Consider the following 72089-nt stretch of genomic DNA (forward strand, 5'->3'; position numbering starts at 1 on the left):
GAGCTAACCTTAATTAGGTTTCAAGAAGCCTGCTTTCTATCCCTATTCTCCTTATCTCTGTTTCAATTGCACCATAATATGATCAATTGTTTTGTTTGTTCCGAACTCCAGAGACTAATGTTGCTTCGCGGAGTGATTTTTTTCCCATGAAACCTGAGGCAGGTCCTCTTAAGGAGGAAAAATCTGGTAGTGCTGTGGTCTGTGTGGACGCCTTGGAGATGGAGATTACAACACCCAAAGAGGTTACTGAAAACTTCAAAATTCGCATTCGATTCAGAGGTCTAAGAGATATTTTCAATAGTTATTATGTGGGAGATCGTTAGAAAACTATAGACAAGTTTAACAGCACAATAGTAGGATGTGGTTTGATTGTTCATGGTTGTCTAGGCTCTAGATGATGACAAGGTCGACAGGAAGAACTTATTGCCTATATCGATAAGAAAAAAAAGAGAAACAAATGGGTACTTTATCAAGTCTCTTGCAATAGAAATAAGGATGTTCAAATACGTATTCGGTATCATCTGAAGTACTCTTCTTTGTTTTTCTCTTACAAGTATATTCTGTGATTGCAGAGTATATTATGTTGCCGGTGAGGAGAATCAACTAGAGCAATGGGAAAGGAATGAAGGAGTGAAAATGTTATTTTAGTGACATTCCCTTTACAGCGAGAAGAGTGTTATTTGCGTTTATATTGCTTCAAACGGCTCAAATCTCCAAGAGACTTTTAGTTTGACTATGCTAAGCTTTGTTATTCATTCTGATTAACATTTAGTCATGTTTAATTTTTAGTCGCTTAGGTAGCTGTTACCACTTCATTTTTTTTCAGCGTTGTGCTTCTTATTTATTTAGCTGAAATTCAATTTACATGAATTAGGGCAGGTGAGCGCAAAAGATGTGTTCCCTTGAAGCTGAAGGACCTTGAGCTATTTAAAGTGAAGGTTGTATGCTTCTGATTTATTTAGCTGAAATTCAATTTACAAGAACTGGGGAGGTGAGCTCAAAATATGTTTTCGCTTGAAGCTGAAGGACCTTGAGCCATTTAAAATGAAGGTTGTAAGATTGAAATTACTGAAGGATTTGGATGTCCAGAGAGATAGGAAGAATGGGTCAGATAAGAAAAAAAATTTTATTGTCAACTAATTGCAATTTTCTATTGAGAAGTATTTGTAGAGAAAACATAATTTGTTTACATAATTAAATACGAGAAATTTACATTTAGTTATAGCAATACCGCCGCCCCCCACGGTTTTTCACATTTTGTGTGGCGATACCTAATTTTGATTTACGTCTGTGTTATATCAAAGTGTTGGCAGGATAATCTCTGAGAAAGGTGATTCTTCTTATCTAATGGTTTGAAACTCTTTACATGTTCATCCAGGAGGGCTTCGTATGATGCATATCAATGATATTGATGCTATAAGTTTATATATTTATGTTACTTTTAATAATGAAGAGAGGTTGTAACTAACTTAGCAGTAATGATGACAACGCTTGCTGTCTCTAGCTTCTTTGTTTGAATTCAATGTATTCTTTTTGAGGTTTGTGTGCTACATTCTACATGTACACGTGTTTTTGATGTTTATAACTTTAACAGTAAATGTTTTGTTAATTTATCGAGCAAATGGCTCGGTTTCAGAGACTTTCGGTAGCTCTTGCTTCAATTTTTTTTGATGAGTATATAAACTAATCGTGGAGCATTAATATCTTAGGTGCCGCTAGAAGATGTGGTTGCAGAAGATTGTGGGGAGCACATAAAAAATCAAAATGCATTCATAATAGCTAGCAGAGCTTAATTTTGTATTAATTGGGGGAGTTTGGTATATGCCCATCCACACATATATTACGACTACCATTACATATTTGTAGAAATCCTTTTCTGGCAAAGACTTCGTAAGTATCTTCACTTATACCACTTCTAGAACAAAGATTGGAAATAAATGAGTTAGCTAGATCGGAACATATAAAACTCTTTTAATGCTTTTTACGTCCGTATATTCCTAACCTTTAACCTGGCGGAAGTACTGATAATTTATGTATGTATTGTTGCTGAGGTCTACACATGAATCTGTAACTATATAAAACTGTATGCTTATAGGATATTTAGTGATCTTAATTCGAGCAGTTCAGTCCATACTTACCTGTTAATGCATCACATCGGCTATAGGAGCATGTATATAAAGGAAGGGAATGCCAATGGGTCTCAAAGTGATAAGTTCATTGAAGGACCTCATGTGACAATTATCCATGATAACTCTTATGTAGGCGAAGATGCATGGGATGAGAGCTTACATCCTATGATAAGCTTTTCTGCTCAAATGTTTTGTTCCAAAATGTTTTATTGGAAATGAGTTTAATACCACAATCATCGGCTTAGTAGGGAACATGACAATCGACAATGAAAAAATGGCATGTGATTCACTTTCCACATTATTCACATGCACCTGTGATTCACCTTCCATATTAAAAACAAGGTACCGCAAAATAAATGATAGTATTAGGGGCTTTTACTTAAGCAATTATGTTGGTATCTACCTTCCGTAAATGATTGTGTAGTTAAAATAGACAATTTGGTAATTACACTCACTATTACATGATTACATTTTCCATGGGAGGCCAGATGCTACTAGGCTCCTGCTGCTTAGCCTAGAGCCTTAAGCATTGTACGAAGGTGTATTGTAGGAGAACCCATTACCTTCTGGGTGGAATTTCCACAACATGGGCGTTCGTCTTAGCAAGAAATATTGCAGCAAGATAATGGCTAGAAGGATTTGAAAAGCACGACATTAAGATTTCCTCCATATCTTTATACTCTTGAGTTCAGTGGGCGTTGCTTCCCTTTTTAGTGATTATTTTCTTCTTTGTGCATGTAGATCAGTTGCCTTACTCAATCACACCTCTCACGGGAGATTCCGTTAAAGTTGAACATTTTGGACATGAATCAAATACTTCAGACTATGGATTTTAAGGCTCTAAGTATAATTTGCAGTGACCTTTGAGAAGCAAGGAGCAACGGTTCACTGTACATGGATTGTGGTATGTGTTGCAGTGTAGTCGGTTAATTTCGCAATTGTTGTTGCATTCTTTGTTCTACTATTATTGATTGGATCCTTGGGGGCTACATATTTATTACATGTGACAGTAAATAAGGTGAAAAATAGCTTTGTTAGCATACTGCTCATCTAGACTGTTCCTTTTGGGGAGATGAAGCAACTGAAGGAATTTAAATTCGAGTCCATTTTCCAGCAATCACAAAACGGTAAATTATATATCAAATGAAAATCCTTCTCGAGCTTTTGTCATATTGCTTAGATGGAAATTAGTGTGCTTTATTGTCTACATTAGTCGATATATTATATTCTCTTTTATCCTAATCAGTTTTGTGGTCTCAGCATGACACAGCTTTGTTGCAATTGCAGTGCAAAACATTGAATGGAAAATAGGTTGCGAAAAAAACAAGTCTTTAGAATACCAAATTCCGATTCTTCAGTTAAAAAGTGCGTACTTCTTTTCCATTTTGGCTTTAATTGAATTGTGTTATTTTGAAGGAAAATAAGTTTTTGCTTGATGGGTATGGATACCCTATGCTACAAACATACAGTCCTAGACCAAATAATACAAACATACAGTCAGTGGTGCATGCATTGAATCCTCCACCGCAGTTTGACGAAAGAATGACAATGGGAAACAAGAATAGGCCAATGGTTCAACATGATATATGAGCTAAATCGTTGTCACATATGGATTTCTTTTACATTAAATATTTACTATAACTTTCAAGTCCAAGAACTTTCAAATAATTCTATGTGGATCTAGACATTGGTTGGCGCATATTTTTCAAAATTCTAGACATGTATTTGAAGCACATTTCAACCGGTTGATTGGATTTAGTAATTTAAAGTTTGTATTATAAGTTAGACCACTGGAAGCAAAATATGTAAAAAAAATACAATTTGTAATTATACTCCCTTTATTCGAAAATTAATTGCTATTAGAACATTTTAAAATATAAACTTATGATTCCAACACAAACTTTAGGGTATTGTTGATAGATTTGTAAAAAAAAATATGAAATTATAAGGGAATGTGGAACAAAAAACAACCTCAAACTAAAATAGAACAGGGGTGGGGTGGTAATTGTTTTCACTGTCATTGGAATAAATCTATTTCCAATAGAACTTCTCACAAGTGAATAGGGGGTACCATTTTGCGTGGGAGTACACTTCCCAATCCACTACCAGTAAATATTTTATCTTATGTGAAGAGAAAATCGGTACCTCCTATTAGCAATATTGCACAGTAGAAGAGACCTACGGGGCAGTATTACTCGGCATGTAGGCATAAAATGTAACTAAGTAAAATCCGGGTATTGTGAACAATTTGAGATGGTACTGATGCAACATGCTTTGGGACACCATCTATAGGTCAACCATTTGATTATTTAAGTACCTCACAGCTTAGTATTTGTGGTAAACCACTTGATAACTTTTTTTCTCTGTTATCTTAACAGTGTAGAAAATTAGTATTAATTTTTTTCCATGATGATTCATGCATTATTCAAATTTTTTTAAAAATTACAATATGTACATGCCTCATCTCCCTAAATTGATGTATAATTTGTTTGTTTTTGTTATAGGTGCGTTCTTATGTGTGCAATTGGTATCTGAAGTTTAGATTATTGTTTATCTTGCCGGGTGAAAAGCATAATGTGGCATACATGCATCCAATGCATTCTTCTATAACCTTGGTAATAAAAGGAAGATGGGCCGGTGGAAACGATGCGAAAGCGAAAGACAACAGCAACAACTCATAAAAAATAATAGGACATCTTGAACGGAAATCCAATGCAACATCCATAGAAGTGGATCCTCCAAATCTACATGTATCATATCTCCCAGTTAATGTATAATTTTATTGTTTTTGTGTAGGTGCTTTAATATGTGTGTAATTTATATCTATGTGTAGTGTAGTTTATAGTATTGTTCGATTATCAGATGACATGCTTTAATGTGTAAATCTCTGTTGAATGTCTAAGGAACATGTGTAACCTACAATTTTTTGTTGTAAAAATATCAGGTAACGATACTCATTAAACATCTGTACAATATCTAAAATACTGTATTTTCCATTATATTAGAATCGAAAAGTTTTCCAAGAAGCATGACGTCCGAAGGAAGCCATGCATAGGAGAGATGCGTCTATCAAAGACTGGAGATATATTCATGATGACTTTCACTTTATTAGAGAAATAACTGAAAAATACGTCAGAATGGCAAGAGCTTAAGGTACATTAACTGACGAGTGATAACATGGATATTACGAACATAAAAAATAAAAGCAATACCAATTAATAAAAGTTGTAACTTAACATTCTTTAAAAAAAAAATCTATTAGACCCTGCAAAATCACTTCTTTAAAACAAAGATGAAAACACAATTGATAGAAAAACTAAAGTAGTGTTGCTCATTTCGTCCAACTAAGTTGGTACACAAATTGGTGGTTTCTTTTGCTGCACAATATCATATCATTGCTTATTTCACTAAACTAATTCGGTGTACAAATACCATATCAATAAGCATAATATATTTGAAATATCAACATGATAAAGCAAAAATTTTTATAAGTTGATCGAAAGAGTACATTGAGAACCGAGTCATTACCTTGAAGTTGTTATCGTGCATGCATTGGTTATCGTCAGCGAAACCTACCAAACCACAACAATGTGGGATAAATAATATGATCTTAGAAGAAGAATTTAGGCTCTTATATCTGTGAGTTTTTCCATATGATGTTTCTAGCAGTTTAAGTAACAATTTATGTGTGGTAACAGATTAGAGGAACAATGTGATGCCATGTCACTAAATTTTGCAATAGAAATTCGGAAATATGATGACCTTCGTTTGAACAACTAAGGAATTCTCATATTTGTTCAACGGTATCAAAGTAATGGTCTATTCAAGGCCAACTGAATTTTTTTATTGATAATCAAAAAACATTATACGTTAGTTGCATTGACTTTCATTGCACGTTAATTTGTTTTCATTGTCATTAAAATAAATCTATTTCCAATAAAACTTCTCACAAGTGAATAGGGGGTACCATTTTGCGTGGAAGTATACTGCCAAATCCACTACCAATAAATATTTTATCTTATGTGAAGAGAAAATCGGTACCTCCTAGTAGCAAAATTGCACAGTAGAATGTACGCAGAAAATGTAACTAAGTAAAAGTCGGGTATTGTGAAAAATTTGAGATGGTACTGATGCAACATACTTTGGGACACCATCTATAGGTCAACCATTTGATTATTTAAGTACCTCACAGCTTAGTATTTGTGGTAAACCACTTGATAACTTTTTTTCTCTATTATCTTAACAGTGTAGAAAATTAGTATTAATTCTTTTCCATGATGATTCATGCATTATTAAAAAATTTTAAAAATTACAATATGTACATGCCTCATCTCCCCAAATTGATGTATAATTTGTTTGTTTTTGTTATAGGTGCGTTCTTATGTGTGTAATTGGTATCTGAAGTTTAGATTATTGTTTGGCTTGCCGGGTGAAAAGCATAATGTGGCATACATGCACCCAATGCATTCTTCTATAACCTCGGTAATAAAAGGTAGATGGGCCGGCGGAAACGAAGCGAAAGCGAAAGACAACAACAACAACTCATAAAAAATAATAGGACATCTTGAACGGAAGTCCAATGCAACATCCATAGAAGTGGATCCTCCAAATCTACATATATCATCTCTCCCCGTTAATGTGTAATTTTATTGTTTTTGTATAGGTGTGTTAATATGTGTATAATTTATATCTATGTGTAGTGTAGTTTTTAGTATTGTTCGCTTATCAAGTGACATGATTTAATGTGTAAATCTCTGTTAAATGTCTAAGGAATATGGGTAGCCTACAATTTTTTGTTGTAAAAATATCAGGTAACGATACTCATTAAACATCTATACGATATCTAAAATATTGTATTTTCCATTGTATTAGAATCGAAAAGTTTTCCAAGAAGCATGACGTCCGAAGGAAGCCATGCATAGGAGAGATGCGTCTATCAAAGACTGGAGATATATTCATGATGACTTTCACTTCATTAGAGAAACAACTGAAAAATATGTCAGAATGACATGAGATTAAGGTACATTAATTGGCGAGTGATAACATGGATATTACGAACGTAAAAAATAAAAGCAATACCAATTAAGAAAAGTTGTAACTTAACATTCTTTTTTTAAAAAAAAAGAAAAATCTATGAGACTCCGTAAAATCACTTCTTTAAAACAAAGATGAAAACACAATGGACAGAGAAACTAAAGTAGTGTTGCTCATTTCTTCCAACTAAGTTAGTACGCAAGTTGGTGGTTTCTTTTGCTGCACAATATCATATCTTTGCTTATTTCACTAAACTAATTCGGTGTACAAATACCATGTCAATAAGCATAATATATTTGAAATATCAACATGATAAAGCAAATTTTTTTATAAGTTGATCAAAAGAGTACATTGAGAACCGAGTCATTACCTTGAAGTTGTTATCGTGCATGCATTGGTTATCGTCACCAAAACCTACCAAACCACAACAATGTGGGATAAATAATATGAGCTTGGAAGAAGAATTTAGGCTCTTACATCTGTGAGTTTTCCCATATGATGTTTCTAGAAGTTTAAGCAACAATTTATGTGTGGTAGCAGATTCGAGGAACAATGTGAAGCCATTTCACTAAATTTTGCAATAGAATTTCTGAAATATGATAACCTTCGTTTGAACAACCAACGCATTCTCATATTTGCTCAACGGTATCAAAGTAATGGTCTAGCCATGGCCAACTGAATTTTTTTATTGATAATTAAAAAACATTATACGTTAATTGCATTGACTTTCATTGCACGTTAATTGCTATTGACTATCGTTGAACATTGGACGTCGTTGCAGCTTGATTAGCATTTTACCTCACCATAGATAAGTATTTTACTTATCTATATATGCCAAACATTTACGTGGATAAACTAAGAAATTAGACATCTAAATCGAATAAAAACCCGATTAAATATTAAAATTACAAGCCTTTATTGGATAACTACAAATAAATGACAATAACTAAATGAAAAGTTGGGCTTAGTTCATAGGCTCGGGTCATACCTATTAACTAGCCAGAACAATACCTGGTAGTTTTATTTTAAGGTTTAAAAAACTCTTTTAGAAGAAAAAGTCTAATGTCAACAAGCCTAAGTATCTAGGAAAATAAAAGAAATAAGTATCCTCTCATCCTAATACTGAAATTCAAATCGTTGTTATTATCACCCAACGATTTTATCACTGTATCACATGACATCTGCCATGCAGAATAATACAACAAAAAATATAAAATATTATATCAAGGAAATTTCTTGACGGTGGCCACCAATTGCTATGTAAGTAAAATCGAACGATTATATGATAAATATTGCAATGTAAGAGAATGTCTGGGGGGGAAAAAATCAAATTGTAACAGATATATAGAGAGTATCATAATAGGAGTCTTTTCCCAAATCGTGGATCTGAAGAGCAAGTAAAAAAATACAGTGTATGATATCAGTGCGTAACATTGGTTTCACCAAAGAACTAGAGGATGGCTGGAGAGGATGATGGAGGTTAGGAAAGAATAATAAAAGTATATACTTAAGATCACAATATTATGGTTAAATATATGCATGGTGTCAGGTACGTTCTCTTCTTGCTGGCTTAGCTCAAATGGCAGAGCTCATGGTTTCAACCATGTAGTTGTGGATTTGACTCCCGCAGATGACAGAGTTATTCGAGTAAACCAGAACCTAATATGTTTCAGATACCAGTATATAGTGGGAATAGATGTACACTTTGGAGACCTTTTATCTCTATACATTGTTTTCTCTGGAGAAGAAGATTGCCCCTTGGGTCGCACCAGAAGTTTCCCTTATATGCTTTAGTATACACAAACAAAAACCCACAAATAAACGAGTATTCTACCATCAAAAGAGCATAACTTGAGAAGAATTGTTCGTACTCATGAATAGGCTGCCAACGTATTGTTGTGTTAGTACAACAAAAGTGGCAGGCGATGGGATGAATCCCAACAAATGAGGTAATACATGTCATGCATCGTCTTTCATTGGTGATCCCAGACACATAATTGAGATATATCAAGATTAATGGTTGTCACATGTTTTGATTACCACCCGGATATCTTACGGACAATGAATGTGAATCCAAGTTGGGTGGAGATTAAATACGAGCTCCTGCTATAGCAAAATATGCTTCTGATCGTCCTAGTTTGATGGCCCATTTATTTGAGATAAAAGATAGGCCATTAAATGGAAAAAATCGAAATGAAAAAGTTTATCAAAATGGTCGTATAGTGTTTAATTACTATTTAATTTGAAAATGTTGGTGGCCTCATATGCACGCTTCTTTTTATTTTTGGATGATCCTGAAAAAACTGAAATACTAGAGTATGTTAAACACTTTGTCTGTGCCAAATTTCCATATGAAAAAATTGACCCAGTTTTTTCAAATGGTTAGGAATGCATGGTACATGGTACATGTTAACAAGGAACTTTATTTGCATGAAAAATGAAAAAATACAGGTTATCCAAGGAAACATGTTGACAGTACAAGCATGGATGAAAGTGAATATCCAATCTATCGTCATGGGAAGGAGGTAATTGTTCATAACAAATACATGGCAAGCTGCAAATACATATATGCACATATACACAAGTATATATTTACAAAGGTCATGATGGATGTATAAATGTCATGATGGCGCGTAACGTTGGATTTCACTGTACCACCAGAGATTGCGTGGAATTCGGACAGTCAGTCGCCGCACCAAGAAAAGCAATGTTGTCCGATTAACTATCCATCTTCGCAGAAAACAAAGAATTATGTATGATGTCGTAAATCAAAGAAGAAAGTTAGCAAAGTTGCAGAAGACTGTAAGTAAAAATTGATGGTGTACTCTAAATATTAACCCCACTTTCAAAGGATATCCTTATCAAGAATTTCCGCAACACTTTGTGTGGACATAGAAAATGGAAAAATAAGACAACGAGGCTTTGCGATTGCAAGGATGTACTTTGTCATCCCTATGCCAGCGAGTGGTATGCCGTAATCGTTTGGAAAATGTATATTCATTTGACTTTCTGAGGACAAATAAGGATGGTGCCACAATGAAACTTCATGCTACTTTCAAAGCATTATGCATTTCCCTTGGAATTTTAGATGATCATGATGAATTGTTTTAGTCTCCAAGAAGCTAACAACGACAAAAACTGGAATCCAACTGAAAAAAATCTTCAAGATCACTCTTTGTGGTTGTAATCAAACTCAACAGAATGTCATGTGGTCAAAATTTCGATTAAAAATATGTGATGACTTACACTTTAAACTATGCGTGATGTACAACATCCATAAGCCAACTAATGAACAAGTACTTTAATCAAAATATGTGCATGGATATAATTATGCTTGAGCCGGAAGAGGTATCTTATTAGAAATTATTGATAGAGGTACAAATCTCACGATGTTGTGTTTACCGTTTTGTTTCATATTTACACATGAAAGAATAACTGAATATTCACATGCTGGATATTATAGGTTGTTAATAATCCGAATGAAGTTGTTGATCATCCTGAGTTAGTGGGTAGACGTAAAGACATGCCTTGATTAATAAAACACATTTATCCCTAGATGGGTAAAGAGGAGAGAGCACGTCCAATACATTTTACCGAATCGATCATACTGTCAGTGCGCAATAAAGATGTGCACAAAGTTGGTCCAATCATAGTGCTGAGAAATCTTTTGCCCAGAGAAGACCTCTGCAATGGTACAATAAGGCTATTGGTTATGCGCACCATGTAATCGAAGCTAAACCTCTAAATAGTGACAAAGACGAAAAAAAATATATATGTATCAAAGGCGTCAGTTCCCCGACCTTGCGGCGTTTTCTATAAACATCAACAATATGTTGGCATAAATCGGTGTACACCTTTATTTAGCCATGACAAACTTTATGTAACACTATCAAAGTATACTTGAGGATAACTATGTTGCTAACAGAGGAAGCTACATGTTGTTCGACAACAAATATTGTCTACCCCAAAGTTTTGTTGTAAAACTGTAGATGTTGTTTTTTCATAACAGACCATGTAGTACATCCTGATTAGTTAATTTTTTTATGAAGTTTAATAACTTTATCAAATTAAACTATCACTCAGACGATATATATTCTTATCGCATACCATTGTCGACTATATTGAGTGTCAAAATATGTTGTTTGATTGTAAATATCGAAAAGATGATATCACATGTTTACAGTTGTTATGCAAGAAATATGGAGTACGCATTGTTACCATCACAACAAAAAAATGCTTTTCCAGAAATAATTTTCAAGTCAATTTGAGCATTAGCAAAAACCAACAAGATATTCGCTATTATTTTTCAAAATAAAAGTTTGTTATCTTAATTATTGACAACATTTTAATGTGTTTCTTCTGCGACAAGAAAAAAATATATACATCATCTCTGGATGTTTTCTTTACCATTGTAGGTCCATATCGTATTCGTCGTCTAAAAGACAAATACGATTTGTCTCTCTAAAATTTATATTTCCTAGAGTAATTTGTAACAACAGTAACACACTCGAGTGGTCGAGGTACATTTTTCTTTTTCTTTTTATTTCTTGCAGATTGCTATAATAGCATTCAATAGTAAAAAAAAAAAAAGTCTGATGAAGTGTCAAAGAGGAAGTTATCAATCGGAAGTGCAAATTAAGTAATGTTCGAATCAAAAAGTTCACCTCATCTTTTGTTCTCTCATCAGTATTACCAGTACGTACTAAATAAACTAATTTATAAGATACCAACGTGGATCCACCTGTTCTTTTGATTTCTCTATTTCGGTTTTCAGCAATGATGATTGGTTTTAAAATTAAACAAAAATAAATATTGATAAAAATTAAATCAAGTGGTTGATACTTTTTCTCAAAATATATTTTTGCCGGAACTGTATGCCTAAATATAAAATGATTCTATTAGTACCGATGTTAAAGGAGTATGAATACCTTAGAACGATATAAATTATCTATTATATAATTGACTAAGTTTTAGTCTTTTTAAAGTATTTGTATACATTAACTAAGTGAAATATTTTATTAATGTATATACACTTAAGACTAAACGGAGAGGTTAAGCGGTGACCGTATTTTATTAATATTTTATTGATACCAAAGCAAGACTAAATTTTACTCTTTCTTATGTTGCTTTTAATGAAACTGAGCGTATGATTGGTGATGCTGCTATAAATCAAGTTGCCATGAATCCGACCAACTCCATATTCGGTAAGGTTTTTGGCGTTTTTTTATATCTAAATTTCATGGTTAAATTATAGGGTTACTAGTTAGTTTTTAAACTATTTGTGTACTAAGTTCTTCCAATGTGCATCATATATGTTTCCATGGCTAGTTTCCATGGGTCTGCCTAACTGTGTTTTTTTCTCACTAAACTGCTAGATACAGAACGTAAAATTATGAATTGTTTCATGGGACTACTAGTATTTTGAGTAACAGAAAAGTTGGCATCTCAAGATCGTCTTCTGAATATATTTTCTGTTTTGTAGATGGGAAACGTTTAATTGGTAGGAAGTTCAGTGATAGCTTCGTTCAAAGCGATATGAAGTTATGACCCTTCAAAGTCATTGCTGGTGTAGATGATAAACCCATGATACAAGTGGAATACAAGGGAAAGGATATACAGTTTTCAGCTGAGGAAATCTCATCTATGGTTCTCATTAAAATGCGAGAAACTGCAGAAGCTTATCTTGGTTCAACCGTTAAGAATGCTGTTATTACTGTTCCTGCTTACTTTAATGATTCCCAGCGTCATGCCACTAGAGATGCCGGTGTGATTGCTGGACTTAATGTAATGCGACTCCTCAGTGAACCAACAGCGGCTGCGATTGCTTACGGTCTTGACAGGAAGGGGACAGGTGCTGGTGTGAAGAATGTTCTTATCTTTGATCTTGGTGGGGGTACTTTTGATGTTTCATTACTTACTATTAACGAGGGTAACTTTGAAGCCAAGGCTACTGCTGGAGATACTCACCTTGAGGGAGAGGATTTTGATAACCGGATGTTAAATCACTTTGTCTAGGAGTTCAAGAGGAAGAACAAGAACGACATTAGTGGAAACCCAAGGGCTCTTAGGAGGTTGAGAACAGCATGTGAGAGGGAAAAGAGGACCCTCTCATCTAATACTCGGACTATCGTTGCTGTTGACTCTTTGTATGAAGGAATTGATTTTCATATGTCCATCACTCGTGCTAAATTTGAAGAGTTAAACATGGATTTGTTCAAGAAATGTATGGAACCTGTTGAGAAGTGTTTGACGGATGCTAAGATGGATAAGAGTGTGATTCACGAAGTTGTCCTCATTGGTGGGTCTACTAGAATTCCGAAGGTTCAGTCTTTATTGTAGGATTTCTTTAATGGGAAGGAACTTTGCAAAAGCATCAACCCTGATGAGGCTGTGGCTTATGGTGCTGCAGTGCAAGCTGTTGTTTTGAGTGGTCAGGGTAATGAGAAAGTGCAGGACTTGGTTCTGTTGGATGTCACTCCTCTGTCCCTTGGTGTTGAGACAACCATTCCCTTGGGAATGGTTAGTAGATATGAGTGTGGTTATTCGAAGGAACACAACCATTCCCACCAAGAAGGAGAGGACTTACCACACACGCTATGACAATCAAACTAGGGTGACGTTCCCGGTGTATGAGGGTGAAAGAGCTATTGCCAGTGAGAATAACTTGTTGGGTGTGGTCAAGTTAACAGGTATTGCTCCAGCACCTGCTGGTGTTGCTAAGTTCACAGTATGTTTTTGATATGGATGAGAACGGTATATTGAATGTGTCTGCCGAGGAGAAGAAAACAGGAAACAAAAATATGATTACCATTGAAAATAACAAAGGGAGGTTGTCGAAGGCTGAGATTGAGAGGTTGGTTTTAGAGGCTGAGAAATACAAGTTAGAAGATGAAGAACATAGGAAGAAGGCCGAGTCAAGAAACTCCTTTGAGAATTATGTATGCGAAATTAAGGACATGATCAATAATATCGGAGGGAAGCTAGCATCTTATGATAAGAGGAAGATCGAGGATGCAGTCAACAAAGCCGTTAAGTGGTTGAATAGCAATGAATTAGCGGACGTAAATAATAGCACCAAGCAGATGAGGGACTTGGAGAATGCATTCAACCCTATCATGGCAAAGATGTACCCGCGGGGTGGTGGCAGGACGCAAAATTGAGGAAGTGAGTAGAGTGAAATTTCTGGTCTACTTTTGGTTTGAATACATACTTGTCTTACCAATCTTGACGTCTTACTCCTTTCTTCTGGTCACATTTTCTATGCATACCTTTGATTCCATTATAGTTGTGAAGCAGCTTAGGCTCTAGGCTAAGGTTTTGCTATGAACAAAGATATTTTGCAATTTGCATATGGCGTGTGCAAAGATATTACGCCAAACTTTGCTTCAATTGTGATGTAACAAATCTCGGTTTCTGATGAAGTGCAGCATGGAAGAACATATATGCTTATTTATTATCAAATATCAAGTTCAATAGCATTCATAACTCTTAGTTTCTGTATTCCTGTGTTTTGTCTGGTGTTTGGGCCAGACTGTTTTTTCAGCCATTTCTGTGTGTGTGTGGGTGTGTGTTTTGCAATTGCAACTAATTTAGGTAATCCATCCCGCAATACGTATGGGCAGAATTTAGCTTGCAGGTATTACTAGTTCAGAATTGTCGACAAGACATTGTTTGACCAGCGGGGTTACTCTGGAGAACACCGTGGGAATAAGTTTCTGCTCAGGATTGTTTGCAGGTACTCAGGATATCTTGGCATCTTTAACCTATGGAGAGCATGCTTTTCTGCTCGGTCCAAACATCAAATGTTTAAGTACATAGCCTAATGGCTAGTGCCTGTATGTCATTTGGTGACAGCATTTTATTTGGTGGGCGCATTATTCCGTTTGTGTTGCGACTGTTGCTAGATTTGCATCCTGCTGCTCAGTGAGATTGACTCTTTTGTTGTAGCTTCGAGACAGTAGTTTCAAGCATTTGCATTGAGGTAACAGCATTACTTGCAGTAGAGAACAGCACGGGATAGACCTAAAAGGATATGTTTATACTGACCAGGCATACAATCTGAAAAAAGAACAGCTTAGTGTTGCCACATTCATCACAGATCAAAGGTTTATTCAATGACTCTTTAACCATCATCAATTGCAACAAATTGAGATTTGAGACGGGCAAGTTAATCTCAAAAACAATACCAATAAATTGAAATTCGAGTCTCTTTAAGAGAACCAAAGAGAAAACAGATTAAAGAACAACAAAGGCAGATCTCATTTATATATAAAAATAAGAAAACATAATAATTTTACATAATACATTCCATGCTTCAGTGGTCACTCTTGTTTCACTCTCAGAAACCTTGCAAGAGTCAAAAAATAACCCAACAAAGTAACCATATGTTCTAAAAAATCCACCAGAGTCTTCCAACTGGTGATGAAGAACATATGAAAAACCCCATCAAATGTTATCTTGCCGAATGAAGGCAACCCCAAATTTGAGATTTATGAGAGGAAAAGTCATTAGAATGGTAAGTTTTTGTTGTTGATGAAGCCTCTGCCTTGATATTGTTGGTATCTGCCGCCATGAAAGTTGTTTGTTTAGGGTTGGGGTTCCTTTCTCTCTTTCTCCACGAGGTAGGCACAGGTGCATTACCACACCTCTCTACCACTTATATAAGTGTCCCCTTTTAGTTTAGGGTTTAACAATTCTCCTATAGATGGCTGTGATATGTACACGTATAAGACTTACATCTTGTTTGTTTGCAGCTGACTCGGCGTTTGGATCTGAGTCAACCTCTGACTCGGTCCGAGTCAACAGTCAGACCGTTTGTTTTGCATTTTGAGTCAGATTTGACTCGACCTATGACTCAGACATAACCCCTGACTTGGACCCATTTGAGTCAGGTAACAAAATACCCCTGACTCACGGGACCAAACCACTGACTCACGTTTTTTGAGTCAGATGAGTCAGATCTGACTCAAAACAAACATATTGAATTAGATCCAGATGAGTCAGGTGATTTCACTCAGATCCAAATGACTCAGATCCAGACGACTCAGATGAGTCAGGAGTAAACAAACAGTCTTAAATGGTGGTCTTTTGTAAAGGGGTCTCATCTGTACACGACATCTTGATACAGCCCAAAGGCCCCAAAAGAAGTTCAATTTTTCTTCACAGCTTCTGAATTTCCAAATGTGTAAATTCTAATAATACAAGTACAAGTAAATATACAATCACAAGCAAATACATTTTAATACTCCCTACTTGCTCCGTTCTTTTTTAATATGTTGATCTTTTTAGTGAAAATTAAGAAAATTAAGAGAACTAATCATTGAAAGTGGTCCTCATGACACTCGTAAATAAAAGAAGTGAAGGGAAATGATCCTCATGACACTTATCAGTAAAAAAAATAAAGTGAAGTGGTCCACATGACACTTGCCATCAAAAGAAGTAAAGAGAAAAGTGGTCCCACAAAACTAAAGTAACATTTAACTTTCTAATTAGGAAACCAACCTATTTTTTTGAAACTTTTATTTATATAAACCCGCCTATTATTTAAGAACGGAGGGAGTAAATTTTTTTCTTCTGTTGAACACAACATGTAATGGGTGAATGGTTAGGTGATAAGCCTGACTTTCTCCCCAACATGTAATCTTTCTCTTGGAATGAAATTTATTATCTTATCAAAAAAAATAAAAAAGAACACAACAAATTCCGAAATATCATTACCTAATTGGAGTATTACAAAATTTCGGGTGTTCCCAAAATGACAGGATAAAAAATAATTCTAAAATCACGTTTTCTCGCACATTTCTTTGCTAGAGATCTGTTACATGACCTTTTTTTTTTATGATTTTGGCATTTTGAAGGTCTAAAATCATAGCATACATGTATCACTGCAGAAGATAGCTTGCAACCTAATGGGATTTCTGACAATTTAGGTTTTTTCAGCATTCAAACTTTGTGTCTGGGGTCCATGTACCTTGAACACTCGGGTGCTTAGTGACATGCCTGGTCTTCAGCTTTACCACCTTCCTTCCTAATGCATTTCTTAGCCTTGTCGCATGTTGGAGAACATTTTCAGGTGTCAGATTCCTCACGCAGACAACACGTTCATTCTTGTTCTCTGTAAATTAAACAGAATTCGGAACATTAAGAAAACAAAATGATGGTCTCACCATTCACACAAAAATGCCCATATAGGACCTACAGGAAGTATACAAGCACGTTAGAGCCACATTCAGATTGCACATTTGGACCAAGACAAGCTTAACATAGATCAAGGCAGCCAATCACACTGTTTCTAAGAATGTCAGATGACTTGACAAGGGAGCATTAACGTGCTTGTTGCGGTGAGCAGCACCATATGCTAAATCGTGGGATGTTATATAAGTAAAGTAACCACTGCACTAAGTCATGCAAGGTTTTGCCCACCCATACTAAAGGCAAACGAACAAGTACCAAGCTTCTATAATTTTGCGCCATATAAAACACAAGAAAACAACACGACAAGTATACTAGAACAAGTAGACAAGAAAGAGATAATCGAGAATCTTACTGTAAAGTGCTTTTAAAAATGGATGCCGACCAAGGTTGAGTTCAGAAACAACCTCAAGTTGAGGATTGTCCTCTTTAAATGCAGGTAGGTCAGATTGCATGAATGCCCTGCAATTATAATTTTCAGTTACTGAAATAAAAACATGTCTTACTAAAGCTATATTAACTTTGGGTCTCCCAATGTAGTATATGAAGCAAGATTATTATATTTTGAACAGCGATGCCATAAAAATTATTCGATTGCCTTTCATCTGTCTAATATAATAATATTCGAGTTTCATCTGTCTAAGTTACATAACAATTACTTCGGACCTGCAACCATGACAAAATGCTAAATTTGTTCTTAGCCAATCTTAACAAAATACTGAAAGAGGAGAAAAAAATTCCATCTTCCATCATCTCCAAATTGCAGAAAAGATTCTTAGATATTCTATGTGACATTAAGTTGCTCGATTTTTCATACTTAACCACCTTAAGCCTACTAAAGTTTTAAGCCTTCATTCCATTATTCAATAATGTTTCAAAGCGTGAATCTTGATAACAGCGGAGCTCCGTACTGGACTCAAACTAAGATAGGATTCCAGCAGCACCAGATTATAGTGTCTGCCACCCACAGGTATATCATCAACACACAACCAATGATTACATCAACTTAAGATAGGATAATACTATCACGAAATTCTCTAATGGTTCATTGACCTAATCAGAATCTACAACATTGAAACTCATAACTTGTCATAGAAATTTCACACAATTTTGTTCTAATCCAGTAAAACACAGAACATTCTTAATAACCCAGTAAATTAAGAACTAGAAAGGAGAAAAAATACATACCGGATTCCTCGACTACTTCCTCCCCAATCACAGTAGCTCACAACCAGCTTCTTTAACTTCCATACTCCTCTCAATGCCATACCCTCACTACGATAAACTTCACAAAAAAGAAAAAAATCAAAATTTATACTCTAAATCAACTAGATTTCTTAATTATCGAAACAAGCTACAACAAAAAAAAAATCAAATGCAGCAATTTAATGATAGCTTCCTCGTTCAAGTTTGATGAATCGATTGATTAAGTTTAGAGAGAATTCAGTGGTTAGAGCATTTGCATCGTGAAATGAAGACCTTAACGTGTAATGAAAAAGACTTAGAAGAAGTCCATACATATGGGTAAAAAGATCTAATTTACATATTTTGAAAAGATTTAGGGTTTTTGTATCACTTTAGTCTAATATGGAGTTTTTACGGAACCATATTATGCAGGGGTTTTTGTGTCATAAAAGTGGTCAACTTTGGTGTTTTACACCATTTTTTGTATAAAATACTGGCATGGAAAAAGAGAGGATAAAAACTATGTATGGTAGGTAAATTAACCAAGCAAACGAGATTGGTGCAGCTAGTCTTATGAGGTACAAACACATGATTTTGCAGAAAGAAGGAAATCTGTCTCGCATAAATTAGTCTTAGTTCCCTTGATGGTCAGATTAACCAGGGAAGCTGACAAGATTGATTTCTAAAAGCATTTGATTGCATAAACTAAAATTAAATCGACAACATGGTTGCAGGATTAGTTTTCACTAACAAAACTGGATTAGATTTTCTGTTCTTTTCATCTCATTATATATTTTCTACTTTGATCTACACTTATCAAAGGGTTTGTACATGGGACTCCAACCACAAAACTTAAGCAACAAATAGGTATAAACTTAAAGCAAAGAGACCCCATTGGATCATATACTATTCATCATTGTAGCTCACAATGTAACAGAGGATAAAAATCATTTAAAAGAAAGATTGATGCTTAGTATGCTGAGAAGTTTTGGTGTGAAACCAAAAGGACCAAATAATGGCTCATGTGCAATTGAACCAACCCATCGAATTCACTGTCCAATTGTGGTGGGACACGGGACATGATCAGAGTACCACTCACTTGTCAGCTATAGTTCATCCCTGATTTCTTATAGCATACTACAAAACCCTAGAGAACTCAGTAAGTCAAAACCCCCCAATCGAAATTGTTGAAGTTTGTTTGTACACTCAAGACTAGATATCCACAACACATAATAGGCAAATTAACGAATGTTTGAAGGAGGCGAGTGGAAGAAATCAAAGGGGCTTTATTTCCTACACAAGGCTAGGTTCTATATTAGAATTTCTTCTTGCAGGACTCCGAATTATGCTCATTCCAAATATCTTTTTACCGTTTTCTCTTTTTTAGACTAAATTTCTGTAGTAGCAAAAGAATGTTACGTTTATTCAGTTATCAAAAGAGCAAAATAATGTTTTTTCAGTAGTATTCATGTTTAGCATATTAAGATAAAAGGATCATGGCTGAACCTATTCACGATAACTCTAGGATCATAAACACAGTACAGTAAAAGGATCGCCCCACCAAAGAGGAGTAATAACAGGATAGCACATATACTAAGTGGAGACAAGATAGCATTACAGTGAGGCTATCTGTAAACCCCAAACTACCAACAGAATTATACAGGAACACAACCTAACATGCGAAACAACTACTCTAGATATAGAGCTAAATTTATAGATTCAATAACCATCATACAAAAATTAAAACAACAATTACCATTCCATGGAAGGGTCTTCAACAGTGAATTCTAGGGTTAGGCCTAAATTTCATAACGGGGGGTGTTCTCAATTTCATTTTCCAGGGTTTTCATTTCCAGTTTCACAACAATTTCTAATCAATTTTCGGCATAAAAGAAAAAAGGATGGATTTTTCTAAATCATGAAAAACCCATTTCTAAACAAACAAGACTCATCGTATTAACATCACAATCTTCACAACTAAAAAGATATAGAATCATCCAAGGAGGCGAAATTTCAATCGGTCATATCAGTTAAGTAAAGAGAAACACAAGAAGTTATTAAATGAGAAAGTAAACTTACTGGTGATAATGGGTGTGGAGACAAGGACTGAACTTTTTTCGTTAGGTTAGCTTTTCGTTTTCCTCAATTCCTAGGATCTCCACCTTAGAGCCGAGTCACTCAAGTGTAGAAGAACAAACTCAGGGTTTATGGTATTTTTCAGTTGCCGTGATGGCCGACATGGCCACATTGGTGTTGGGCCTATTTGCTGGTGCCCACTGCGCATCCATCACTTGCTCATCACGTTTCTGCTTGATGACATCAATTGCTCTTCTTAAAGTAGCTTTTCTCATGACAAATTGCCCTGCATTGTTTCTTGTTATAATTCCAATACAAGCAAGTAAAGATTGAGGACATGAAAGAGGCATCAATATTGATTTTCAAAACATTCAGAGGAGGAGGTTTCCAAGTAGCATTCACAATAGCTCTATTTCTAACAGGGTGAGTAGAAGCAGCACATGCATTATTTAAATGATGTTGAGTAACATAAAATGTAACCTGATGAAATCAATGTGATATGATTAGGTATAAGGTTACTGAAAAAGCGGGGGTCTAACAACCACACCCAATATTTCGCTTAGCAATCTGTATGGACGAACTCCAATGTACTTTTAATAGAATCAACTAGACAGTCGGACTCAATCTTATAAAAAGTATATCCAAGAGTTATATCTCAATTTCTCAATCCAATACTTACTCAAGCAAATAGAAATCTGCGAGTCTAATTGAATACAAGAGAAATCACTTGAACGGTACCAAAGGCCAATGTTCAAGTATCAATCAATTTCAATCAACAACCAAAGGTTGGATTTACCAATTGATCGATTCAACGCAGAACCTGTGATATTTCAATTATATAACAAAATATAATGCGGAAAAGAAATAACACAGACACCAGAAGTTTTGTTAACGAGGAAACCGCAAATGCAGAAAAACCCCGGGACCTAGTCCAAATTGAACACACATTGTATTAAGCCGCTACAAACACTATCCTACTACAAACTAACTTCGGTCTGGACTGTAGTTGAACCCCAATAAATCTCACACTGATCCAAGGTACAGTTGCGATCCTTACGTCTCTGATCCCAACAGAATACTGCGCACTTGATTCCCTTAGCTGATCTCACCCATAACTAAGAGTTGCTACGATCCAAAGTCAAAGACTTTAATAAAAAATTTTGTATCACACAGAAAAGTCTACATGAATAGATAAATCTGTCTTCCACAGAAATACCTACGAGTTTTGTTGCGTTTTTTGATAAACCAAGGTGAACAAGAACCAATTGATACACTGGACTTATATTCCCGAAGAACATCCTAGAAATATCAGTCACCTCACAATAATATAAATCGTATGATGGCGAAACTAGATATTGTGGAATCCCAAACGATGAGACGAAGGTGTTTGTGACTCCTTTTCTATTTTTCCTAGCGGAGAAATTAATCTCAAGCCAATCTTACGATTGTACTCAAATACGATAGAAATAGCAAGATCAGATCACGCAACTACAGAGAAAATAGTTGGGTCTGGCTTCACAATCCGAATGAAGTGTTCAAGTCGTTAACCTACAGGGACTCGGTAGAAACCTAAGGTTAAAGGAGAATCGACTCTAGCTTATACAACTAGTATCAAGCAGGAGGTGTGGGGATTAGGTTTCCCAGTTGCTAGATTTCTCCTTTATATAGTCTTCAAATCAGGGTTTGGAATCAATGCTACCTTGGTAACAAAGCATTCAATATTCACCGTTAGATGAAAACCTGGTTAGATTCAAGCTAATATCTTTCAACTGTTAGATCGAATTTAGCTTGTTATACACAAATGAAATGCGTATGTGTAACCGTACCTAAACGTGTACACCTAGTTGGTTCAATAGTAGTTAACCAAATGGTTAGCCATATCAACCATATTCTTCTTTAACACAACTAGTTCAAATGACTCGAATGAACTAGTTAAAGAGTTGTGTAATTGCTTAGATCTCATAGAAGTATATAAGACACAATCGAAGCAAAAACGATTTTGATTCACTCGAATTGATTCATGAACTTTATAGCCAAGGTTCGCAAATATGTGTACCTTAGTTTATATAAGTTTAAGTTCACGAATAAACCGTTTTTAGAAAATAATCCACTCAAGTATGCATACCGGTGTGCATACTTAAGTACCCGGATTAAGTTTGCTTTCAGTTCACAAACTCCAGCAGAAATTCACGGGACGTGAACTTCCAACATTACGCGGACTTTAGTTCCGGTTATCCTGAGCAGCAAAGTACGCATACTTTGGTTCAAGGATTATGGACTTACACAAGTATGAGTTGTCTCACAATTTTTATATCCATTCAAGGTTATATATTCTAAAATCTCATTTCAATCATTGAAACATTCTTATAGGAAATTATATAGTTGTTGTTCACAAACTATTTTTCGTCAAAGCAATTTTCAAGTAATTGAAACTAATATGACTTTCGTCACTAGTAAAGATGAACTTGGCCAAAGCGAAAGCTTACCAACACATATTTCGACAAATAGATAAGCGAGATAAACTCGTCTCAAAATGCAAATGTGTATAATCGAAGTCTATATAGCAATACGACTTTTGTCTCAAGATAGGAGATAGAGTAGATAAATTTTTGAGTGATAGATAAGTTCAAGTCTCCACATACCTTTTAGTCGATGAAGTTCCATCAGTTCCTTGAGTAGTTCTTCGTATTTATATGATGAACGTCGTCGATTCCTGAGCTCAACTACACTTTCTATCCTAGTCCGAGACTTAGCTATAAGTAGACTAGAAATCAAGACTTATAATTTTGGCAACTAAACTTGAAAAACAATCTTGAGATAGCAATGCTTGCGAGTTCGACCGAGCAGTGCCCTGACATCTACTAAATACTACTGTGCATCTATGTTTCCAAATCATATGCATAATGCTAACACTAATATGAATTAAGAGAAGGGTATTGTGAATGTTTATCTGAGACTCTTGTAGCTGCCAACTTTAAATACAAGATAGAATTGTTGGATATTGCATGATGTAGTTATAATAATGAGGGAAAAATTATCTCTAGATAGCTTGAGAGAAGGGATAATGTAAAAGCAGATGATCAATATCTTCCAGATGAGCTGAATTGCATAGGACACAACACTGACTAGCATAACCCATATGTTGAAACAATATTACTTTAACTGGAAGAGCATTATGCAAACCTTTCCACAAAAATATCTGAAACTCGTAAGGAAATTTCAATTTCCAAAACTTTAGCCAGAATTGAGGAGACAAACCAAGTGTTGAACTGACATTCTGATCTTGTTGACAAAGCAATTTGTAAGTTGATGATGTGGTAAACACACCACCAGAAGTAAAGGGCCATATAAGTTTATCTTCTTGATCTAACTGAACTGGGATAGTGAGAATTGATTTCACCTGAGACTGATTGAAAAGCTGTCGAAGAAGAGAAATATTCCATTGACCTGTGTTATGGTCAATCAACTGAGAAACCCATTGATATTCAGATAAATGAAGATCATTCCAATCTTGAAGATCAATTTGTAGAGAAGGAAGAAGTCCATAATCCGCGGATTTAACCCTGACCAACCTTGTTTTTGCGGATGGATACCCAACATTAAGCAAATTTTGTGCCAAATCCGGAACATATAAAACATCTCTAATGTATTTTGCTCCATTGATAGTTTGCATGCAAATTGTACCTCTTACGTTATCTTGAGCTATGTTTCCATCCCCAATCTTCACTATAGAGTTTATGGATGTGTCTGTGTCGACAAAAAAGTTCTTCTCGCCCGACATATGAGTAGTATAACCACTATCTACAAACCATACTTCGCTTTTGGAAGTTGCCACGACACTTTGACAAGCATAAAACAAGTTTTGTTTTTCTTCTTTCTCTTCCGCTCTACCGGCTTGTTTTTCATCTTCTTTGTATCTACAATCCTTCTTTAAATGTCCAAATTTTTTGCAATTGCGACATTGGGGTTTTCCTTTTTTCCAACAAGACATTCAAACTTCTTAAAAATACTAAATACATCAGGTTTTTGCCTCATGAAGTACACCCAAGTAATTCGAGTAAAATCATCAATGAATAAAATGAAGTATCTATTACCTACATGAGTTGGTGTCTTCATTGGTCCACACACATCGGTATGTACCAAGCCAAGAATTTCTTTTGCACGCCATGCTGCACCTTGTGGAAATGATTGGCGATGTTGTTTCCCAAGTGTGCAACCCTCACATACTCCTTCTTTGTGGTTGATGTGATGTGAAAGTCCTTGCCATGTTCTTGTTGGAAAGCACCTTGATACTATTAAAATTCAAGTGCCCAAGTCTTTTGTGCCACAACCATGTTTCACCCATGGTTTCAATCCTCATTTCAACATTCTTCTCCTTTTTAAATACGATTGGGAAGCTTATATTCTTCTCCATCTTGATACTCTTCATTACTTGTATCTTGTTCTTGTGTTTCTAGTCATAAATTGTGCAATATCCAACTTCAAAGTGGACATCGTATCCAATCTCCACAAGTTTCCCAACACTAAGCAAATTTTGTGCCAAATCGGAACATATAACACATCTCTAATGTATTTTTCTCCATTGATAGTTTACACGCAAATTGTACCTCTTCCGTTAGCTTGAACCATGTTCCCATCCCCCATCTTCACTAGAGAGTTTATGGATGTTTCCATATCGACAAACAAGTTCTTCTCGCCCGACATATGAGTAGTACAACTATTATCTACAAACCATACTTCACTTTTGGAAGTTACCATGACACTTTGACAAGCATAAAACAAGTTTTGTTTTTCTTTTTTGTCTTCCGCACCACCGGCTTGTTCTTTATCTTCTTTGTATCTACAATCCTTCTCCAAATGTCCATATTTTTTGCAATTGCGACATTGGGGTTTTCCTTTGTTCCAACAATTCTTCTCCAAATGACCATTCTTCTTGCAAAAATTGCATTTTGGTACTTGTTGAGAATCACCCTTTGGTAATTGTTGGAGCTTGATCCTCCTTTGTTCTAATTTCCCTTTCCTTTGAAACTTGATGAAGCATTAGCCTTGTATTCATTCTTCTTCATTGCTAAACTTTTTGAATTCAAGTTCATTTTTGATTGAAAAGCACTCTAAATCGACTTCTCGGCGTGTCGAGACACCCTTTCCTCATAGAATTTCAATTGATCCCATAACTCTTGTGATTCTAATATAGAGAGATCTTTTGTTGCTTCAAAAACCGCCACAATGGGTTCAAATTTTTCCGATAAGCAATTTAAAATCTTCTCACATTTTTTTTTCTTCTAGCTATTCACCACACATCAATATTTGATTACCAATTTCAACAACTCTATAAGAAAAGTCATTCAATGTTTCATTATCTTTCATATGTAGATTTTCAAAATCTCTTCTATATGATTGAAGTTTCAACTCTCTGACCTTCTTGTTTCCGCCATACTCTTTTTGAAGAATATCCCAAGCTTCTTTAGCTTTAGGAAAATGAATTACTCTTGGTAGAATAGTGTCTCAAACTCCTTGTTGGATGTACATGGATGCTTTAGCATTCTTTTTCCTACTCTCCTTAAGTAAATCCTTTTGGGTTTCATCTAAATTTAATGTATTTTCAAATTCATCATTCCCGTTTTGAACAATTTCCTATACATCTTGAGACATGAAAAAAGTCTTCATTTTGATGGACCAAAAATCATAATTTTCTCCATGAAAAATTGGGATTGATGGTTGTTGTATGTATAGATTTAAGTTGCTAGTACTTGCCATCGATTTGATTTAAGTTTGATTGTAAAATTATATTTTTTTCTTTTCTAGATCTAGATTTTAAGAAATTTCTTTTTGCTGATATTTTTTGATTGATTGGGTTTTGATTGATTTTCCTACTACCAAGATAAAATTCAATTGATCTTGTCTCTGATACCAACTGTTGGATATTTGGTGAAGGATTGATAAATGATTTAACTGAATTTGTGTTAATGGAGAAGTGAGAACCCTTAGTTCTTTTCACTCTCTTCTATTAGATATTTTGGATATGTTACCTTCTCTTTCCTTATCTCTTTCTTTATATACTAGGTTTAGATAAGACCTAATATTAGAGATAAGGTTACACTACTTTAGGTGCAAAATAGAAACATCATATGAACTAACATACTAGTTTATGTACTAGGTTGCTCCTTCTCTTTCCTTATCTCTTTCTTTATATACTAGGTTTAGATAAGACCTAATATTAGAGATAAGGTTACACTACTTTAGGTGAAAAATAGAAACATCATATGAACTAACATACTAGTTTAAATTTCTTTTTGCTGATTTTTTTTGATTGATTCGGTTTTGATTGATGTTTCTACTACCAAGATAAAATTCAATTGATCTTGTCTCTGATACCAACTGTTGGATATTTGGTGAACGATTGATAAATGATTTAGCTGAATTTGTGTTAATGGAGAAGTGAGAACTCTTAGTTCTTTTCATTCTCTTCTATTAGATATTTTGGATATGTTACCTTCTCTTTCCTTATCTCTTTCTTTATATACTAGGTTTAAATAAGACCTAATGTTAGAGATAAGGTTACACTACTTTAGGTGCAAAATAGAAACATCATATGAACTAACATACTAGTTTATATGAAGAAAGTAAACATCTCATGAACTAACATACTACTTCACGTGAAGATAATAAATTGCACATCACATTAACTAACAATCTCCTCCTTAATGTGATGTTATACAACCCCTAATATGTTCGCCAATTTTTCTTCCGTCTTGCAATACTTGAGTTCTATTTCACCATCTTCAACCGTTTCACGAATGAAGTGATACTTGAGCTTTATGTGCCTCGCTCTACAATGCTCAACTGAATTTTTGGACATAACAATTGCCGATTTATTGTCACAAAAGATTTTAGTGCTCCCTTCTTGTTTCTCTTGGATGTCTTCCAAGATTCTTCTTAGCCACGTCACATGAGATGTAACTATTGATGCCGAAATGTACTTCACTTTCGTCGTGGGTAGAGATACCGTTGGTTGCTTCTTCGATGCCCAAGAAATTATACCCAAACCAAGAAGAAAAAACGCATACCCCGAAGTACTCTTCATGTCATCAATGCATCCTCCTGAAAAAATGGGGGTCTAACAACCACACCCAATATTTCTTTTATGCAATTTGTATGGACTAACTCCAATATATTTCAATCAAGGAAAATACATCCAAGATTTATATCTCAATTTCTCAAATCAATCTGTAATCGAACAGATAGAAGTCTGTGAGCCGGATTAATATGAGAAATAACTTGAATGGTACCAAAGACCAATATCCAAGCGACAATCAATTTCAATCAACAACCAAAGGGTGGATTTACCAATTGATTGAACTACGCATAACCTGTGATATTTTAATTATATAAAAATATAACCCGGAAAAGAAATAACACAGACACCAGAAATTTTGTTAACGAGGAAAGCGCAAATGCAGAAAAACCACGGGACCTACACAAGATTTGAACACCACATTGTATTAAGCCGCTACAGACTATTGCCTACTACAAGTTAACTTCGGACTGGAATGTAGTTGATCCCTAACCAATCTCACACTGATTAAGGTACAGTCGCGTTCCTTACGCCTTTGAATCCCAGCAGGACTCTACGCACTTGATTACCTTAGCTGATCTCACCCATAACTAAGAGTTGCTACAACCAAAAGTCGAAGACTTGATAAACAATTCTGTCTCACACAGAAAAGTCTATTGAATAGATAAATCTGTCTCCCACATAAATACCTACGAGTTTTTGTTCCATCTTTTTATAAATCAAGGTGAACAAGAACCAATTGATACACCGTACTTATATTCCTGAAGAACGTCCTAGTAATATCAATCACCTAACAATGATCTTAACCGTATGGTAGCGGAACAAGATATTGTGGAATCACAAATGATGAGACGAAAATGTTTGTGACTACTTTTTATCTTAGCTATCGTAGATTGAACATCGAGCAAATCTTAGAGAAGACAATACTCAATACGATAGAACAAAGTAAGATCAGAACATGCAACTACAGAGAAAATAGTTGGGTCTGGCTTCGAAATCCAATTAAGTCTTTAAGTCGTTAACCTATAATGGTTTTATAAAAACCTAGGTTAAAGGAGAATCGACTCTAGTCGCAACTAGTATCACACAGGAGGTGTGGGGATTAGGTTTCCCAGTTGCTAGAGTTCTTCCTTATATAGCCATCAAATGAGGGTCTGCAATCAATGCTATCTTGGTAACAAAGCATTCAATATTCACCGTTAGATGAAAACCTGGTTAGATTCAAGCTAATATCTTTCAACAGTTAGATTGAACTTAGCTTATACACAAATGAAATGTGTCTTCATTTAGATATGGGTAGCCGTACCTAAACATGTACACTTGGTTGGTTCAACGATAGTTAACCGAAGTTATCCATATGAACACTTTCATATCAACCTTGTTCATCTTTATCACAACTAGTTCAAATGACTCAAATGAAACTAGTTATAGAGTTGTTCAATTGTATATATTCTCATAGAAGTATACAAGACACAATTGAAGCAAAATCGATTTTGATTCACTCGACTCAATTCATGAATATTATAGCCACGGTTTGCAAATGATTGCATTCCTTATTATATAAATGTATTTGTTCATGAACAAACTGATTTTAGAACTTAACCCACTCAAGTATGCAAACGGGAACGCATACTTAGAGTTCCGGACTTGGTATGTCCGCGAGTATGCGAACGGGTACGCATATTGTTATTCACGACCAAACTCAGTTGAATTAGTATGCAAACGGGTACGCACAATAAATTCCCGGACTTGAACTGTTAAGCCAGTACGCATACGGGTATGCATACTAGTTTCTCGGACTTCAACTGTTAAACCAGTACGCATACGTATGCATACTATGGTTCTCGGATTTGGAGTATCTTGCAACAGTTAGCATACAAGTACGCATGTTGTGCTATATCCAATGAATGGTTAATTATTCTAAACTCCATTTTAATCATTGAAACATTCTTAGAAGACGGGAATAGCTGTCTCACACAAACTATTAGCTTCAAAGCAATTTTCAAGTGATCAATAGATCAATACGAAACATTCCCAGTCTACATCAAATGACTGTCTCACACAAATCATGTAAGATGCTACTAGGAGATTTTCACGTGATCATCTTCAGACTTTCGTCAAGAATAAAAGATGAACTTGGCTAAAGCGGAAGCTTACGAACACATATTTCAAATTCTGAGTGATAGATGAGTTCAAGTCTCCACATACCTTTTGTTGATGAAGTTCCACAATCTCGCCTTAGTAGTTCTTCGTCTTCAATCGATGAATGCCGTGAAGTCTAAAGCTCAACTACACATTCTATCCTAATCTAAAACATAGCTATAAGTAGACTAGAAATCAAGACTTATATTTTTGTAAACTAAACTTGACAAACAAGCTTGAGATAGCAGCGCTTGCGAGTTCGACCGAGCAGTGCTCTAATAATCTCCCCCTTTGGCAATTTTAATGAAAAAACTATTAATACATACGGATTACAAAATAAATAAACTTTGTAGCTTCTCATCCAAATGCTTGATTTCCTTGGTTCTTCAACATTGCTCGGAATCTTCGTCACTTCCAAGTACTCCAGTGATCTGAACGTGTTCAGCTCAGCATTATAGTTGTTGAAGATCCGTAGACATAATAATAAGAAAACCGTTGAACTCAATTATTATTATACGGCGTCATAGTATTATTACACAGCATCAAAGTTCAATTGTATTACAATTTTCGGCAATAATACTATGGTGATATGTATCACTCCCCCTTAGTCAATACTTCATCTCACAGTGAAAACCACTCCCCGATACATAATGATCCATAAACCATATGTATTTTTAGTGTGAACTACACAATAATTCTGCCCCTTTGTGTCAATATAAATTGGCAAAGGTATGAAAACTAGTGGATCATAATGAAATTCTCATCGCGATACTTCATGACTAAAAGAGAACATATCAACTTTTTTTCGATGATTTCACATAGTCGAAACTTGGTGTATTCATGAAGGAGTTTATAACGATACAAGAAAACTCCTACAATATTACACAGCCGCACTCCCCACAAAGATATAGCAGTTAAGCACAAGTTTAATTAAGAACTCTCCCCCATAAAATGTCATTCTCTAAAGAACAACAAGAGTGGCCTTACTTTTACAAGAAAAGAAGGATTTATTTGGACATTAACAAATTACATGAAACATGAATTTGTATCCAGAAAACTCAATTAAATTAACAACAAGAGATCCCATGATTAATTTAATCGGAAATGCTCTACAAAAGAGAACTTACGGAGCCATACAGTACTTTCACATAGAAGTGTATCAGGGAAAGATCAATACTGTGGAATATACAAAGATTCATTTTTTTCATCAATATTTGCATACTGACACAATAGACTTAATCTTTGTTATCAAAAGTTTATTTTATTCTCCATCAATATTTGCATAATGACATAATAGACTTAACTTTTGACATATATGGGAAAATCAAAGTTCACGGACGTAAACACACATATCACGTAACATTATTTGCAATATATAAAACCTATAAATATTAATACTGCAAAATCCTCTTCCAAATGAACTATAGAATTTAAATAAATAAATCTAAAAAAATTGAAAGATGAAAATCGTTGGCAATAGCAATGTGTAATCACAATATAGGCTATTCCAAACCCTAGTTATCCTTCTTAAAACACATGAATAAATTCTCATAAGAAGTTTCCTAGAAATTGTAGAGATTTCTCAGGGAATCTACCAAGAATTCCTTCTCATTATTGAAGAACTCATTGATTATGGGATCATTTAATTCTTCCAGATCTTCAGAAATATCAGTTAATTCACTAAGTTCCGTTTTTAGTTCACACAAGGTGTTCTTAGTCAGAGCTAACATTTGTTCATAGTGAACTATCTCCTCCAAAGAGAACATGATTTGAGAATTTAAATCATTTCTTTTGCTGATGAAATCCTTCACCATAGCCCTAAAGTTATTATCAGTCTAGACAAATAGACAAAAAACAGTTAGAGGAAGAACCTCCTTTTTTCTTCCTTGAGGGAGGGATTCCTTCACAAAGATACACATTAACTGCTTCTATTGCATCCCTTTTTGTGGTTCCTCTAGTTACAGGAGCCATTGTAGATGGTGCATTTTCGAGAAAGGCTAAATTCGCAAACTCATAATTATACGAAGCTCTGATTCAGCAATCAGACGTGAGTATCGAGACACGGGTCTCTCATCGAATTCTCAACGGAGATTACCTTCTCTCAGAGTACATGTGGATATGTAGTCTCACGACTGGACAACGACATATCTCATGAATACTGAATACTTTCAGTGATTATTTCTATATAGTATCACGAGATGGACGGCTCCTAGACATCTTGCTCTGCTAGTATAGAGCGATGATGTCTTCAGGAACAAACAACGAGTTTACCCTGACTATATAAAGGATATGACTTACCGACAAGCTCATATCGGGATAATTAACGCTCCTAGACAGCTTGCTCTGCTAGTATAGAGCCACAAAGTTAATTATTCCTAATTGCTCCTATTCCATGGTCGAATCCACGACTGGTCCCATGGAATGGAAATAACAATTGTTATGATTCTATGATTGAATCCACGACTTGATCTCATAGAATAACAATAACTATATTATCTCATTACTCTCATTTCATGATCGAATCCACAACTGGTCTCATAAATGGTAATAAATAAATCTTAATTACTCTGATTCTATGGTCGAATATACAATCCCATGGAATGGTAATGCTCACTTTATTATTCTGAATTCTTAGTTGAATCCTCAGCTGATCGTATGAATTAATAATAAACATCTTATTACTCAGTTTTGTGAATTATTCTCCACTCGATTCCATAATTAGTAATAAATAATCAACAACCGGGCATTTGAGATACCTCTAAGTAATCCCCGATTCAAATGGTGAAGGTGTATTCAACGACGATACACTAAGAGTCACCGCACGAACGAGTATTTCAAAAATACAACGAAACGATGAACCTATGCAAAATAGAGAAGAAAATAATAAATAATTAAAAATATTGACCAGGGTGCTGGGAGCACTTACACACGACCAACCGACCATGTCATGGTCAATCCCACCCCAGTTTTATATTTTTAATACATTTTTATTATTTTCCATGATTTGATGAAAATTCTCTCATTTTATCAAATCTCCTTCGTCTCGAGGAAACTCCTTGGTTTCATGGTACTTTCATAAATCCATAAAAAATAATATTAAATTAAGGAAAGGAGTGTGGGGCGTTCCCAACCGGCCTCACACCCCACGGTTCCTTATTATTTTATTATTATTATTATTATTATTATTATTTCTCTAATTTCATGAAAAAACTCCTTGATTTCATGGTATTTTAGCACAAATAATCAAATAATAATAAAATAAAATAAATTATGGAAACTTGTGGGACCGGGCCTTGGTCGGCCGGCCATGCTCTAGCCGGTCCCACACGCCCCTTTGTTTTATTATTTTATTATTAGTTTTCCTTGAATTCATCAAATTCCTTGATTTCATAGTATTTCTCTCAAATTAGGAAAAATTTCCTCAATTCATCAAAAATACATAAAAAATACACAAAAATTAGGGAAACTCGTGGGACCGGGCCCAAGCCGGCCGGCCATGCCTCCCACGGTCCCACGAGCCCTTGATTTTATTATTTTAATATTTTTTGCTTCCTTGAACTCATGAAAACTCCTTCAATTCATGGAAACTCCCTAAATTCATCAAATTTCTCAAAATTCATGAATTTTTCATAAAATCATCAAAAATATTATAAGATTAAGGAAAAGGCACCATGGGATCGTGGTCATGACCGGAAGACCATGCCTTGACCACGGAGGTCCCACGCCTCCCCATTCCTTATTTTATAATTATTTTTTATCATCTCATGGCGTTTTCCTCAGTTTCGTCGAAACCATAATTTTGGCATATTTTCTCGAATGGATGCTCAATCGCACATCAGAAAATATCAAAATTCTCAGGACTGAGACGTGGACGCCTTAGGGACACGTGCACACTATCTTGACCGACCAAGATTGGATCTTTGGATCACGGAAGCCGGTCCCATCAATTTTTCACAGTTTTGACCTAATTTGCACAATTGCTCGTATTAGGTCCAAAACTCTTCCAAACACTTTGGATTTTCATGAAGTGATCGTCAGGCGGTCACGTGACAACCCAGGACTGGTTTTAGACTCCATGGTCGGTCCCTCGCCTCGTCATAATTAATTAGGTTTTCTCACCTAAGGATCATACGAGCATTTTTGAATAAATGATTAAGCCAGCATGTAATCATTCTTCCACCAACAAATCATCAACCCTTCAGGAGTTCTTCGTATTTGCTCACGTGAGCATACAAACACTACATGGTTGATCCACGGTCCCATGTAGTCTCTTCCTCCTTCGTCCCATGGTTAAACTTCTGATGAACCATGAATTGATCATCAATTGATCAAATTAGGGTTTCTGAATCCAAGGATCATCATTCCAGATTCCAACCTTAATAATTTTACGAAGGCCTCATGGTCATTAATTTTATTAATTATGCTCAGTTCAACGACCAGTATTCTAATTAATATTTTTGGTACGCTGCCAATAATCCATCAGATGAGCAACACATGCTCAGACGATCAAATATTCAACAATTCATCACATGAGCAACACTTGCTCAGATGATAAATATTTTCTCAAACCAAGGAATATTGGTTCAACAATCAATATTTAGTGATCCATCGAATGAGAAACACTTGCTCACTTCATCGTAAGAATTATACCTATGTCTCATGACATGTTCAATTCATGAAAATCCAAAGTGTTTGGATACTCTCTTCCGCGCGAGTGTCCATATGGTCCACAATCGTGGAATTCCATCAAACAGGGAATTCTGAATCAGCGGAAGATATTCAAGGCACGATCGACCAAGCCTAACAAGTTTCATGAAGGGGACCTGGTTCTCAAAGCAGTTCAGCGCGATCTTTATTCTACAAGGAACTCCAATTGGGAAGGACCATTCATGGTCTCTGAGTCCGTGGCCGGAGGATACTACAAATTGACCAACACAGATGGCATAACCCTACCAGTAATTCCCGATAATTGGCTCAAGGCGTTTATCTTGGACATTTAAGGTATTGGGCGTTTGAAGCACTCATGGCATTGGGATTTAACATTTAGGATTTTATTTCATTTGTATTTCAATTCCTCCAAAACATTTGCAATACTTGCAATCAGTATTTGAATTCAACAATTTATCAAAATTCAGTTCATGTTTCGTAAAAGAAAATCTCTATCAAATCTACAAGAAAATCCTTAACCATCAGTCAATCCAAAACCATCTAAATATCAAAACCCAAGTATAAACCTCACATCTCTCAGAAGTTCAGAAGCTCAAGAGATCAGCAAGAAAAGGCTTTCGCTCATCAACATCCTTCAAGATTTGCAAAGCCGCCCTCTCCTTGTTCAACTCCTCGGTCAACTTGGCAATCTTGTCCTCCTTATCCTTCATAGGATCATTGGGAAAGGGTATGTTCTTCTCACATGAATCCTTGATAATGCTCTTACCAAGCCATTTCACGGTGAGGCCAAGTCTTTCTGAATTCTCCAAGTTAAACTCTCAATCAAAGAGTATATCTGGAGTCACGGTATTCCTGGTTCTCGTATGCATATCACTCACGACACGCAAGATAACGCCTACTTGCATGGTTAAAGCATAAGTACGCCCAGGGTTCCTGTCAACGATCATGTGGCCAAACTTCTTCCATATTGTCTCGTACAAGCGTGCATATCTAATGGGAACGCTGAATCCGCCGACCAGTTCATGATACGGGAGTGAAGTGTTAAAGGGAGGATAGAAAGCGACCCCTGCAGTTGGATATTCATACACTATTATACGGTTCTCGGTCACTGGAGCGGCTCCCACGACCAAAGCAACAGTTCCTTCGGTATTCTCCGCTGCTGTCTCGGTTTATTCTATCACTGAGGCAACAACCATATGGGTTTCCATAACAGCAGTAGCGACCTTCTCATGGCCTTGAAATGCAGGGATGGTTGTCTCTTCATCAATAACTCCGGAATGGTTAGATTTATCATCGTTGACTCCAGTATCCTCAACTCCGGTATTTAGCACCTAATACGAAGATTACATGAGGTTAGAGTCACGAATCCAAAGGAGATTCCGAAACACAGTATAACAGCAAGTCAACATCATCAAGGTTCGTCATAATACATTCAAGGCACGAGCAAATAACATGAAAGTCATGAAAACACATTTTACGATGAGTCCGTCTGAAGAAACTGAACTCTGCCCTGTACTAGGAGACGAACTGGGATCAATCTACAAGGAATCTGAGGATGTGTCATATTCCATTCTCTTCGTATGGATGTCCTCTATGAAATATCCAAATTTCATGACAATCCGATGAACGAGCGAGTATATGTGGCCAAAATATCAAGTGATGCGCAATCTGAAAAAGTTCTGGAAGTCTCCTGGAAGTTTACTATTTCGCCTTTTTCAGGCTCTGAACGTGCTCAAAACTAAAAAATCTTGGAAATTTTCCGGGATTTAATTTGCACATGAAGATCATCAAAATCCAACTCCGGACGAAGATTCTACAGTGTTTCTATTAAAAGGCTGGGTTCTGAATTTTCTGACGACGAAATTCGACTAAGTTTTCATATATTCACATGGGTTCTCATTCATTATTCACAAGTCAGCACTTTTATACTTCTATGAAGAATATACAGGATATATACTTACTTGAGGAGTCTCCAAAGTGTCTAAGGGGTTGGAGTTGTCCACATCAACGACAAGAGGAACATCACTTCCATCCAGCTCCAAATCTTGGGAATTACCTCCATTCCCATTCCCAGAGGATGATTTTCCAGAATTATCCATCTCCATGAAGACATCCTCCTGTACACGTCCTCTACAATCAATATTTTCGTCTAGAAGCACCACATTTAAACATGTGAAGAAATACTTACAGTTTCTTCGTCACCCAAATCAGCGATTGCTTGTTCAGTAGCAGAAAATTGAAGACCTTCAAGAATTGATGGAGTAAAATTCTGCAATAAAATTAATAACATTGGCTTCATGATTCTAATGTTAATAGCAATGAAAGTCACGGCGAGAAATATTGGGAACTCACCAAAGCACCAACTGGGGACTTTATGGTATTGGGTAACATCTTATAAACTTTATGCCTGCCTTCTCCGCCATGAATAACCGCCTCAGTCTCTGAGAAATCTACACCGATTCGAGGTCGTATATTACGACCGTCTGTGGTGAAATCCAGTAATATAATCAGAATAGAGTTCTTATAATTTCGTGAAGATTATATGAAAAAAACATACCTGAGAGCATCCTGGAGACGACTTTCGTTTATCACCAGAAAGATACTTCAATCTTGGTCGACTGGAAATCATCTCAGCCGAAGGAAGATCCTTGAATGGAGGTCTGGGAAATCTTACAAAGCCACGCAAACGCCCAAGTTGCTGATCCCAGAATTCTACATAACCTGGGGTTACATAGGCGAATCTACCGGAACCAGGAAACCAGTAGCTACTCCCATCCACGTGAGTATGATCCAAATGAGTCCTGAGTTGCTCAACTGATGGCTTCCTCCTCCGTATGGTTGGAACACACTGATCCATACCCATTTGTCGAGATGCTCTATCAATGTTATACTCCTCCACTGAAAGCTCTCCAAACGTGACTGATAGCAAATGACCAGGAGTGCAAATCAACATGAAAGATCTTTCGCCATCACTCAGATGCGCACCAGACGTCAAAATCGTACCTTCTCCAGTATTGAAAGTCATCGGATGAGAAACATAATCAGGGACTGACACCCACGGGCGAAAATTGAACTCAGATTCTTCATCTAACACATCAATAAAGCGTATTTTAGAACGAGGCTGCTTTGTGGACCAACGCATGATCCTAGCATTATATTTCTCAGGGAAAGTATGGAGCGCATCAATATTCAGTCCTTGCAGTACATTACGTGGAGTGGGTGCATAATTCTTAAAATGCTCCCACATCAAAGTTTGAAGAAACATCGTGTTGGAATAACACTCAATCTTCATAGAGCCGTTCGACACACTGGAGTCTATAATCAAGGACTCCAGGTTGTAATACAAGGATCCTAAGAATAAACTACCTATCGGAAGTTTCTCACCTTGATCCATCTTAATATCAAAGGGAATCACAAAAGGCTTCAACAGGTTTCCACTGTCTTCAAAAACGTCTCTCGACAACCATAAGCATAAGAAAGCAACAATGGGTAACATACCGTCGATGGGTTTATCAGAAGCCTCTTCTTTGAGCCACCAGTGTGTCAACCAGGAAGGATAGCTTCCTTTACTACCAGCCTTATTCACTTTCTCCGTTGCAGCTGTCAAGACATGAGAAATGGCGGTCTCCTCATCTGAAAGATCCCCAGGAATATTGCCCGTGATTGGGAGATGCATCAGAGCTGCTACGTCTTCCAAGGTAATGGTAAACTCTCCCCATCTACATATGAAAGTGTGAGTGGGAATGCACCAGCGAGCAAACAGAGCCACAATACCACTTGCGTCATGATAAATGAAAAACTCTCCAGAAGCTTGAATAGATCTCGTCACCTGCGCCTGGTCGAGCATAGTCCTCAATGAGGAAAACCCAACATATGCCTCGCCCAGCCGGCAAATTTCTCCAAAGGTCGTCGAGAAAGCTTAAACTCTATGATTGATGAGGTGAAGATACCACGTTCAAGACAAAATCGAATCACTGTCTTAGGAGTCACCAATTTCTTCTGAGTAACAGTTCTGGGATTTATCAAAAGACGATACACTGGGGATTTCAAATGTTGTTCAGCTCCCGATATATCTTTTTCAAAGAATGCATCATCTATGTTCGGGACATTCTTAATCCCAGGGATTTCGTCTTCGTCTCCCCCAACGGAAGTTTCATCCATGCATGTCTCATCTCTGGAGATACCATCATCAACGCACATCTCTTCCCTCGAGGCGTCGTCAGCTTGGGAATTGGCCATCTTTGCTGAGTAGCTGTAAAGGTCCACATTACATTCTACTTCAGTATGCTGTCCAGACACGAATCAAGGAAATACGACAAAAAATGGTAACTCTTAACTCTTACCTTTTGTACTTACACTAACAATAGTGATAGTAACGGTAGAGTTAACGCCTCAAAATCGTTCGTCTCTTTGAAAACTGCAAAAAATGAACGAAACTTTATTAATTTCGAAACTGATTTTTCATAAAATCACGGACACAATTTTCATAATGTGAACATTCACACAACTGACCTATGAAGTTTACAACAATAAAGTATTTCATCATAAATATATTGTCTATCTTCGAAGGTTCCTCAAAACCCACGTTTCTGATTTTTCGAAAAAGCAGCAATTAATGCAACATTGCTTACATAAATTCTCAATAATTTTATCTAATTCATGCAAATAAAATATACCATCATATTTTACACAATATATCACGGCTGCATATATATATATATAAAAAAAAATTATTTTTCCTTCGTATCGTAGTTATTTTTCTTTAAAACGAAGGTTTATTTCAAAAATATTGTGAAAGCTCACATCTCATACATATGATAAAGTTTTTTATTTACATGAAAGCTCATAGGCAAAATTTTATCACTGCACACAAGTTCATCATACATATTTTCCTTCGTGTCGTCGTTATTTGTCTTTAAAACGAAGGATTATTTCGATTTCGTGAAAATTTACTCCTTTTATGATAAAACTGTGGTACACATGAAAACTCATACACTAAGTTTTATCACTGGACCTAGGTTCATATACTAAAAAATCTCTCCTAAATCAGGGATTATAGTTAGTTTTCAAAACTAATGATCGAACGAACGTACGTTTTCAAAAAATGATGGTTTTTCATAAAACTCACACTAATATACACACATGTATATAATTTCATCATGGTCAAAGCATGAACAATTCATGAAGGTCATAGAATCAGCAAACATCCAAAAAAAAAACGCACCTGGAAAGTTCGGCCGGAAATTGGTCGGCGGCAACGGCGACAGGCGGCGACGACGGCGGCGGCGGAGCTGGAACTCGGCGACTTCCTGCTGCTGGCGTGATGAAGATGAAGAGTTGATCAAGGTGCTGGTCGTGTGAGGGAGGAATAAAAAAAAAAGAGGGATTAATCCCTTTTATATCAATTTTTATTTCCAAAACCTAATTTTCTAAGGATTTCCTTATTGGGCCCGACCTGCGAATCCTAACCGACCACGGACTCGTCGTCCAAACCAGCGGTTCAACACCAATTCATGCTCCTCAAACGACGCTTCAATCATGACATTGAAGCCTTTATCAAGTCGTGGCTTGCTCATGCTTTCTGAATCCGATAACGTCTCAACTTACCACTAAGTTCAATTACTGGTATTATTATTTATGGCCGGAAAATCACCATTTAATGCTGACTGAGGAACACATCTTTCCTCAGTAAGCAGGGGACTTAATGTAGATGGTGTATTTTCGACAAAGACTAAATTCGCAAACTCATAATTATACGAAGCTCTGATTCAACAATCAGACGTGAGTATCGAGACACGGGTCTCTCATCGAATTCTCAACGGAGAGTACCTTCTCTCAGAGTACATGTGGATATGTAGTCTCACGACTGGACCACGACATATCTCATGAATACTGAATACTTTCAGTGATTATTTCTATCTAGTATCACGAGATGGACATCTCCTAGACAGCTTGCTCTGCTAGTATAGAGCGATGATGTCTTCAGGAACAAACAACGAGTTTACCCTGACTATATAAAGGATATGACTTACCGACAAGCTCATATCGGGATAATTAACGCTCCTAGACAGCTTGCTCTGCTAGTATAGAGCCACAAATTTATTATTCCTAATTTCTCTTATTCCATGGTCGAATCCACGACTGGTCCCATGGAATGGCAATAACAATTGTTCTGATTCTATGATCGAATCCACAGCTTGATCTCATAGACTAACAATAACTATATTATCTCATTACTCTGATTTCATGATCGAATCCACAACTGGTCTCATAAATGGTAATAGATAAATCTTAATTACTCCGATTATATGGTCGAATCTACGATCCCATGGAATGGTAATGCTCACTTTATTATTCTGAATTCGTAGTCGAATCCTCAGCTGATCCTATGAATTAATAATAATCATCTTATTACTCAGTTTTGTGAATTATTCTCCACTCGATTCCACAATTAGTAATAAATAATCAACAACCGGGCATTTGAGATACCTCTAAGTAAGCCCCGATTCAAATGGTGAAGGTGTATTCAACGACGATACACTAACAGTCACAACACGAACGAGTATTTCAAAAATACAACGAAACGATGAACCTATGCAAAATAGAGAAGAAAATAATAAATAATTAAAAATATTGACCAGGGTGCTGGGAGCACGGACACATGACCAACCGACCGTGTCGTGGTCAATCCCACGCCAGTTTTATATTTTTAATGTATTTTTATTATTTTCCATGATTTGATGAAAATTCTCTCATTTTATCAAATCTCATTCGTCTCGAGGAAACTCCTTGGTTTCATGGTACTTCCATAAATCCATAAAAAATAATATAAAATTAAGGAAAGGAGTGTGGGTCGTGACCATTGGCCAACCGGTCATGCCTTGGTCCCAACCGGACCCACACCCCACGGTTCCTTATTATTTTATTATATTATTATTATTTCTCTAATTTCATGAAAAAACTCCTTGATTTCATGGTATTTTTGCACAAATCATCAAATAATAATAAAATAAAATAAATTATGAAAATTTGTGGGACCTAACCTTGGCCGGCCGGCCATGCCCTAGCCGGTCCCACACGCCCCTTTGTTTTATTATTTTATTATTAGTTTTCCTTGAATTCATCAAATTCCTTGATTTCATGGTATTTTTCTCAAATTAGGAAAAATTCCCTCAATTCATCAAAAATACATAAAAAATACAAAAAAATTAGGGAAACTCGTGGAACCGGGCCCAAGCCTGCCATGCCTCCCACGGTCCCACGCGCCCTTGTTTTTATTATTTTAATATTTTTTGCTTCCTTGAACTCATGAAAACTCCTTCAATTCATGGAAACTCCCTAAATTCATCAAATTTCTCAAAATTCATGAATTTTTCATAAAATCATCAAAAATATTATAAAATTAAGGAAAAGGCACCATGGGACCGTGGTCACGACCGGACGACCATGCCTTGACCATGGCGGTCCCACGCCTCCTCATTCCTTATTTTATAATTATTTTTATCATCTCATGGTGTTTTCCTCAGTTTCGTCGAAACCCTAATTTTGCCATATTCTCTCGAATGGATGCTCAATCGCACGTCAGAAAATATCAAAATTCTCAGGACTGAGACGCGGACGCCTTAGGGACACGAGCACGCTATCTTTACCGACCAAGATTGGCTCTTTGGCTCACGGAAGCCGGTCCCATCAATTTTCACAGTATTGACCTAATTTGCACAATTGCTCGTATTAGGCCCAAAACTCTTCCAAACACTTTGGATTTTCATGAAGTGATCGTCAGGCGGTCACGTTACAACCCAAGGACGGTTTCATGACCCCATGGTCGGTCCCTCGCCTCGTCATAATTAATTAGGTTTTCTCAACTAAGGCTCATACGAGCATTTTTGAATAAATGATTAAGCCAGCATTTAATCATTCTTCCACCAGCAAATCGTCAACTCTTCAGGAGTTCTTCGTATTTGCTCACGTGAGCATACGGACACTACATGGTTGATCCACGGTCCCATGTAGTCCCTCCCTCCTTCGTCCCATGGTTAAACTTCTGACGAACCATGAATTGATCATCAATTGATCAAATTAGGGTTTCTGAATCCAAAGATCATCAATCCAGATTCCAACCTTAATAATTTTACGACGGACTCATGGTCATTAATTTTATTAATTATGCTCGGTTCAACAACCAGTATTCTAATTAATATTTTTGGTATGCTGCCAATAATCCATCAGATGAGCAACACATGCTCAGACGATCAAATATTCAACAATTCATCACATGAGGAACACTTGGTCAGATGATAAATATTTGCTCAAACCAAGGAATATTGGTTCAAAAATCAATATTTAGCGATCCATCGAATGAGCAACACTTGCTCACTTCATTGTAAGAATTATACCTCTGTCTCATGGCATGTTCAATTCATGAGTTTCGGAACATCATGTTCGACACTCAGCAACTACATGGACTCATCGTCCCATCAAACCACGAAGTCATCAATTGACTAACAAACCACGAGACGTCAATCGTGTCACTTGTGGGGACATCACTTAGGGTTTTGGTCTGGCGGTCTACGACACGTGTGTTCAAACACACGATGCAATATGAGCAAGTCGTGCAATCAGTTGAAGGAATTCACGAGGTAGTGGGTGGAAAATCGACCAAGTCTCCACACGTTCAGCAACTGGTTTCAAACACGAACTCCACTTCCCCACTCCTTGATTCCATCAACTGTCACACTTCATGGAATCATGGTGTCTACAATTCCAGCAATTTAAATAAGTCTCTGAATCATGATTGAATCATCATCATCATTATCATCAATCTCACGTCTCATCGACAACACGAGATCATCAACTCATCAATTGAGCAACTACTCTCAATTGAGCAATTTCAATCACTCAGATCTTATCGTATTGGAATTCAAACACCCACAATCTTTGATTACCATTGATTCCACACATTTCTCAGCTTCCCTCCTACAAATCTACCCACTCTCTCTTGTGACCGAATTTACTCTGGAACGTTCATTGTCTTGATTTAGGCCAGAGTACTACAGATTGATCTCTCGAATCTAAAGCACCCCCTTTGCAGCGGTGCATCTGTGTGAGGTTTAACATTTCGCTCGGTTCGAGGAGCCTCCTCAGTATGATCGTCTCCTCAATTCCTTAAAAACCAGCAAATCGTTTTTCCCCATCTACAGCCATGAAACTATATCTTTCATAGAGAAAGGAGTGAAGGGCATTTTGATCACAAATAAATATAAATAGCATACCAGATAAGTAAACCCTAAACAAAACTTTGAAAAGTCTTCATGGTTCACGATCCATTATCTATTTTTTTGATAATAAAATATTCAATTTGCAAATCTTAACTTAAATAATCTTAAATTTTCAAGTATAAGAAATTAGCAACTATACAAGACTTGAGCAACCTTGATGAAATCCTTATACTCTTAAATTAATAATAAGGATGCAAACATCACTAAAGTTAAATAGTGATGGAGTGAGAAGAATGCTCACATCTTCTGTCAACTGGTGACTTATTAAGGTTTGTTGCATAAACAGATTTCTTACCTCGTCTGACTCTGGTTCTCTTAGACTTCTTCTTGTCTTCAGAAGTTCCCTGTTGATTACCCAAAACCAAATTCATCCTTTGCATATCACTTTGAAGTATGGCAATTCGTTTGTTGTTCATCCTGAATATTCAACACTTACTTTGAACATGATTTGTATTTCCACGAAACATACACTTCAGAGATGAATTCTTGTTTTGCAGATTTGACTCATGTTTATCACAACTTTTAATATCCATAGTCCTAGAACCGGATGGAACAAAGGAATTATTTGTTCTCACAGTCTTGCTTTTGAACCCTAAACCATTTGTGTTTCCAAAAGACTTCTGACCGAATAATATTGCTGAAATCTTGTCAGAACTTCCAGACAACCTTTGCAGATCACACTTAAGAGTATTAATCTCTTTTTCTTATAAAGAAGATAGGGTTCTGGTGAATTCATCATTAAGACAATCAATCTCAAGATTTTTCACCTGAAGTGATGATTCAAGTTTCTTCGACCTCATTTTTAGTTGAAGATTTTCTTGATGAATTTCTTCATTTTCATCCAAGAATTCAGAAATCCCAGTGTCAGACTCGCATTCTGAATCAGAATTTGAGTTAGAAGAAGTTTTTACTGTGAAAGCTGAAATTTCTGTACAAACTTTGGAAGCATGCGGATTGACCAACTGAATTGATTTTCTTTGTATTGAATTATCTGAAGCATTAGAGAGAGAAAGATGTTCCTCAAATACTTTGCTTCTTCTCACAATATCCTTGATCTTTTGTAAAATCAATGACCTGTCAGGATCAATATGATTTGAACAACATTCATCATCCCAAGAAAAGCAAGGAGAACTTCTTGAGTTGGTCACAACATTGAATGCGGATGTTCTGACTGTGTTCTGATCATGATCAAGAATTCTTAACTTTCCAATGAGTGAGTTCCTGGAAATTGTTTCAAGGTATTGTTAGAGCAATGCTCGGTCGAACTCGCATGCGTTGTTATATCAAGCATGTTTGTCAATATTAGTGATCAAAACTATATTTCTTGATTTCTAGTTTACTTATGACTAAGTCTCGGTCTAGGATGGTTAATTGTAGTTGAGCTCCAGACTCCATGGAGATGATCTTACGAAGACGAAGAACTTCTCGAGGAATAAGTGGAACTTCATCCGACAAAAAGGTATGTGGAGACTTGAACTTTTCTGTCACTCAAAAGTCTATTCTATCTCCTACTCTTGAGACAAAGTCGTATAAGTGTGATAGTTTTCATACATACACATTTTTTATTTAGAGCCAATTTTACTCGCGTATCTTTTTCTCGAAATATGTGTTAGTGATCTTTTGCTTTAACCATTTTCATCTTTACCAGTGACGAAAGTCATGATGACGTTTCAATCTTGAATATAGCTTTGATGACGATAGTCGTGAATAACGATTGTTATAACATCATAGAAGAATGTTTCAATGATTGAAATGTAGAGTCGAGATTACCAACTATGGATATAAGCATATATAGTATGTTCGCACATTAGTGTATAAATCCATGTGCCGAAAACCAAGTGTGTGCATATGTGTGCATGCGGTATTGGTGAAGGAGACTGGTTGAGTACACATACCTGCAGAAGTTTTTATACCGAAAATTTCTCTGAGTTTGTAAGTTTGCAAACTAGTAAACCAGTCACCTTAGGTACGGATACCCGTATGCGTACCCACGGTAGTTTTCGAACCGAAAATTTCTGCTGAGTTTGTAAACTCAAAACCGGTAGCTAAGGTACGCATACCCGTACGCGTACCCAAGCTGGTTAATTATCAAATCGGTTGTTCATGAACTTAAAACAATAATTTATAAGGAATGCAATCTTTGCAAACCGTGGATATATTGTTCATGAATTGATTCAAGTGAATCAAACCGATTTTGTTTCAATTGTGTCTATGAATAAAGACCTAAGCAATTGAACAACTCTTGAACTAGTTCTTATGAGTCATTTGAACAAGTTATGAGAAAGATGAATACGGTTAATATGAAAGTACTCATATGGCTAACCATTGGTTAACTATTTGTGAACCAACTAAGTGTACACGTTTAGGTACGGTTACTCAAACCTAAATGAATACATTTCATTTGTGTGTGACAAGCTAAGTTTGGATCTAACGGTTGAAAGATATTATATTGGAGAAATCAGGTTTTTCATCTAACGGTGAATATTGAATGCTTTGTTACCAAGGTAACTTGGGTTGCAAACCATGATTTGAAAACTATATAAAGGAGACATCTAGCAACTGGAAAAACTAATCCCCACACCTCCTGTGTGATACTAGTTGGTTTTGCTAGAGTCGATTATCCTTTAACCGTAGGTTTCTTCTCGATACCTTGTCGGTTAACGACTGAAAGACTTCATTGGGATTGTGAAGCCAGACGAAACTACTTTCTTGTAGTTGAGCGATCTGATCTTGCGATTTTCTGTCGTAGGAGTTCAATTGAATAATTGACTTGAGATTATATCTCCGATAGGGCAAGATAAAAATAAATCACAAACATCTTCGTCTCATCGTTTGTGATTCCACAATATCTAGTTTCGCTACCATACGATTTAGATTATTGTGAGGTGATTGATAATACTAGGTTGTTTTTCGGGAATATAAGTCCGGGTTATCAATTAGTTCATGTTCACCTTGATTTATCAAAAGACGGAACAAAAACTCTAGGGTATTTCTGTGGGAGACAGATTTATTCAATCCTATAGACTTTTCTGTGTGAGATAAATTTGTCTATCAAGTCTTCGAATTTGGGTCGTAACAACTCTTAGTTGTGGGTGAGATCTTCTAAGGTAATCAAGTGCGTAGTATCATGCTGGGATTAGAGACGTAAGGAGCGCAACTGTACCTTGGATAAGTGTGAGATTGATTAGGGTTCAACAAAAGTTAGTTTGTGTTAGAGCATAGCTCGGTCAACCTCACATGCGTTGTTATATCAAGCATGTTTGTCAATATTAGTGATCAAAACTAGAAAGTCTTGATTTATAGCCTATTAGATAAGTCTCAGGCTAGGATAAGAAAAGTGTAGTTGAGCTCAAGGACTTCATGGTGATTCAACGACAACGTCGAAGATCTACACCAAGGAACCGTGGAACTTCATCAACAAAATGGTATGTGAAGACTTGAACTTATCTATCACTCGAAAGTCTATCTATTCTTCTCCTACTTCTTATGAGACAAAAGTCATATGTTATATATACTATATCATATACACATGATATTTCGAGCTGAGTATTCATTGCTTATCTTTTACTCGAAATCATGTGTTGGTAAAGCGTTTCGTTTTGATCAGGTTTATCTTCACCTAGTGACAAAAGTCATGAAAGTTTCAATCACTTTGGAAATTGCTCTGACGAGAAAGGTTTGTTGTTCTTCACGAATGAATATCGCCCTCTGAGAATGTTTCAATGATTGAAATGGGAGTTTAGATTACATAACCATGTATTCCATGAACCGAAGTTTTCGAACTTTGTTAATCAAGAGAAATCGGTAGGATTGTGGAATTGGCTTACCAAGTCCGCGAACCTAGTCCGCAAACTCAGTCCGCGAACTGACGGAAGTTCTCGACCGAGAATTTCTGCTGGGATTTCCAAAACTCGTTTGTGTGCTAAGTCCGCGAACTGGCGGAAGTTCTCGACCCGAGAATTTCCGCTGAGTTTGGAAAACTCAACCGATTAACTTAAATTCGCGAACTTGTTTGTGAACTTAATAGGTTATGATCTAAAGATGTGCTCTAAACATGAAACATTAATTATTAAGGAATGCTTTATACAAACCGTAGCTATAATGTTCATGAGCCGATTCTAACCGAATCGAATCATCTTTGTTTCAATTGTGTCTTGTGTAGTTACATAAGATCTCATAGCAATTGAAAAACTCATAACTAGTTCATTTGAGTCAATTGAACTAGTTATGGTGAAGAAGAACATGATTAATATGAGATGCTCATATGGTTGACCTTTTGGGTTATCATGTTGAACCAACATATATATACTCGTTTGGGCATGGTTTTTCTCAAACCCAGTAAACGTGTACCCAAGTGTGTGTGACAAGCTATGTCTTTCGATCTAACGGTTGAGAGATATTGGCTTGAATCTAAATCAGGTTTTCATCTAACGGTGAATAGAGTTTGCTTTGTACCTAAGGCAAAACCCTGATTTGAAGGCTATATAAAGGAGACTTCTAGTATTGAGCAAACCTAATCCCCACACGTCTGTGTGCTACTAGTGCTCTCGCTAGAGTCGATCTCCATTAAATCTTGAGTTTCTTCTCTAAACTCGAGTTAACGACTTAAAGACTTCATTGGGATTGTGAAGCCAGACCGATACTACTTTTATCGTAGTGTATGATCTAATCTTGCATCTTTTATCGTACGAGTACAATCGATTGATTGGCTTGAGATCGTGAGAGTTCTCTGATATGCAAGATAAAGAAGTCACAAACATCTTCGCCTCACTGTTTGTGATTCCTCGACAATCTGCTTGTATAGTCAGGAAGGATTGTAGAGAGGTGATTGATTAATCTAGGCTGTTCTTAGGGAATATAAGTCCGTATTATCAAATGGTTCATGTTACCTTGATTTTACATCTAAAGACGGAACAAAACCTAGGGTTTATCTGTGGGAGACAGATTTATCCTTTTGATAAACTTTTTTGTGTGAGATAGATTCATTTATTATTAAGTCTGTGATTTTGGGTTGCAGTAACTCTTTGTTGTGGGTAAGATCAGCAAAGGGAATCAAGTACGCAGTGTCTTGCTGGGATCAGAGGCGTAGGAGTACAACTGTACCTTGTATCAGTGGGAGATTGGTAGGGTTCAACTATAGATCAGTCCAAAGTTAGCTTGGAGTAGGCTAGTGTCTGTAGCGGCTTAATACAGTGTGTATTCAATCTGGACTAGGTCCCGGGGTTTTTCTTCATTTGCGGTTCCCTTGTTAACAAAACTTCTGGTGTCTGTGTTATTTCTTTTCCGCATTATATTTTATATAATAGAAATAATACAGGTTGTGCGTTCTTGATCATCAACTTCTCTAATCCAACTTTTGGTTGTTGATTGTGGTTGATTGATCCTTGGACATTGATCTTTGGTACCGTCCAAGTTATCTCTCTTCGATAAAGACTCGTTATTGATTTTAGCTTGAGTAGAAATCAAATCGAGAGATTGAGATAATAACTCTTTGAGATACTTTTTATCTAGATTGAGTCTGACTGTATAGTTTATTCTCTAGCAAAGTATTTCGGAGTTAGTCCATACAGATTGCTAAGCGAAATATTGGGTGGTGTTGTTAGACCCCTGCTTTTTCAATTGGTATCAGAGTGGGAAAACACGCAAAGACCTCACAAATCTGTGTTTGTAGCGATCTGACTCTATGGAAAAGAGTATTATCTCTGATAAACGCGTCACCAGTAATAAAAAGTTTCTCTCGTCTAAGTTTATTAAAGAGAAAATCCTTTCTATCTCGAATATAGAGAAACCTTGTGGTTCGATGAAACAGATGAACAATGGCATGTGTGTTCTTGATTACCCTTAGAAAGAGACCTTCTCCTCTAATGAATGGGATACAGCTTAAGAGAGTAAATTGATTCTAAATCTTGTTAGAATTCAAGATGTTAGATTAAATTAGTTAAAGCACCATGTCAATGTCCTTCTTGGTACTGTAAGAGATTGCAAAGTCCATAGCATCGTTGAAGACCAGTCTTCATGCTTAACTCTTGAGGCCAGCCTCGAAAAAGATGCCTTGGATATTGAACACCGTTTCAATAAACTCTCTGTTCAAGGTTGTTCAAAGCAATCTAGTATACCAAGAACTTCTGATGCTTTTTATTCAGAAGTAAAAACAGATGTTCCTTATGTTTCCACAGTCTGTAAAAAGGGGAAATTCTCTGATGGTGATATTGAGACAACATCCTAAAATCATTCGATGATCAAAAGGTATGTATTGTTTGTGAAAGCAAAAATTCTGTCAAACAAACGACAAACTCTAAGTTGAATAAAAACTCTCTGCTTCAACTTAAACACACCCTATATTTGATTTTCAAAGGTGTGACTGACATCCGTATGATTGAGACAATTGGTTTTTGTACCTATATTGTGTATGCTACCAGGAAAGACAGTACATTGAGTTCCTCTAATGTTCTAAGGCAGAACAGACGTCTTAATAAGCATCATTTCAAGGAGGTTCAATGCCTAATCTCTAAAAACAACGATGTTCCTGTTGAGAAAGTCATCCCAGAAGAAAGAAGATTCGATGAAATAAGAAACGATATTAAGGAGATAATTGTGAAGTACAAAGAGCTTGTCGACAGAATATCCCCTTCCTCACATCAATGCACTTATGGTAAAAATTCTAACTATGTCTCTTATTTTGATGACAGTAAATTTTATGACAATTTCTCATGTCATACAGGATTCCTCTCTAAGACTAAGAGGAAAAACAAACTTAACCAAAAACACAATGAGCCTGTGGCTCGTACTTGTGATAATTAATCACAAGGTTGGAGAGCTTACTCATATAAACCCTGTTGAGTAAGTTTGTCTTAAAAACATGTATACTTGTTGCTTGCATCTGTTAAAGTTAGGCTATTTTCTTATCATCCATAGCAAAACTTTGATTGACAGATCCGCTAAGAACAAGTATTGGTTAAGTCAAAAGTTTTTGTTGCATATATAGAATCATAGTGTTCAAGTCCTGTTTTCAAACTTTAAGGGCTTTATTTGTTTTTGGGTAATTGTTGTACTCGAACGGATTGTTCTGGTCCGAGTCAACAGTTGTTTTTGAAACCCTAAATTGCTGTCCACAAGGATAAATATCCAACCTATTAGGGTTACAAGTCACGTTCGTGTACTTCGGGTTGCTTTGAATTATTTTTCTAAGAATGTCTTCCTCCTCTTCTTGCTATGGTGGTTTTGGAAAAGGATTCCTTGACAAAGGTATTGAGGTTGATTCCAAGAAGAAGAGAACTCTTGTAGATGAAGATCATCCCAATGCCTCATGTTTCTTTGCATATTCTCATGAAGGTGCTGAAAAGGATGATATGATCTCTGCTGAAGTTGTTCATGACTTTCTTAAGTACTTTGGGGAAGCAAAACTGCAGCTTGTTGATACTCTTAAAGGTCTTGATAAGGTGAAAATTGAGTTGGAAAAGGTTGTGTCTGACCTTGATCTCATTAAATCTCAAATCAAGGATCTTCGAAAAGAGAATCATCTCTCCGTTGATGCTGAGAAGGCTGCAGATCACAAGCTTATTGACTTCATGTCTGGTGAGGATCCTGAACCTCCTGTGTTTCTGTTCGCTATTGAGGATACGACGGATTCCGCTTAAGCTTGTCATCTATTTTTGTCGCCTAGGATGTCTTCTTTTTGGATTAGTTATAAGAATAACTAGTTCTTTGAATAGCAATGATTGTGACTACACATAGCTATTTTTGGTTCATTCTTTTATGTTATTTTTTAGGTTTATTGGTATCAAAATTCTAAAAATATTCGGAGGATGATGATTATTGCAGTATTTTCTTGGTTTGTTATATTGCAATATTTTTATGGGATATGTATTGTTTGCGTCCGTGAACTTGAAGGTCCCATATTGCGGTCAAAAGTAAAGTCGTTCATGAATTGATATTCGTATTGATGAAAGGACGAATGGACTTTTGACATATATAAAAGTTATGCCTATGCAATCATGTATTTGATGGAAAATAGGATTAAATCTTTTGTATGACAAGGATAAAGTCTATTATGTTGTTATGCATATAATGATGCAAAGATAGAATAGATCCTTGTATGTTATCCACGGTATTGATATTCATTGATCCATTTTATTATGTTTTACCGTGAAGTCTCCATTATGTGTCTTATGTTGAGCACCTTACAACTAAGTCGATTAACCTTGGCTTTGTTGGTTGTTCCGTAAGATGCTATATGTTGAGCGTTATGAACTAAATTAATCATCCTTGGTTATTTAGTTTTGTACTCCATAAGTCTTCCTTCTTATGTTGAGTACATGTGCGGTTAAGATGGTCATGTTTCATGATAATCTTAGTCGGGGTTCCATAATCTCTTATGTTGAGCCCAAAATAATTAAATTGATTACCTCGGTGATTAGTTGGTTATTTGTTTATATTCCGATTAGATTAATTATAGGTTCTCTTGTAATTAATCTAATTGAGTTTTCATATATTCCACAAGTTCTTGTGTTGGGTATATGAACGGCTACACTATCATTTTATCTTGGTTAATGTAGTCACGTATTCCGTAAGGTTTTCCTTATGTTGAGTACTTGAACGGTTCAGTTAGTCACTTCCATATGATTAATTTAATCGTAGCCTGTTGCTCCGTGAGTTTACTTATGTTGAGCACTTTCAATTAAATTGATCACTTTTGTGGTTTTGATTTAATTGCGTATTCCAATTAGAATATTCATGGGTTTACTTGTGAGTATTTTGGTTGAGTTTTGGATATAAAAATCATTCACATGGTTTTTGGTGTCCAAATAAAAATCCTTTTTTTCTTTCAAAATTAAGGTCGCTCTTGTTGTTCTTTTGGGAATGACATCAAATGGGGGAGAGTTCATTTGAACTTGTGCTTAATGGTAATATCTTGCGGGGAGTGCGGCTGTGGAATTTTATAGGGGTTATCTTGCATCTTAAAACTCCTTGATGAATGTTGTTAGCTTCGGCTATAAGATTGCATCTAAATTAAGATGATATGTTGTCTTTCTTTTGGTCATGAAATGTATCTTGTGGAAATTTCATTATGAACAAGTTCTTGTACCTTTGCCAATTTTATTGACAAAAAGGGGGAGAAATATTGTAGGTCACACTACAAATACATATGGTTTTAGGATCATTGTGTAAGGGGGAGTGGTTTCCATGATCGAGATGGAGTATTGAATAAGGGGGAGTGATACATATCACCATAGTATTATTATTAAGTCGTGATGCAATTGGACTTTGATGTTCATAATAATACTATGACACTGTATAATAATGATTGAGAATATCGATTTATCTCATTGTTATACCTATGGATCTTCAACAACGGTGATACTAAACTTACAACCTTTGGGATCATTGGAGTACTTGGAAGGACGAAGATTTCAAGGAACGTTGAAGATTGGACTATGGAATAGGAGCCACTAAAGTTTATCTTTTTTGTATTTCATATGTATTAATAGTTTTGTCACTAAAATTGACAAAGGGGGAGATTGTTAGAGCATAGCTCGGTCAACCTCGCATGCGTTGCTATATCAAGCATGTTTGTCAATATTAGTGACCAAAACTATAAAGTCTTGATTTCTAGCATATTAGCTAAGTCTCGGACTACGATAAGAAAACTGTAGTTGAGCTCAAGGCCTTCATGGTGATTCAACGACAACGACGAAGATCTACACCAGGGAACCGCGGAACTTCATCAACAAAAAGGTATGTGAAGACTTGAACTTATCTATCACTCGAAAGTCTATCTATTCTTCTCCTACTTCTTATGAGGCAAAAGTCGTATGTTATATAGACTAGATCATATACACCTGATATTTCTAGCTGAGTATTCATTGCTTATATTTTACTCGAAATCATGTGTTGCTAAAGCGTTTCGCTTTGATCAAGTTTATCTTCACCTAGTGACGAAAGTCATGAAAGTTTCAATCACTTTGGAAATTGCTCTGACGAGAAAGGTTTGTTGTTCTTCACGACTGAATATCGCCCTCTAAGAATGTTTCAATGATTGAAATGAGAGTTTAGATTACATAACCATGTATTCCTTGAACCGAAGTTTTCGAACTTTGTTGATCAAGAGAAATCAGCAGGATTGTGGAATTGGCTTGCCAAGTCCGCGAACCCAGTCCGCAAACTCAGTCCGCGAACTGACGGAAGTTCTCCACCGAGAATTTCTGCTGGGATTTCCAAAATTCGTTTGTGTTCTAAGCCCGCGAACCCAGTCCGCGAACTGGCGAAAGTTCTCGACCCGAGAATTTCTGCTGAGGTTGATAAAGTCAACCGATTAACTTAAGTTCGTGAACTTGTTTGTGAGCTTAAGAGGTTATGATCTAAAGATGTGCTCTAAACATGTAACATTAATTTATTAAGGAATGCTTTATGCAAACCGTAGCTATAATTCTCATGAGCCGATTCTAATCGAATCGAATCATCTTTTTTTCAATTGTATCTTGTGTAGTTACATAAGATCTCATAGCAATTGAACAACTCTTAACTAGTTCATTTGAGTCAATTGAACTAGTTATGGTGAAGAAGAACATGATTAATATGAGATGCTCATATGGTTGACCTTTTGGGTTATCATGTTGAACCAACATACATGTACTCGTTTGGGCATGGTTTTTCTCAAACCTAGTAAACGTGTACCCAAGTGTGTGTGACAAGCTATGTCTTTCGATCTAACGGTTGAGAGATATTGGCTTGAATCTAAATTAGGTTTTCATCTAACGGTGAATAGAGTTTGCGTTGTACCTAAGGCAAAACCCTGATTTGAAGGCTATATAAAGGAGACTTATAGTATTGAGAAAACCTAATCCCCACACGTCTGTGTGCTACTAGTGCTCTCGCTAGAGTCAATCTCCATTAACTCTTGAGTTTCTTCTCTAACTCGAGTTAACGACTTAAAGACTTCATTGGGATTATGAAGTCAGACCGATACTACTTTTATCGTAGTTGTGTGATCTGATCTTGCATCTTCTATCGTACGAGTACAATCGATTGATTGGCTTGAGATTGTGAGAGTTCTCTGATAGGCAAGATAAAGAAGTCACAAACATCTTCGTCTCAGTGTTTGTGATTCCTCGACAATCCTCTTGTGTAGTCATGAAGGATTGTAGAGAGGTGATTCATTAATCTAGGCTGTTCTTCGGGAATATAAGTCCGGATTACCAATTGGTTCCTGTTACCTTGATTTTATATCTAAAGACGGAACAAAACCTAGGGTTTATCTGTGGGAGACAAATTTATCCTTTTGATAGACTTTTCTGTGTGAGACAGATTCGTTTATTATCAAGTCTGTGATTTTGGGTTGCAGAAACTCTTTGTTGTGGGTGAGATCAGCAAAGGGAATCAAGTACGCAGTGTCCTGCTGGGATCAGAGGCATAGGAGTACAACTGTACCTTGTATCATGGGAGATTGGTAGGGGTTCAACTATAGATCAGTCCGAAGTTAGCTTGGAGTATGCTAGTGTCTGTAGCGGCTTAATACAGTATGTATTCAATCTGGACTAGGTCCCAGAGTTTTTCTGCATTTGCGGTTTCCTCGTTAACAAAACTTCTGGTGTCTGTGTTGTTTCTTTTCCGCATTATATTTTATATAATAGAAATAATACAGGTTGTGCGTTAGTGATCATCAACTTCTCTAATCCAACTTTTGGTTGTTGATTGTAGTTGATTGATCCTTGGACATTGGTCTTTGGTACCGTCCAAGTTATCTCTCTTTGATAAAGACTCGCTATTGATTTTAGCTTGAGTAGAAATCAAATCGAGATATTGAGATAATAACTCTTTGAGATACTTTTTATCTAGATTGAGTCTAGTTGATTCTCTAGCAAAGTATTTCGGAGTTAGTCCATACAGATTGCTAAGAGAAATATTGGGTGGTGTTGTTAGACCCCAGCCTTTTCAGTTTGTAGTAGGATAGTATCTTTAGCGGCTTAATACAGTGTGGTGTTCAATTTGGACTAGGTCCCGGGGTTTTTCTGCATTTACAGTTTCGTCGTTAACAAAATTTCTGGTGTCTGTGTTATTTCTATTCCACATTATATTTTGTTATATAATTGAAATATCACAGGTTGTGTGTTAAGATCAATCAATTAGAATATCCAACCTTTGGTTGTTGATTTACATTGATTGACACTTGGATATTGGTCTTTGGTACCATTCAAGTTTATATCTCTAGTATTTGATAAAGACTCACAGATTTCCATTTGCTTGAGTAAAGATCAAATCGAGAGATAGAGATATTAACTCCTTGATATACTTTTTATTAAGATTGAGTCTCTCTGTCTAGTTGATTCTCTTAAAAGAATATTAGAGTTATCCCATACAGATTGCTAATCGAAATATTGGGTGAGGTTGTTGTAACCCCGCTTTTTCAATTGGTATTAGAGAAGGCAAATACGTTAAACCTTATAAGTTTGTGTTTGTCCGATCCTCAAAAGTCTATCCCTATGGGAAATCTTTTTGGGAGGCTTGCTCATGGCATCTGTAACGCACACCAAAGCTCCTTAAAGACTTCTCGGAGATTATTGTTCAGACCAACCGTCTCTCATGATAATCTTATGCCATCTAGATTATCGAAAAATCTAGATGTGAAGAAACAGTCTAAAGGAAAAATTAAAAATTTCTCTAATGAGAATCGTCAAAGAAAACATGATCAACGCTCAAAGGTATGGACCCTCACAAGAATCATTCTTAATCTTTTTGAGGAATACTATCATAAAGGATCTATTGACAAGGATATATTTAGAGTGTTTGAGAACATGTTAAAATTCTTAGAAAAGATTAACTCCATAGAAGAATTGAATCGTTCTGATAAAAGTTTTGTACCAGTCAAATCATGTTTTAATGATGTACAAATTGTTCCAACTAACAATTCTATTGATGTTAATAAAAAGATTTCTTGTAAAATTGGTAAAGGAACCATTAATCAGAAAATGTCTTCTCTGTTTCACAAGAAAGATAGGCCAACGGATTCTGAGTTTTATCGTTATGATTTTACTCCCAATTTCGGTCACAAATGTCAATCAAAAAAATTGCATGAGAAATTCTCTGCATACCACACCACCTGATTTCAGGAATGGCATCACCCCATTTGTATATAACTTGAAATGGGGCAAGTAACTGGTTTACTTTGTTTAAGTTTTTTTTTCTTCTCCTTGTGACAAAAGCTTTTCAAAAAGGTTTGTACAATACTTATCTCTAAAAATCCTACATTCCTTATGTGGGTCGCGGTTCATGAACGGGTCCAAGCCCAACTGTGGTATAAAAGAAGTACGGGTACGCTTACCTTCCTTCCTCCCTCATAAGTCCGCGTACGTGAATCATTCTAGGGTTCATGAAATTTCTCCATTAAAGATTCTTGGAGAACTTTTTGTAAAGGGATTTCTCAAGATAAAAATCAAGTAAGTAATCTCTTGCCCACTCCCTTATTCCCTTCTAGAATCATGAAAAATGTTAAGGGTTCAAAAGGTTTTTCAAACAACCTAGGTTCTTCATCCTCTTCAATTGATCTTCCTATTGATCAAAATTCTATTAGGATTAGATTTGTGGATGAATCCTATAGCAAAGTATTTGAAAATATTTCTTTTACTGGGTTTATATTAGAAAAGAAATTGGTTTTTACTAGTGGGCATAAGGAGGATTTATCTTGTTTTGAAAAATTCAAGCTTGGAAACATCTTTGATGGCTTTGATGAAGGGTATGATACTCTTACTAGAATCTTCTATGCCAACATTCATGATGGTGTTCTTGAGGACATGGAATCCAAGACCATGGTCAATAGAGAAAGGATTCTAGTGAATAGAGAATTAATTTCAAAGATTACCAAAATACCTTTGGGCAATTATCGTCTTCCTAGACAAAGTAATGAAAGACCTTCACATGAAACCATTTCAAAAGGTCTTTGTGGTAAAAGTGTTGTGTGGAATGAAGGAAAAATTCCTACTAATCAATTAGATTTTCCTCTAAAGTCTTTTGGAAATTGGGTATTTCTAACCTTTGTCCTTCCACGGTTGAGAACTCTCATTGGAGTCATGAGTTTGCGAAATTTGTCTATTACCTTGTGATGGAAACCAAAAGTCTTGACATTTGTGGATTCATTATTTTTCAAATGTTAGACATGACTTCCATTGACAAGAAGTTAAGCTATCCATGCTTGATTGAATGTATTTGTCGCAACTTCTCCATTGAACCTATTGGGAACTCCATTAGAACCCCCAATCGAATGAAGGAATATGCTTGCAAGAGACAAAGGTGTGACACAAATAATGGCTCGAGTGATCCTTCTACGAAGCTTATTCTCCAAATTTACAAAAGGTGTTTGTAAATTGAATACCAAAGTAAGTTGTGTTCAAGAACAATTACTTATGATTGCTACCAAGTACCCCGACATTAAAGAAGACATGGACAAGGTTCGCTCCACGTTCATGGTCTCCGAAGATGAAGATGATGAGTAGTTTCTCGTGCCTCTTTTTATTGGTGTTAAAATGTTTTTGACTTTTATCTAGGAAACTTCTTAAAAGAATTTTATTCTTGTTTTTGTTTAAGAAGGATAACTAGGTTTTGGAATAGCCATTTTTGTGAGTACACATAGCTATGTCCAACGTTTTCATCTTCATGTTTTTAGATTTATTTGCTTAAATTCTAAAGTTTGGTTTGGAAGATGATTTTTGCAGTATTAATCTTTATGGTTTTATATATTGCAATGATTTATGGGATATGTGTGTTTGCATCCGTGAACTATTATTGTCCCATATATTGTCAAAAGTTATCTCGTTTATATGTCGATATGCATGTATTGATACAAGATCGATGAACTTTTGACAAACAAAAGTTAAGCCCATTATGTCATTTATTGATGGAAGATAGGTTAAAATCTTTTGTTTACAAGGATTATGTCTATTACATGTCATTGTGCAAATAGTGATGGAAAATAGAATGAACCCTTGTATATTCCACAGTATTTATCTTCCCTGATCCATATTTTATGTATATACTGTGCGGCTCCATAAGTCTTCTTGTGTGAGCATTTCCAACTAGACTAATCATAGATTCGTTTGTGGTTATTTTGGTTGTGTATTCTGATTAAGTTAATCATGAGTTCTCTTGTTGTTAGTTTAATTGAGAATTTTGGATACAAAATCATTTTGTGGTTTTTGGTGTCCAAAGAAATCCTTTTTTTCTCGTAAAAGTAAGGTCGCTCTTGTTGTTCTTTCGGGAATGACATCAAATGGGGGGAGAGTTATTTTGAACTTGCGCTTAATTGCCATATCTTTGTGGGGAGTGCGGATGTGGAATATTTTAGGAGTTATCTTGTATCTTTATAAACTCCGTGATGAATGCATTTAGCTTCAGCTTTATGATTGCATCTAAACAAAGTTGATATGTACTTTTCTTTGGTCTTGAAGTGTCTCCATGGAAATTTTCATAAGGATCCCGTTTTCGTACCTTTGACAATTTTATTGACAAAAAAGGGGGAGAGTTAATATGTAGTTCACACTACAAATACATATGGTTTTCGGATCATTATGTAAGGGGGAGTGGTTTTCGTGTTGAGATGAAGTATTGACTAAGGAGGAGTGATATATATCACCATAGTATTGTTGTCGAAGTTGTGATATGAGAACTTTGATGTTGTGTAATAATACTATGACACTGTATAACAATGATCGAGAGCTCTTGTTTTCTCATTGTTATGGCTACGGAACTTCAACAACTATGACGTTGAACTTACAACCTTTGGAATCATGGGAGTGCTTGGAAAAGACGAAGTTTTCAAGTAATGTTGAATCTCCAAGGAGATCAAGCATGTGGACGTGAAGCTACAAAATTTTTATCTATTTTGTAATCCATATGTATTGATAGCTTTGTTACTAAAATTGACAAAGGGGGAGATTATTAGAGCAGTGCTCGGTCGAACTCGCATGCGTTGCTATATCAAGCATGTTTGTGATTATTAGTGATCAAAACTATATGTCTTGATTTCTAGTTTACTTATGACTAAGTCTCGGTCTAGGATAGTTAAGTGTAATTGAGCTTCAGACTCCATGGCGATCATCTTACGAAGACGAAGAACTACTCGAGGAATAAGTAAAACTTCATCCGACAAAAAGGTATGTGGAGACTTGAACTTTTCTGTCACTCAAAAGTCTATTCTATCTCCTACTCTTGAGACAAAGTCGTATAAGCATGATAGTTTTCATACATACACATTTGCTATTTCGAGCTGAGTTTACTCGCGTATCTTTTTCTCGAAATATGTGTTGGTGAGCTTTTGATTTAACCATTTCCATCTTTACCCGTGACAAAAGTCATGATGATGTTTCAATCTTGAAAATAGCTTTGATGACGATAGTCGTGAATAACGATTGTTATAACATTATAGAAGAATGTTTCAATGATTGAAATGTAGAGTTGAGATTACCAGCGATGGATATAAGCATATATAGTGTGTTTTCACATTAGTGTATAAATCCATGTGCTGGAAACCAAGTGTGTGCATACGTATGCATGCAGTATTGGTGAAGGAGACAGGTTGAGTATGCGTACCCGTACGCATACCTGCGTAAGTTTTCATACCGAAAATTTCTGCTGAGTTTGTAAGTTTCCAAACTAGTAAACCAGTCACCTTAGGTACGCATACCCGTATGCGTACCCACAGAAGTTTTCGAACCGAAAGTTTCCGCTGAGTTTGTAAACTCAAATCGGTTGTTCATGAACTTAAAACAATAATTTATAAGGAATTGCAATCTTTGCAAATCGTGGCTATATTGTTCATGAATTGATTCAGGTGAATCAAACCGATTTTGTTACAATTGTGTCTATGAATAAAGACCTAATCAATTGAACAACTCTTGAACTAGTTCTTACGAGTCATTTGAAATAGTTATGAGAAAGATGAATACGGTTAATATGAAAGTTCTCATATGGCTAACCATTGGTTAACTATTTGTGAACCAACTAAGTGTACAAGTTTAGGTACGGTTACTCAAACCTAAATGAATAAATTTCATTTGTGTGTGACAAGATAAGTTTCGATCTAATGGTTAAAAGATATTATCTTAGAGAAATCAGGTTTTTCATCTAACGGTGAATATTGAATGCTTTGTTACCAAGGTAACTTGGATTGCAAACCCTGATGAAAATTATATAAAGGAGACATCTACCAATAGGAAAAAATAATCCCCACACCTCCCGTGTGATACTAGTTGGTTTTGCTAGAGTTGATTCTTCTTTAACCATAGGTTTCTTCTCGAGACCCTGTTGGTTAACGACTGAAAGACTTCATTGGGATTGTGAAGCCAGATGAAACTAGTTTCTTGTAGTTGAACGATCTGATCTTGCCATTTGTTATCGTAGGATTTCAATTGAATAATTGACTTGAGATTATATCTCATATAGGGCAAGATAAAAATAAATCACAAACATCTTCGTCTCATCGTTTGTGATTCCACAATATCTAGTTTCGCTACCATACGATTTAGATTATTGTGACGTGATTGATAATACTAGGTTGTTTTTCGGGAATATAAGTCCGGGTTATCAATTAGTTCATGTTCACCTTGATTTATCAAAAGACGGAACAAAAACTCTTGGGTATTTCTGTGGGAGACAGATTTATTCAATCCTATAGACTATTTTGTGTGAGACAGATTTGTCTATCAAGTCTTCGACTTTGGGTCGTAGCAACTCTTAGTTGTGGGTGAGATCATCTAAGGGAATCGAGTGTGTAGTATCCTGAGATCAGCTAAGGGAATGAAGTGCGTAGTATCCTGCTGGAATCAGAGACGTAAGGAGCGCAACTGTACCTTGAATCAGTGTGAGATTGATTAGGGTTCAACTACAGTCCAGGCCGAAGTTAGTTTGTAGTAGTCTAGTGTCTATAGCGGCTTAATACAGTGTGGTGTTCAATATGGACTAGGTCCCAGTGTTTTTCTACATTTGCGGTTTCCTCGTTAACCAAATTTCTGGTATCTGTGTTATTTCTATTCCGCATTATATTTTGTTATATAATTGAAATATCACATGTTGTGCGTTAAGATCAATCAATTAGAATATCCAACCTTTGGTTGTTGATTTACATTGATTAATACTTGGATATTGGTCTTTGGTACCATCCAAGTTTATCTCTCTAGTATTTGATAAAGACTCGCAGATTTTCATTTGCTTGAGTAAAGATCAAATCGAGAGATAGAGATATTAACTCCTTGATATAATTTTTATTAAGATCGAGTCTGACTGTCTAGTTGATTCTCTTAAAAGTATATTAGAGTTAGTCCATACAGATTGCTAACCGAAATATTGGGTGAGGTTGTTGTACCCCCGCTTTTTCAGTTATTTCCTTCAACGATGGCATGTTTCTTAAAATTGTATTTGGCTGGCAACGATTTGAGAATTTTCATCACAACGTCCTTCTCAGGAATAGTCTTACCCAATGCAACGGATGCATTAATAATTTCATACACTTTGTGATTAAACTCATCAAATGAATCTTCATCAGCCATACGAAGGTTTTCCCATTCAGAATTTAGGTTTTGAAGCCTATCTTCTTTCTCAGAGGAGTTTCCTTCGAGTACAGTATATAAGATATCACAGGCTTCTTTTGACGTAGTGCACGTAGTCACATGGTGCTGAAGATATGGGGTAATGGCATGGATGATACCATTTAATCCGTCAGAATTTTTCTTTGCAGCGAGAGTCTCGGCAGGATCAAATGCACCAATATCCTTTGGAACACTTACATCGCCTTCTGCAACAACCAAAGGATCATAACCATTAACTACACGAACCCATGATTGAAACTCATGCGCTTCAAGAAAGACATGCATAGCAATTTTCCACCATAGATAATTCGAGCTATCGAAGACTGGTGGTACGTTTAAAGAGATAGCGTTTTTTTCCATAGAGTCAGATTGCTGCAAACACAGACTTATGAGGTCTTAAACGTCTTTGCCTGCTCTGATACCAAATGAAAAAACATGGATCTAACAACCACACCCTATATTTCGTTTAGGAAATCTGTATGGACTAACTCCAATATATTTCCAAGAGAATCAACTAGAAAGTCAGACTCAATCAAGCAAAATACATCCAAGAGTTATATCTTTCTCAAACCAATCTGCAATCAAACAGATAATAATCTGTGAGCCTGATTAATATGAGAAATAACTTGGATGGTACCAAAGAACAATATCCAAGCGTCAATCAATTTCAATCAACAACCAAAGGTTAGATTTACAAATCGATTGAACTACACACAACCTGTGATATTTCAATTATACGAAAATATAATGCGGAAAAGAAATAACACAGACACTAGAAATTCTGTTAACGAGGAAACCGCAGACGCAAAAAAACCCCGGGACCTAGTCCAGATTTGAAAATCACATTGTATTAATCCGCTACAGACTGTAGCCTACTACAAGTAACTTCAGATCGGAATATAGTTGATCCCTACAGTCGCATGCCTTACGCATCTGAATCCCAGCAGGAATCTACACACTTGATTCCCTTAGATGATCTCACTCACAACTAACAGTTGCTACGACCCAAAGTCGAACACTTGATAAACAAATTTGTCTCACACAGAAAAGTCTATTGAATAGATAAATCTGTCTCCCACATAAATACCTACGAGTTTTTGTTCTGTTTTTTGATAAATCAAGGTGAATAAGAACCAGTTGATACAACAGACTTATATTCTCGAAGAACAGCCTAGTCATATCAATCACCTCACAATTATCTTAACTGTATGGTAGCGGGACAAGATATTGTGGAATCACAAACGAAGATATGAAGATGTTTGTGACTACTTTTTATCTTACCTACCGGAGATTGTATCTCGAGCAAATTTTAGAGAACATAGTACTAAATACGATATAATAAAGTAAGATCATAACACCGAACTACACAGAAAATAGTTGGGTCTGGCTTAAGAATACCAATGAAGTCTTTAAGTCGTTAACCTATAATGGTTTTAGAAAATACTAGGTTAAAGGAAAATCGACTATAATCACAACTAGTATCACACAAGAGGTGTGGGGATTAGGTTTCCCAGTTGCTAGATTTCTTCCTTATATAGTCTTCAAATCAGGGTTTGCAATCAATGCGAGCTTGGTAACAAAGTATTCAATATTCACCCTTAGATGAAAACCTTATTAGATTCAAGACAATATCTTTCAACCGTTAGATTGAACGTAGCTTGTTATATACAAATGAAATATGCCTTCATTTAGATATATGTAACAGTACCTAAACGTGTACACTTGGTTGACTCAACAATAGTTAACCGAAATTAGCCATATAAACACTTTCATATCAACCTTGTTCATCTTTATCACAACTAGTTCAGATGAATCAAATGAAACTAGTTATAGAGTTGTTCAATTGTCTATATTCTCATAGAAGTATACAAGACACAATTGAAGCAAAATCGATTTTGATTTACTCGAATCAATTTATCAACATTATAGCCACAGTTAGCAAAAGATTGCATTCATTAATATGTAAATGTATTTGTTCATGAACAACCCGATTTTCCCACTCAAGTATCCAAACGGGTACGCATACTTAGAGTTCCGGACTTGGTCTATCCGTCAATATGCGGACGAGTACGCATACTGTCGTTCACGACCAAAATCAGTTGAACTAGTATGCAAACGGGTATGCATACTAAATTCCCGGAATTGAACTGTTAAGCCAGTATGCATAAGGGTATGCATACTAAGTTCCCGGACTTCAACTGTTAAGCCAGTACGCATACGGGTATGCATACTATGTGTTCCGGACTTGGAGTATCCTGCAACAGTTAGCATTCAAGTACGCATAATGTGTTATATCCAATCAATGGTTAATTGTTCTAAACTCCATTTTTAATCATTGAAACATTCTTAGAAGAAGAGAATAGCTGTCTCACACAAACTATTAGCTTCAAAGCAATTTTCAAGTGATCAATAGATCAATACGAAACATTCCGAGTCTACATCAAATGACTGTCTCACACAAATCATGTAAGATGTTACCAGAAGATTTTCACATGATCATCTTTTGACTTTCATCAAAAATAAAAGATGAAATTGGCTAAAGAGAAAGCTTACCAACACATATTTCAAGAAATATGTAAGCGAGTTAAACTCAGCTCGAAATATCAAATGTGTATAAAGTAAAGTCTATATAGCTATACGAATTTTGTCTCAATAGGAGATAAAATAGAAATAGATTTCTGAGTGATAGATGAGTTTGAGTATCCACATATCTTTTGTTGATGGAGTTCCACAAGCTCCCCTTAGTAGTTCTTCATCTTCAATCGATGAACGCCATGAAGTCTAAAGCTCAACTACACATTCTATCCTAATCTGAGACATAGCTATAAGCAGACTAGAAATCATGACTTATAGTTTTGGTAACTAAACTTGAAAAACAAGCTTGAGATAGCAACGCTTGCGAGTTCGACCGATCAATGCTCGAACACCTCCCAAGTCGCTATCACAATAGCCAACTAATTTGATATTTTAATTTCTAGAATACATGATTCCGAAATTCATTGTTTCTTGAATATACCTTAACAACCTCTTTTCCGTGCCAAAATGTAAATGACTAGGTGAACTCATGAACCTATAAAGCATACTTGAAGTACAGATGATATCGAGTCTTTTATGTGTAAGATATATCCAGTTTCCAATAAGACCTCTATAGTAAGTCTCATCAACTTTTCTTCCTACATCATCTTTCTTGAGTTTATCATTCACTACAAGTGGTGTTTATGTGGGATTACAATCAAGAATACCAAATTTATTCAACACCTTTTCGGCATACTTTCTTTGAGAAATGAACACACCATCTTCACTTTGGTGAAATTCAATACCAAGGAAGTACTTGAGCAAACCCATATTACTCATTTCATACTTTAACATCAGTTCTCTCTTGAATTTTTCAATCATATGAACATCATTTCCCATAGAAATAAGGTCATCAACATACAATGCAATAATGAGAATAGACGTACCTTGAGTCTTCACATATAGTGTAGGTTCACTCTTGCTTTTGCTGAAATTTTGCACTTTAAAGTACCCATTTATCTCACGATACCAAGCTCTTGGTTCATGCTTTAGGCCGTACAAAGCTTTCTTCAACTTGTATATCTTGTCTTTTTCTCTTTCCTCCACAAAACCTTGTGGTTGTACTACATAGACCTCTTCTTCGGGTTCTACATTTAAAAACGTTAATTTCAAATCAAGTTGATAAAGTAATCAATCTTTTTGGGAAGCCATAGCAATCACGACTCTAATGGTGTCAAGACGAGCAACCGGTGCAAACGTTTCATTGTAGTCGATGCTGGGTTATTGTGAGTAGCCCTTTGCCACCAACCTTGATTTGTATCTTTGCAATGTTCCTTCTGAGTTGTACTTCACCTTGTAGATCCACTTCACACTAATAACTTCTTTGTTTGGCATTGCTACCTTCTCCCATGTGTCGTTCACATTAGTGACATAAACTTCTTCTTTCATAGCCTTTATCCAAACCGGCTCTTTTGATGCTTCTTCAAAATTTTCCGGTTCAACCGTACAAAAGTTACATCGTTCATATACTTCAGTCAACCTTTGCATCTTATTTGGTGCCGACGGTGGTCATGTTGATGCACTAGTACTTGGATACATACTTGGTGATGCTCCTTGCCTTGTATTCAGAGGTGTTTGAGGTAGTTCTTCCTCATTTTCTTCACCTTCTCCATCTTCATTTGTTGCTGAATTTTCTTCTTCATCATCAACAAATATGGTTATCTTCTCAATTTTACCTTCTTCCCAATTCCATGAAGCACCTTCATCAAACAACACATCATGACTTGTGATCATTGAGTTTCTCTTCAAGCTATACAACCTATAGCCTTTTGATTGGACACTATAGCCAAGAAATATACATTTCTCACTTGCTTCATCAATCTTTGTTCTATTCACCTTTGGAATTTGAGAATAACACACACTACCAAAAACTTTGAGATGCCTTACCGACGGTTTTCTTCCACTTCATGCTTCAAAAGGAGTCTTGTCCCATAGAGCTTTTGTTGGACATATATTCATCAAGTAGATGGCGGTGTTGACGGCTTCGGCACAACACTTTTGGCATACCATTCTCATGAAACATGGACTTCTCAATCTCCATTACGGTTTGATTAATCCTATCCAAAACACCATTTTGTTGAGGAGTATAACCAACGGTTGATTGCATTTCCAATCCTTCATCTTCACAAATTTATCAAAGTTCTTGTTGTTGTATTCGTTGCCTCTATCACTTCGCAAAACCTTGATGTAATGGACACTTTGTTTTTCAACAAGACATTTAAACTTCTTAAAAATACTAAATACATCAGGTTTTTGCCTCATGAAGTACACCCAAGTCATTCAAGTAAAATCATCAATGAATAAAATGAAGTATCTATTACCTACATGAGTTGGTGTCTTCATTGGTCCACACACATCGGTATGTACCAAGCCAAGAATTTCTTTTGCACGCCATGCTACACCTTTTGGAAATGATTGGCGATGTTGTTTCCCAAGTGCGCAACCCTCACATACTCTTTCTTTGTGGTTGATGTGATGTGAAAGTCCTTGCACCATGTTCTTGTTGGAAAGCACCTTGAGACTATTGAAATTCAAGTGCCCAAGTTTTTTGTGCCACAACCATGTTTCATCCATGGTTTCCATCCTCATTGCAACATTCTTCTCCTTTTTAAATACGATTTGGAAGCTTCTATTCTTCTCCATCTTGATACTCTTCATTACTTGTCTCTTGTTCTTGTGTTTCTAGTCATAAATGGTGCAATATCCAACTTCAAAGTGGAAAGCGTACCCAAGCTCCACAAGTTTCCCAACAGTAAGCAAATTTGTGCCAAATCCGGAACATATAACACATCTCTAATGTATTTTGCTCCATTGATAGTTTACACGCAAATTGTACCTCTTCCGTTATCTTGAACCATGTTCCCATCCCCCATCTTCACTAGAGAGTCTATGGATGTTTCCATATCGACAAAAACGTTCTTCTCGCCCGACATATGAGTAGTACAACTATTATCTACAAACCATACTTCGCTTTTGGAAGTTACCACGACACTTTGACAAGCATAAAACAAGTTTTGTTTTTCTTCTTTCTCTTCCGCTCCACCGTCTTGTTCTTCATCTTCTTTGTATCTACAATCCTTCTCCAAATGCCCATATTTTTTGAAATAGCGACATTGGGGTTTTCCTTTGTTCCAACAATTCTTCTCCAAATGACCATTCTTCTTGCAAAAATTGCATTTTGGTACTTGTTGAGAATCACCCTTTTGGTAATTGTTGGATCTTGCTCCTCCTTTGTTCCAATTTCCCTTTCCTTAGAAACTTGATGAAGCATTACCCTTGTATTCATTCTTCTTCATTGCTAAATTTTTTGAATTCAAGTTCATTTTCGATTGAAAAGCACTCTAAATCGACTTCTCGGCGTGTAGAGACACCCTTTCCTCATAGAATTTCAATTGAGCCCATAACTCTAGTGACTCTAATGTAGAGAGATATTTTGTTGCTTCAAAAACCGCCACAATGGGTTCAAATTTTTCCGATAAGCAATTTAAAATCTTCTCACAATTTTTTTTTCTTCTAGCTATTCACCACACATCAATATTTGATTACCAATTTCAACAACTCTGTAAGAAAACTCATTCAATGTTTCATTATCTTTCATATGTAGATTTTCAAAATATCTTCTATATGATTGAAGTTTAAACTCTATTACCCTTTTTTTTTCCACCATACTCTTTTTGAAGAATATCCCAAGCTTCTTTAGATTTAGGAAAATGAATTACTCTTGGTAGAATAGTGTCTCCAACTGCTTGTTGGGTGCACATGGATGCTTTAGCATTCTTCTTCCTACTCTCCTTAAGTAAATCCTTTTGGGGTTGATCTAAATTTGATGTATCTTCAAATTCATCATACCCGTTTTGAACAATTTTCCACATGAACAAAGTCTTCATTTTGATGGACCAAAAATCATAATTTTCTCCATGTAAAATTGGGATTGACGGTTGTTGTAAATATAGATTTGAGTTGCTAGTACTTTCCATTGATTTGATTTAAGTTTGATTGTAAAATTGGATTTTTTTTCTTTTCTAGATCTAGATTTTAATATTTTTCTTTTTGCTGATTGTTTTGATTGATTGGGTTTTGATCGATTTTCCTACTACCAAGATCAGATTCAATTAATCTTGGCTATGATACCAACTGATATTTGGTGAAGGATTGATAAATGATTTAGATGAATTTGTGTTAACGGAGAAGTGAGAACTCTTAGTTCTTCTCACTCTCTTTTATTAGATATTTTGGATAGGTTACCTTCTCTTTCCTTATCCATTTCTTTATATACTAGGTTTAGATAAGACCTAATATTAGAGATAAGGTTACACTACTTTAGGTGCAAAACATAACTCATCACATGAACTAATATACTAGTTAATGTGAAGAAATTAAACATCTCATGAACTAACATACTAGTTCATGTGAAGAATATAAACTGCACATCACATTAACTAACAATCATGAATAATGTACCCCACACACCGTAGTCTTCTACAAAGTATGTTGGAGTCATTGTTGGTCTTAATGTTATGGGTATCATCAATGAGCCTTCTGCTGTTGTCATTTCCTGGTACTATTCCTTTATAATTTTTTAGACCCTCAATAGGATATAACCCAAGATAATTAGGTCTATGGTGTTGAACACAATCATGATTCATAATTAAATATTGTATGTCCAGATTTTCCAAGACTGCACCATGTTCAAATTACTAAGATTGTTAGGTTTCCTTTTATTTTTCCAACACATTTCGTAAGCTTTCGTTGGATGTAATATTAGGTTACAAATTTATCCAGAACGTCAGGGATATATCGGAGTTACAAGTATGATGATTTTTACAATATATTTCTTATTTCTTGTGTATCTGGAGTTTGTTATTTCTTCTTTAACTTAGGTTTATAAATGCAGTCACCTAATCAAGAAATTCTAGTGTCCTTTTACAACACAAGTTATGTATGTCTTGATAAGTTACGTTTAATATGCTTTCAGTGTTTTCAACTGAATATTAGATTATTAGGGTGATTTTGGTACCTCTGGTAAGGGTTTCTGGCTTCTAATCTATCTGTTCTTGACATACTTGATTCTACTTTCTTAGATTTTAGTTTTTTTTTAATGTTTTATAACTGCACTAAGTATCATTTATGATATGAGTTTTAACTTTATTGTTACATGTACAGGTGGAGTTGCGGCTATGATACCTGTAGTTACCTAAAATCGGTGATAGGATAGAGATGAGATTCTAGGGTTTTGAAAGTGAGTTTCGGGAGGTTGAGCACGAACAATCTTCGCCTAAACCACGCACAGTGTCCATTCAAAAGATACTTCAGTCACATGGATGAAGGTTTAGGGATGGTCTTAGGGAGGGAAGCAGATGAAGAGAGAGATCAGAGAAGGTCCAATATATATACATTATTAGACCTTTTGAATAAGAGTCAAGAAGATCTTATGAACATAGATCATTTTCGCTGTAGCGCCCCAAAGCTAGCAGCTGACTAATCCAAGAGATTAACTAAATAAAGAGGCACTAAGGATCTAGATCATTTACTTTAACAATCAATTAAGAAATATGCTACAAAGCTTAACCCAAACTAGCCCCGCTCAGAAATATATAAATAAGAATTGCTCTCAAATGATACATATATAAATGTCTGGTTTGCAAATAGAATATACAACATAATAAACATAGCAGAAGACTCAATGCCACAAAACCTCCACTGTGCAACTCTGATCTGTCTCTGAAATTGAAAGTGGGAATGGGTGAACACATCATTCCTAAAAGGGGTGCCCCGTAGGAATAACAACTAGCTTTCAAGTAAACATTAATATGATTCGAAAAAAATGCAGGTTATATCGAAAGTCGATAATACACGAAAAGATGGTAAAACACAGAGTAGAAACTTCTTCATACATATCCATAAATAACAGTAAACATCCATGTATGAGATGTGTGTTGCCGCACATAAGGGAAGAGTAATATTGATGCCAATTCCACACCTAATATGTAATACTGTGGTGTATGGACCTAGTCATAGAATAATGAATATATAAAGGAAGAATAATATTGCGGTGTATCGCCCTAACCGTGTAATATTGCGGTGTATCCCCCTAGCCATAGAATACAGATATTGTGTCGGCACACATCTCATACCACACAGAGCACACAATGATATGCATGAATTTCACAACACCAAGATTGATTTGTAAAACAATAATGAATACAAGAGAGTTCGTTATCGATTCCCACCTCTTTTGATGACAAGCCTCGCCTACCTCGAAATCCACGATCCACTGGTTCATCTTTTGATTCGATCATTGTTAATAACTAACTGTTAATCACACAAGAACTCTAAGAATTTATCCAATAGGCTCATACAAAGTTCATAACACAATATTATACAAGTCTCTAGTTATAGGCTAAGTCAAATAACCAACGGTTCTATTTCTATCAATAGTTCTACAACCTGGTAATATGTAATTTGGGAATAAATCAATATATACTTATCCAAATGGGGTCAACTTGGGTATCATCGGAAAGCCCTCGACAAACTGAACAACTTTGCAGAAGGACCCGAAAGCTAATTTGGACCATAAAGGTTCAAAACATCAAAATACTAATCTGGCCCTAAACCCAAGCTCATGGACCTAATCCGGCACGGCCCACCAAACCAGCCCACTACCATATACCGACCCATTGGGACAACCCATGACCCGACCCAATAACCCGTTATCCTAACCCATCAGGTCAACCCACTACCCGACGCGATAACCCGCTCCAAGACCCGAACTGGTCTGACTCACCCAACTCAGCTGAGTCAGAAACTGACTCGGTCATCTTCTTCACAGTTCCCTGAAAAAATACTCCGTGTTAACTTAAAATTCAGCTCGAGAGGGAATCTTCTAGGGTCTCTAGGTTACGATATATAACTCCAAATTAAACAAATTACGTCTCATTAGAATCACCGAATCATCCTCTACAATTTGTGCGTACTGAATATTTTCCAGATCCAACTCGAACTTATCCAAAGAGTCCCATACATATTGATACTCGTGACTGATACACCTGGTATTTGTTGCGTCGACTAATATTCCGGCATCTATATATATCTCGTTACTCAACCGATTCGGACAATATTGATATGAGTATAATCACCACCCGGCGTACTACAATTTACGTTTATA

General features: G+C 36.1%; 3 protein-coding genes across 3 annotated transcripts; 2 read left to right on the forward strand and 1 right to left on the reverse strand.

Annotated features, from left to right (window-relative positions):
• Window positions 1-12746: 12746 nt before the first annotated feature.
• On the forward strand, window positions 12747-13178 carry LOC113331339 (heat shock 70 kDa protein 18-like). Its single transcript, XM_026578055.1, has one exon. The coding sequence runs from the start codon at window positions 12747-12749 to the stop codon at window positions 13176-13178; it is 432 nt and encodes a 143-aa protein (XP_026433840.1).
• Window positions 13179-13367: 189 nt separating this feature from the next.
• On the forward strand, window positions 13368-14323 carry LOC113331340 (heat shock cognate 70 kDa protein 1-like). The gene is made up of 3 exons (XM_026578056.1): window positions 13368-13461; window positions 13573-13682; window positions 13853-14323. Exons 1-3 carry the CDS (start codon window positions 13368-13370, stop codon window positions 14321-14323), a joined length of 675 nt encoding a protein of 224 aa, XP_026433841.1.
• Window positions 14324-16844: 2521 nt separating this feature from the next.
• Window positions 16845-20747, reverse strand: LOC113331520 (54S ribosomal protein L51, mitochondrial-like). The gene is made up of 4 exons (XM_026578230.1): window positions 20619-20747; window positions 18543-18639; window positions 17710-17816; window positions 16845-17277 (listed from the first exon to the last, which is right to left on the reverse strand). Exons 2-4 carry the CDS (start codon window positions 18620-18622, stop codon window positions 17099-17101), a joined length of 366 nt encoding a protein of 121 aa, XP_026434015.1. The 5' UTR covers window positions 18623-18639; window positions 20619-20747; the 3' UTR covers window positions 16845-17098.
• Window positions 20748-72089: the final 51342 nt, after the last annotated feature.

The sequence above is a fragment of the Papaver somniferum genome, unplaced genomic scaffold (assembly GCF_003573695.1).
Source record: "Papaver somniferum cultivar HN1 unplaced genomic scaffold, ASM357369v1 unplaced-scaffold_125, whole genome shotgun sequence".
Classification (NCBI taxonomy): Eukaryota; Viridiplantae; Streptophyta; class Magnoliopsida; order Ranunculales; family Papaveraceae; genus Papaver; species Papaver somniferum.

Bases quoted from the DNA above. Each gene is read 5' to 3' on its own strand.
- LOC113331340 (XM_026578056.1), top strand. From the start codon at position 13,368: ATGGATTTGTTCAAGAAATGTATGGAACCTGTTGAGAAGTGTTTGACG. The intron at 13,462-13,572 runs GTGGGTCTACTA...ATGGTGCTGCAG, and splicing joins TCACGAAGTTGTCCTCATTG to TGCAAGCTGTTGTTTTGAGT. The intron at 13,683-13,852 runs GTTAGTAGATAT...TCAAGTTAACAG, and splicing joins CAACCATTCCCTTGGGAATG to GTATTGCTCCAGCACCTGCT.
- LOC113331339 (XM_026578055.1), top strand. From the start codon at position 12,747: ATGATACAAGTGGAATACAAGGGAAAGGATATACAGTTTTCAGCTGAG.
- LOC113331520 (XM_026578230.1), bottom strand. From the start codon at position 18,622: ATGGCATTGAGAGGAGTATGGAAGTTAAAGAAGCTGGTTGTGAGCTAC. The intron at 17,817-18,542 runs GTATGTATTTTT...TTATAATTGCAG, and splicing joins GGAAGTAGTCGAGGAATCCG to GGCATTCATGCAATCTGACC. The intron at 17,278-17,709 runs GTAAGATTCTCG...TTTAATTTACAG, and splicing joins ATTTTTAAAAGCACTTTACA to AGAACAAGAATGAACGTGTT.